Source organism: Miscanthus floridulus, chromosome 1 (assembly GCF_019320115.1).
Source record: "Miscanthus floridulus cultivar M001 chromosome 1, ASM1932011v1, whole genome shotgun sequence".
NCBI lineage: Eukaryota > Viridiplantae > Streptophyta > Magnoliopsida > Poales > Poaceae > Miscanthus > Miscanthus floridulus.
The window spans coordinates 148383812-148455900 of NC_089580.1; the positions used below are offsets into that span (position 1 = coordinate 148383812).

A 72089-nucleotide genomic window follows, 5' to 3' on the forward strand; every position below is an offset into this window, starting at 1 on the left:
ACTCTCTAATATATATATATATATATATATATATATAACAAATTTATATATAAAACAATACAAATTTATAACTCTCTAATATATATATATATAACAAATTTATATATGTAACAAATTTATATATATATCAATACACAGTACGTTGGGGCCAGCGGCGTTGGTGGCACGCGGGGCGGCCGGCGTTGGGGTTCCAGTCGAGGCCGTGCACCTCCCGCACGTGCTCGCGGAGGAGGCGCACGGAGCAGCCCTCGGAGGCGGCGGCGCAAAGGGAGTCGTGGGACTCGGAGCACGCGCAGTCAAAGAGCACGTCGAAGGTCGGGAAGGAGAAGATCAACGCTAGGTCTAGCGGGGGCAAGGTCAAGGACGATGAGGTGGCACGGGCGACGGTGACGAGGGCGGCGGCGGCGGCAGTGGCGATGGGCGACGAAGACGAAGAGTGAGGAGGAAGAAGAAACATCCACCTTTTATAGGGGAGGGGCCTTTAGTCCCGGCTCCTGTAAACACCCGAGACGAAAAGACCTTTAGTCCCGGCTGGTATTACGAGCCAGGACTAAAGGTGTATTTTAGCGGGCCGCAAAAAATGCAGCCCACCTTTAGTCCCGGGTGGTAGATCCACTCGGGACTAAAGTTGGGCTGCTGTTTCACTTCCCGCCCGTTTCAAGCTCCATTTGTTTTTTTATATATTTCTTTCTATAAAATATTAAAGTCTTGTTAATTGTACAGTAAATTAAATACAAGGCATAAAATTGTTTTAAAAGAATATGGATTTACTTTTGCTTTATTGCACATAGGAAAATTGCGTGACCTAAAGTTTTTTGTTTTTTCTTATAAATATTGAAACATAATATCATTAATAATTACTATTTCATTAATGCAAAAATGTAGAGTTTAATTTAAATCATTAAAACTTTTGTTTTTGATTGGAAATTTGTTTTCACATCATTTTAACGTAAATCTTTTCATTTTTTTCATCACTCATTGTCCAAAAGCGACATGAAAATCCCACCATCAAACACAAATTTAATCTGAACATAGAAAAAAGGAAACACCTAATAAACATCTCTGAATTCACAATTATTACATAATACCTCTAATACATACTATTAAACATCACTATATATATATCAAGCGGGCACAGTAGTGAACTTCTTCTTAACGTTTATCCCTTGGTTATGATCGCGCCATAACCATAGAGTGTCCTCATCATTTAGCTGGATGTTTGGGTCTTTGTTCACTGTGAAGGGTGGAATTCAGTCATTCTTTTCATAATCTTCTGATATGTCTGACTTGTCTTCAATTCCGATGATATTTCCTTTTCCTGAAAGAACTATGTGGCGCTTTAGCTCATTGATTGGGTCGTTGTTGTTTTTCCCTCTCTTTGGTTTTGTAGACATGTCCTTGACATAGAACACCTAATTCACATCCTTGGCAAGGACGAACGGTTTGTCTTTGTACCCAATATTGTTGAGGTCCATGGTTGTCATTACATATTGGTTGTCGACTGTTACCCCGCCTCCAGTCGCCTTTACCCATTGGCACTTGAACAAAGGTACCTTAAAAGTAGGTGCATAGTTTAGTTCCCATATCTCCTCTATGCGGCCATAATATGTTTGCTTATTTCCATTAGGGTCGGTGGCATCTATGCAGACACCACTGTTTTGGTTGGTGCTCCTTTTATCTTGGGCTACTGTGTAAAATGTATTCCCATTTATCTTGTACCCTTTGTATGTGAGGATATGCCACGATGGTTGCCTAGCCAACAAATACAGTTGCTCATCAATACTCTCATTACCCTGACATTCTTTTTGCAACTAGTCGCTGAAAGTTTCCATGTGCTGACGCATAATCCAAGCTTCAGACTTCCCTGGAAACTCGGATCGGAGCAACTCTTTATGTGTCTCGATATACGTATCCACCAAGGAGGAGTTTTGTAGAACTGTGTAGTGTGCTTTATTCAAATAATTGTCCTGCGTACCAATATATGGTTTCTTCCCTAGTGTCCCCTTTCCACTTAGTCTCCCCTCGTGTCGTGATTCAGGAACACCAATCGGGTCAAGGTCGGAAATAAAGTCAACACGAAACTCAATGACCTCCTCTGTTCCATAGCCCTTGCCGATGCTTCCTTCTGGCTGAGCACGGTTGTGAACATATTTCTTTAGGACTCCCATGAACCTCTCAAAGGGGAACATGTTATGCAGGAACACAGGACCGAGAATGCTAATCTCCTTGACCAGGTGAACTAGGAGGTGTGTCATGATATTAAAGAAGGAAAGAGGGAAACCAACTCAAAGCTAACAAGACATTGAACCACATCATTCTGTAGTTTAGCTAGATCCATTGGATCGATTGCCTTCTGAGAAATTGCATTGAGGAATGCACATAGCTTCACGGTGGCTAGACGTACATTTAGAGGTAGAATTCCTCTTAATGCAACTGGAAGCAATTGCGTCATGAGCATGTGACAGTCATGGGACTTTAAGTTTAGGAATTTCTTCTCTAGCACATTTATTATACCCTTTATATTCGAGGAGAATCCAGATGGTACCTCGATGCTTGCTAGGCATTCAAACATGCTTTCCTTCTCTTCTTTGCTAAGAGTGTAGTTGGTAGGACTTAAGTAATGGCGTCCATCATCTATCTTCTCTGGATGCAGGTTGTCTCATTCTTTCAAACACCGCAGGTCCTGTCGTGCTTCAAGTGTGTCCTTAGGCTTCCCATACACACCCATGAAGCCTAGCAGGTTCACACAAAGATTCTTCATCAGGTGCATCATGTCGATCATGCTATGGACCTCTAGGACTTGCCAATAGGGTAGCTCCCAAAATATGGACTTCTTCCATATGGGTGCGTGACCGTCGGCGTCGTTCGGAACAGGTTCGCTGCCATGTGCCTTTTCAAATACTACTTTCACATCCTTGACCATATTGAGTACATCCTCACCAGTTCGGTTGCCCGGCTTGGTCTAGTGGTCTGCCTTACCTTTAAAATGCTTGCCTTTCTTTCTTAGGGGGTGATTCACAGGAAGAAATCGACGATGGCTAAGGTACACGATCTTTTGATATTTTTTCAAGAATATACCTTTAATGTCTTCGAAACAGTGCGTGCATGCATTATATTCCTTGTTTGATTGTCCTGAAAGATTACTTAGAGCAGGCCAATCATTGATTGTTACGAACAACAATGCTCGCATGTCAAAGTGCTCATGTTTGTGCTCATCCCACACATGTACACCTAGTCTATTCCATAAAAGTAGAAGTTCTTCAACTAGTGGCCTCAGGTACACATCAATGTCGTTGCCAGGTTGCCTTGGGCCTTGGATGAGCATTGGCATCATAATGAACTTACGATTCATGCATAACCATGGAGGAAGGTTGTAGATACATAGAGTAACAGGCCAAGTGCTATAACTACTGCTCTGCTCCCCAAAAGGATTCATACCATCCGTACTTAAAGCAAACCTTAAGTTTCTTGCGTCATTTGCAAACTCCAGGAATTCTCTATTGATTGCTCTCCACTGGGACCCATCAGCAGGGTGTCTCAACATATTGTCTACCTTACGGTCTTCTTTGTGCCATCACAACAACTTTGCATGGTCTTTGTTTCTGAATAGATGTTTCAAGCGTGGTATTATAGGAGCATACCACTTAATCTTGGTAGAGATTTTCTTCGTGGGACGTTCGCCCTCAACATCACCAGGGTCATCTCGCCTGATCTTATACCATGATGCATGACATACCAGGCATGCATCTAACTTCTCATACTCCTCGCCACGATAGATGATGCAGTCATTAGGACATGCATGTATCTTCTAGATTTCTAATCCCAAAGGGCAGACTACCTATTTTGCTTCGTACGTAGTGGCGGGCAATTCGTTATCCTTCGGAAGCATCTTCTTTTGGATTTTCAGTAACTCCCCAAATCCCTTGTCAGATACACCATTATTTGCCTTCCATTGCAACAATTCCAGTGTGATACCCAACTTTTTCTGCCCCGCATCACAAGTTGGGTATTATAATTTCTTGTGATCCTCTAGCATGCGCTCGAACTTGATCTTCTCCTTTTCACTTTCGCATTCTCTTTATGCGTCATGAATGGCCTGACCAAGATCATCAGCGGGCTCATCTTCTGCCCCTACCTCTTCTTTAGCTTCCCCCATTGCAGTATCATTGAAGGCACCATATTCAGTAATAATATCATCATCGTCCCATTGTTCTTCTTCACCTTCTTCCATTACAACCCTAGTTTCTCCGTGCTTCGTCCAACAAATATAGTTTAGCATGAAACCCGACTTCAACAAGTGTGAATAAAGACTCCTTGAGTTAGCATATTCCTTCAAATTCTTATATATGGCACATGGGCAGCACATAAAACCGTTGCATTTGTTTGCCTCGGCCACACGTAAGAAAGAATGCACGCCCTCAATGAACTCTTGAGAGCGGCGATCAGCATTGTACATCCAATGCCGGCTCATCTGCATTACATGACATACATACCATATTAAAACCTAGAACATAATTAGTTAATTATACGACATGTATGCCACCACATAAGGTATTAATTTATGAAAGTCTCGCTACAATGTAGACAATCCTAACTACCACTAAAAAAACTAAAGCTAAAATGCACTTCAGCAGCATAAGGATTTCGCGACCAATCCCAACTAAAACAGACAGATCATGTGTTTGTTCAACATCTATGGGCTTCTTCCGCATGATCACTACCTCATCAGCTGTCGTAGCCGCCTGTGCAAGAGAGTTTTGCACGTGTTCAACATACTCTTCCTCCCAGTACCAACCTGAACATCCAGTGCCATCCCACTGAAATAAAAACAAAAAATTAGAACTTTAATCACAATCATCATGAAAATAAGTATAAATTAACCATAATCACCAAATGCGACAAAATAACTCACATTGCGATCCGGACACTTGTAAAAGATACGGCCCTTGTTGGGACACTCCTTCCTCACCCGGTACTCCATCATAATCTTCTCCTCACACTTGCCACATGCAATGAGAGGGAGGTCCGGCCTCAGTCGCTTTGGAACCCGATGAGAGGCCGAGGACACGGAAGTAGTTGCCATCTACTCTCTATACTCATTTTTAATATAATATAAATTTCTCATTTTATAAACAAATAAAATTAAAAAATTCTAAAATTCTCTATATCTCTAAACCATGAAGTGTGCTATGCATGCTAGAAATGAAAGCTGAATACTAGTTTTGAATAACTACGTTAACCTTCCTTCATCCAAATATGCAAACTTTAAAGTGATTTTGAGCTTAAATGGCTTACAAATAAAAAAAAATCCACCATAAAAACGACATATATCTAGTCCACAAAATGAGATATGCTACTGATGAAATATGAGAGTATAAAGTTGGTAACCTTTAGAACCGAAGAATCGATGGAGGAATCGAAGAAATCTTGTGATTACCGGCGATGAGGAAGAAGAGAGGCCGGCGATGAAGCAAGAACACTGAGCTCGAAGTGGCTCGGGCTCGGGGAGGAAGAAGAGATATATAGGAGGGGATCTTTAGTCCCGGTTGGAAACAGCAACCGGGACTAAAGGTCTCTTTCTAGTCCCGGACGGAGCCTTCAGTCGGGAGTAGACTTTTACTCCCGGTTGGAGGGACCAACCGGGAGTAAAAGTTAACCTTTAGTCCCGGTTGGTAGCTCCAACCGGGACTAAAGGTCCCCTACAGCAAAAGCCTGTCGCAGTAGCCGTTGGGCAGGGACCTTTAGTCCCGGTTGGAGCTACCAACCGGGACTAAAGGTTTCTCTAGTCCCGGGCGCGAAAAATACCGGGACTAAAGCCAAATTTCGAAGTGGATCAAAAATCGTTTCTCTACTGGTGGTGGCGGCAAGGCTGCCTTTCCACCAGGAGCTAGGCGTGGACTCTGGTGGCGGGGTCTTAGTACCGGTGCTCTGCGCGATGCTGCTGGGTGCGTTCGACCTGCAGTGGCTGCGTGGAACTCATTCCAGAAGCTTACAGAAGGAATGGAGGTGTGCAATGTCAAGAACATGGTCCAGAAGGATGCGTTCTGCCAAGAGATGCCTGCTCAACCACAAGAGCATGGAAAATTATTCAAGGAGAGGGGAATGTCAGGGACCACCTGCTAGGTGGGCCCAAGCTAGACTGACACCCTGGCTACAAAAGGAACGGGATGAGGCCAAAGAGCAGCATCAAACAAATTACCGAATATCATAATATTCCTTTTAGGTACTGTTCATCTTCCCCAACTCTCTCTTTCTCTCTATATCCTGCTTCTCTATCCCTTGTTGATTCCAGACCTCCCTCCCCCTGAGGTCTCGTATCCCAGCTACTTGAATCGAGTTATTTGGGCATGGTATATGTGCACATCACACGATATGCGCGCGCGTACAGCACCGAAGCGCTCCACACACAAGCAACACAACCCACAAGTAGACGGAGTTTCTGCAAGAGAAGCCATCGATCACGGCGAACGTGTGGGCGGCCCTGCAATTCTCATGAGGACGCCAACGTACAACTAACTACGAGAGGACGACTATGCATGCATACTCGATCGAGCCTTGTGGTTGTGGCATATATGGGGGCCGACCAGTGGCTGTGGCCGTGGGCGCCGCCGCCGCCGCCACTGCTGCTCGCGCTGTGGCGGCGCCTCGTGTGGCAACCGCGGGCCTTGGCGCAGTCGTTCGCGAGGCAGGGCATCCGAGGGCCACCCTACCGTTTCCTGGCCGGGTCCTTGCCGGAGGTGAAGCGGCTGGCACTCCGCACCTGGACGTCGGTTGCCATGACATCATGCCTATCCTGCTGCCTGCCACCCTTCCACAGATGGGTCGTCGAGTATGGTAAACCCTAACACTCCTCCGTATATATTTTTGATAGTCTGTGAGTTACTTTTGATAACGAGCAGTAAAACGTATTCTGGCCTCTATACATTAGTTAGGAGATGTGCGCAGTCGTCATGACCTACTACTACACGAACATTACTAGGCTGACAAAACCATGCTAACACTAAGTACAAATTATGTTTAATATTCTTTGCCCATATGGCCATATATGCCTAGCTAAAAAAGGTCTCCACATGCAACAATAGTTTCCCTTGGCAATAACTCATGCTAATGGTATAGTTTCATTAATTGTTCAATGACTGCTTTATCAAAGCAATATTTCGGTTGACCATTGTCATGAAGTCTAGGAAAGAGAATGAGAGACATGTTTTTTTGTGTGTGTGTGTGAACGTGTATATTTTATTAGGAGAAAGAGAGTTACAACATCTATATAAATTCGTCCAAAGGGATGGCCGCGCACTTTGATATATCACTACCGGATATAGGAGCTTTGCCGAGTGCCAGCCTCAAAAACACTTGGCAAAGCGTTTGCCAAGTGTTACACTCGGCTAAGAGCTGTTTGTCGAGTGTCAAACGTCGAGCACTCGGCAAAGACTATGCCGAGTCCTCAAAAAATACTCGGCAAATATTTTTCGGGAAAAAAAAACAAGTCGCCGGCCACCACCACCACCACCACGCCGCCGCCGCCGGCCACCACCACGCCGCCCGCCGGATCCGCCATCGGAGGGCACCTCCCCACCGGATCCGCCGCCTCCACGCTGTTGCTCCCCGCCGGATCCGCCCGTCTCCACGCTGCTGTTCCCCACCGGATCCGCCCGCCGCCGCCGTGGATCTGATCACCGGCGAGGGAGAGAGTGAGGGAGATGAAGAGAGGAAAAGAGAGGGAGATGAGGAGAGCTGACCTGCCTCGGACCGACGCCGGCCGCCGCAACCCCATCGTCGCCGGATCCGAGCCCCAGTAGCCGGATCCGACGCATGCCACCGTCGCGAGGTCCACCCGCCGTGGATTCACCACCGTGGAGCTCCGCTTGGCCCTCCTCGCCGGATCCAATGCCAGCCGCCGTCGTGAGGACCACCCGCCGCTAATCCATCGGCCTGGAGCTCGCCTTGGCCCTCCACGCCGGCGGGGGAAGAAGGGAGGGGAGGGGCGCCCGCCGGGGAAGAAGAAGGGGGAGGGGTGGGCACGGGCGGGCGGATCTAGGGAGGGAGGAGGAGAGGGAGGGCGTGGGCAGATCTGGGGAGGGAGGAGGAGAGAGGGCACGGGCGCGGCGGCGCCGGAGATCCACCGGGAGGGAGGAGGAGAGAGAGGGCGCGGGCGGATCTGGGGAGGGAGGAGGAGAGAGGGCGTGGGCGTGGCGGCACCGGAGATCCGCCGGGAGGGAGGAGGAGAGAGAGGGGGCGGGCGGTTCTGGGGAGGGAGGAGGAGACAGAGGGCGCGGAGGAGGAGAGAGAGGACGCGGGCGGATCTAGGGAGGGAGGACGAGAGAGGGCGTGGGCGCGGCGTTAATTAAGTAGATTTTTTCTTTGCCGAGTGTCCTAGATCTGGGTACTCGACAAAGTTTTTTTATTTTTTTTTCTTCTCCTTCTTTTCCACAAAAAAAGTTTTAATTCTTTGCCGAGTGCAAAAAATAAAACACTCGGCAAACCCTTTCTTTGTCGAGTGTTTTTTTGACACTCGGCAAACCTACTCTTTGCCGAGTGTTTTTAGCGCAACACTCCGCAAAGAACTTGTTCGCCGAGTGTCCGAGGAAATACACTCGGCAAACCTAAAAACACTCGACAAATTTGATGTTTCCAATAGTGTATGATAAGAATGGCAAAGGGAAATACGTGCATATACTTGCAAAGGCCTCCGCATCCTCGTCATTTGTGAGCCCTAGTTTCTTCATAAGCTCAGCTCTGTGTTTCGATGACGAGGACCCGTGACGTAACGATCGATCGGCTACAGGACGACAAGAGGTGAACAACTAGTAGCTGAGATGAAAGTCTTGAACCAAGCAGAGAGCTGGCTCTGAACTACACTACCCAAACCACTGTCACTACTCGGCCCAGCATCTTTTTTTTTTGAGGTCGGCCCAGCATTCTGTAGAGTGCAGACATTCTTGGGCCCAATATATTTCCATCACCGGCGCAGCAGCAATCCTGAGAAAGCCCACCAGGAACCGTATGGGCCAGGCAACCAACAGGCACTGCAGGACCAGCGCCATGCATCTCGTCAACCAGAACTTGGGCAGTTGGGCCTAGTAAAACTCTATATTTACAGATATCTTAGGAGATACTTGCTTGGGCACAGCAGAATTAGCATTACGTACGTTGTTGTTAACTTACATGTATCTGCTACGAACGCACATGCATGCATGCTTTGAAGTTTGAACAAACAAGGTCCACATGAGATTATTTCTTTAATTTGATCTTTCAGGGAGGACATTCCTGTACTGGATCGGGCCAACCCCTGCGATCTTCTCAGTTGATTTAGAGCTGATTAAGGAAGTGCTTACAGACAGGTCGGGCCTGTTTGCCAAGGACTTCATGATCCCAGTCTTCAAAGTCCTGCTGGGCAACGGGCTCATACTAGCAAACGGCGACGACTGGAAACGGCACAGGAAAGTTGTCCTTCCAGCCTTCAACCACGACAGGATCAAGGTCGTCATGCTCATGCATCATCACAAGATTATATACGCACAATGCACCATGTGTATATATTTGCATACATAGTATATATAGGCAGATCGATCTAATTGAGCAACTGATCGACTTTGGTCCTGTTGCATTGCATGGTTATATACACGATTTACCTGGATCGATCGAGTTCAGAGCATGTCGGCAGTGACGGCAGAAGCTACGGAACAGATGGCGCGGCGATGGTGTGAGCAAATACTGAACAGCGGTGCTCGTCAAGCAGCGGAGATACAAGTGGACCTGACCGCAGAAATCATCGGCCGCGCCGCTTTCGGCACCAGCCACCAGGAAGCCGGCGAGGTCCTCGTCCTGATGCACGAGACACTACTACAGGAATGAATTTGCGCAGCGTGGCCAAAACACGCTCCATGGTGGGCACCTTTTTTGCCCGCCACGGTTAACCGGTGGCCGGCCAGCGAGGCCGGCCACCGGGGCGCCCGCTGCGGGAAATTGGTTTACCGCGGCGGGCCACCTTACCTGCCCGCCGCAGAAAATCGTTATTTACCGCGGCGAGCGGTATGAATAGACCACCGCGGTTAATACGGTTTACCATAGCGGGCGCTTTAAACTGCCCGCCGCGGTAAAGACTTGATTTACCGAGGCGGGCGTTTTATGTTGCCCACCGCGGTAAAGCCTGTACATATACAGACCTCAGACCCTCCTTCTTCTCCACGGGTCTTCCTCTCTCAAAACTCATGGGGGAGGCTTTGCCCTAAAATTTGAGGAAACTTTTGATTTGAGTTGAAGGGCTTGGATTTGAGGGAGGAGGACATCATAAGAGGTTCATAAAGGCTCTCCCTCTCTCCTTCCATCCTCTCTCTTTATTTTCATCACCTAGAGTTCTCTTTAGATCTAGATCTAGATCTAGATCAATTTTAATGGAAAAAATGATGTCATGTATTTCTTTAACTTTAGATTCATCATAGATGCATGCTTCATCTTTCACATCGTCATTTCCTCTCTTTTTCATGATTTTGGACGTAAAAATCATCAATTTCTCCTAATTCTTCTTTATTTAATGTTGATTGTGATGGATAATGTTCGCAGATACGATGGATAGATCGGAATGGATGTACCGGATCGATAGAGTGAATGATCCGCGGTACCTCTTTGAATTAAGGAAGTTTATTGCGGCTGGTAAAGCTCACCGTGAGAGACTGAAGCGGATGACAACCATATGTCCATGTTCTCGTTGCAAGAACCTGAAAGCCCACCGAGACAGCGAGGTGCAAACTCATTTGATCATGTATGGTTTCATCGAGGGCTACACAGTCTGGACATTTCACGGCGAAAGAGTTGGTGCGAGTGGCGCTGCATCTGGAGTTACCTCTTCGACGCCGACGACGACAGCACCACCGGTGAATAAAGATCCTTCCGCAGCAGCTGCGCCAGCCGACAGTGACAACAGTTGTCGTGATTACATCACGGTGGATGATGTAATGCAAGACATGGCCGACGAAGCCGGCGACGGTGTTGATGGTCAGGATACTGTGAGCCAACCCGAGGATGTGCAGCTTGTTGAAGATCTAGTCAAACACTTCGATGAAGACGACGTTGTGTTGGGTTGCCCAAAGTGGTTGGAGAATTTCAGAGAGTTGAAACAGGCGGCAGTAGATCCTCTCTATAAGGACGGCGGCGATTGTCCAAAGGACTGCACGGCGCTCCGTTTTAACCTCCATATGTTGATGTTGAAGGCTCGTCATGGTTGGTCTGACACTAGCTTCAATGAGTTGTTAAGCTACCTTGCCACCACGTACCCAACGGCTAACAAGGTGCCCGCCAATACTTATCGGGCCAAGAAGCTGATCCGGCCAGTGGCGATGAAGCTTAGAAAGTTTGATGCATGCCCTAACCACTGCATCCTATATCGGGGCAATGAGTATGAGAATTTGACGAGTTGTCCGCACTGCGGCTTTAGTCGGTACAAGAAAAATGCTGGTTGTCGCGTGGATGTAGAAGACGAGGGAGGCTTGCGGGGTGGTCGGAAGAAGAACAAGAAGGGGGCAAAGAATAGCAGTGTGGCCAAACAGATCTCGGCTCAGCAGGACGATGAAGAAGAGGGTTACACGCACAGGAAAAGTCCAGCACTGTCGGTGTGGTACCTGCCCGTGACCGATCGCCTACGTGCAATATTCGGGAACCCGGACGATGCCAAGCTCATGTCCTGGCATGCATCTGCTGACCGCCTGAACGACGATGACAAGCTACGGCACCCATCCGATGGCAAGCAGTGGAAGGATTTCGACGAGGCCTACCCAGAGTTTGGCAAGGAGCCCAGGCATGTTAGGTTCGCGCTAAGTACCGATGGGATGAACCCGTTCGGTGAGCTTAGCAGCTCGCACAGCACTTGGCCCGTCGTGCTCACCATGTACAACCTACCTCCCCATCTATGTCAGAAGCGTAGGTACCTTATGCTGACCATGCTTATCTCCGGACCGAAGCAGCCCGGCAATGATATAGATGTGTTCCTGGAGCCGTTCATGGAGGAAATGAAGATACTATTTGATGTTGGGGTCCAGATGGTGGATGCATCCCGCAAGGAGAAGTTCACACTAAAAGCAATCATCTTTGTCACCATCACCGATTACCCCGGTCTCTTCTCACTATCGGGGCAGATCAAAGGGAAGACCGGCTGCGTAATTTGTATCGACGAGACCTGCTACACTTACCTTAAGGGATCCAATAAGATGGTGTACACGAGGCACAGACGGTTCCTCACCAAAAATCATAGGTATAGAAGAAGTATTATGAACAAATACATTGACAATCAAGACGAGCCGCAGCGTGATCAAATGACGCAGACTAGTTGGGGAACAAAGGTGTATGAGATGGTCAAGGACATGGATCAGGTGGAGTTTGGAAAGAAGAAGAAGCCGCCTAAAGAGGGGCCCAAGCAGACAAGGAAGCGAAAGCGGGACCAGACGGAGGAAGTCCCCACCGCCGTTCCTTTCAAGAAGATGTCAATTTTCTTCAAGTACCTGTCGTATTGGAAAACACTGAATACACCCCATGCCATCGACTGCATGCACCTGGAGAAAAATGTCTTCGAAAGCACGATCGGTGTCCTGCTGGACATCAAGGGCAAGACAAAGGATGGTATTAAGTCACGGACGGATCTTGTCAATCTGGGCATCAGGCCGGACCTTCACCCGGGACCGCCTCAGAATGGTAAAGTCGATATCCCGGGTGCGGCCTGCAACCTAACGCAAGACGAGAGGATGGCTTTTCTTAAGTTGCTTAGGGGTATCAAGGTGCCGACTGGTTTCTCTTCCAACATCAAGAGCCTGGTCTCCATGAAAGACCTCATAATGACCGGCTACAACTCACACGACTGCCACGTCATGCTGACGGTGTTCCTACCAATTGCGATTAGGGCTATCCGTCCAGAGTACGTGAAGATGGTCATCACACGGATGTCATACTTCTTTAATCGCATCACTCAGAAGGTCATTGATAAGGCTGAGCTGCCTGCCCTGAAGGAGTTCATCGCGGAGACCCTTTGCCAGCTCGAGATGTGCTTTCCACCATCTTACTTTGATATTATGCCACACCTAATGATGCATATGGTCGATCAGATCCATCAACTAGGCCCCGTGTACCTACACTAGATGTGGACGTACGAGCGGTTCATGTCCACCCTCAACAGATACGTCCATAACCGCGCTTACCCGGAGGGCTCTATGATCGAGGCAAACACAACGGAGGAGGCCGTGAACTGGTGTATGAGGTACATAAGAGATGGGAGGGTGATTGGGTTGCCTGTCCATCACCACGAAGGCAAAACCTCAGGAATGGGGTGCACAGGCCAAAAAGTGCGCACCGATGTGCCAAACCGAATGGTGCAAGAAGCTCATTACAGCATCCTTCATCAGTTAGTGAGCATGGAGAAATATATTGAAAAGAACCTGGAAGAGATCCGCGCCGCTAATGATGGACAACGCACGGAGGCATGGGTCCAGAACCATCACAAGAGCAATTTCGTAGACTGGCTCAAAGAGCAACACATACCCCTTGAAGGATGCCCTGATGAAGATACGGAGACCGTTAAGAGGCTTGTGTTAGGCCCATCCAGCCAAATCACCACGTGGCAAGGGTATGACGTCCAGGGCTACAGGTTCCACACGAAAGACAAGGACAAGAAGAGCTCGGCACAGAACTGCGGTGTTCGATACGAGGGCGAAGAAGAGTACACGGGCCAGAGGAGGCAATACTATGGGCAAGTTGAAGAAATATGGGAACTTGACTACGGCCAGAACCTATGCATAACCGTCTTCCATTGCCAGTGGGTCAAACCGAATGCGGTTGCAGTGGACAGTTATGGGCTAACCACCGTGGACCTCAAAAGTATCGGCTACAAAGATGACCCGTGGGTACTAGCAACCAATGTCGCACAAGTGGCCTACTATATATATGCAGAGGGCCCAAAAAGGCATGTGGTTGTGTCCGGAAAGCAGCGGATTGTGGGAGCTGATGGGGTGCAGAGTCCCGAACAATACAACAACTACGCAGAGCTCGAGCTTTTTACCGATCACCCAAAGAAGATCAAGGCCGTCGAGGACCGATTCAACAAGTCCAGGATGATGCCGTGGGCCCACCCCGATGGTGAGAAGAGGACGGTGAAAGCACTTGCACCAAAATGATTTATATATCCCAGAGACATATATATATATGTAATAATGTAGTGGACTCTATACGTATCCCAGAGACATATATATAATAATGTATCCTAGAGACTCTATATGTAACAATCCCAGATACTCTATATGCATACTCTATAAAAGAGGATAAGATTCTTAAGTGTGCTACAAAAGTCAAGTAATAAAAAGCCAAGGGACCTCAAAAGTATAGACTAATGAATATAGCTAATGAATTAGCTAATGAATTATGTTAGAATAGACTAGTTTCATCTTCATGAGACTTAAAATAGCTAATGAATTCTGAACTGATAATCTTTACCGCGGCGGGCATATAACAGCGCCCGCCGCGGTTAATAGATTAACCGCGGCGGGCAACTTAACAGCCCGCCGCGGTAAACATTTCCCGCGGCGGTCTGTTACGTTGCCCGCCGCGGTTAATCGCAACCTATATAAGCCGTCCCTAGCCTCAACATCTCGGCGGTCTTTCGCGCGGTTCAGTTTTACCCCGAAGGGCTGCCAAAATCTCACGCCGCCGCCGCTGGGCTCCACCGCCGATTGAGCTCCTCCGCGCACCGACCCCCGCCCCCGTTCTCCTCCCCGTGCCCGGTCCGCGCCCCCGTCCTCCTCTCCCTTGCCCGCGCCCCACCCCCGTGCTCTCGAGTCTCTCGACTCGGCTGCTCACCGGAACCCTAGCACCTCGCAGTGACTGGATCCTACCGCCGCCACCATCTCGAGTCCTCCTCTCCCTTGCCCACGGCCGTGCTCACGTAGCCCGGCCGGCGTCACTGCCGGAAAGGTGTAGGCAGAGCAGCGGCGGCGTGCTGCACCGCCCTCGGGCCCCGGCTGTCTTGCGCCACCACCCACGGCTTGTAGGGCGCAGGCTGGTGGCCGGAGCTCCGTTCCTGCGGTCGGGCCTTCAAGGTTGCACTCCTATTCGTCTGCTCTGGTACAGCTGCAACCTACAATTTGGTACATTTCTCTCCTGTCTTACTCCTTAATTTCCAATTCCAACTGTTTGTAGTTGTACTAGATATGAATCGTATCAAGTATGCCCAATTTGTTACATGTATATTATGGAATTTTCTAGTTTTTCACTAACAGCCATCACAATCCTAGGCATGAAATCCTAGTGCTAACAATCCTAGTATTCAAATCCTTGTAATGGATCAAAACTCTGTTAAAAAAACTGGAGGGGTGAATCACAGTAGTTAAAAAAGGTGAGGTAATAATGTCATCACTTGTTCTAACCGTCTAATATTTAGAGCTTTATTAAATTTCAGGTTTGAGAACTTAATTAAGTTACAAGAACACAGCAAAAAGGAATCAATTATCAAAAGTACTATGAACTAGAAAAGGTAGCAATAGAAAAGAATCTTCACTCAATCTGTTGTGCACAAAATGCTTGCAATTTGTTATCAAAATTCTGATAGTGTCATACAAAAATACAAGACTGAAATTTCAATACTGCTCTGAAATTCAGTACACTAATAATCTATCTAAAAAAGAAAGCCATGGCTCACGAAAATATATTCATCGCATTAGGAAGGTTGTTGGTGCGTAGAGGGGGATCAGTGGAGAACCAAACCGCCCGGGGTAGATGACAGTGAAAGAATAGATGGGCATCGTCCTCCACTGCACCACAAGCTGCACAATGTTTGTCAATGTGAATGCTATACCTTGATGCTCTTTCAGCAGTGGCAAGTGCTCTTCTGATGAGCCTCCTTGTGAACGCTTTGATTAGGGGTGGTAATTCCTTACTTTTCCATGCTCTCTGCAAAATATTGTTACTTTTTTGGCATTTGCCTCTCTTGCTTGTCATTGGCAGTTTGGCATTGCCAATTGCCATTATGCCCATTAATCCACTGCCTGCACTCTACTACCTACACTCTACTGTCTACTGCCTACACTCTATAGCTTGATGCAAATTTTTTGATTTGTGAAAGTTTTTTGAGATGGCTAGCTACTACTTATCCCCTTACTGGTACTCTACTACTTGATGCAAAATGGTACTTGTATTACCTATTTCTCTCTACCACTGTTGTCTTACTACTACTGCTGCTACTCTGAATTCAACTGAACAAAGCAGTACTACACTTGGTGAATTTTGAACTGCTATACTACTGATCTATGATGCTTTTGGTGAACCGTAGCATTTGAATTCAATTCTTTTTGCTGCCTATGATGCTAAAGAAATTTATGACAAAATTCTGAGCATATGCCACTGCCTATGATGCACCTTGCCTTTAAACTAATTCTGAGCTAAATTTGTGAGAATTTTGAGATGAATTGGTCACTCTGCTGCAATTTTGCCAAATTTGATATAATTTGTGAGAATTTTGAGATGAATTGGTCACTCCCTCCTTTACTACTAGTATATACTACTACTACTGCCTACCTCTACTTCCTCCTGTACTACTACTAGTATACTACTACTACTGCCTACTACTTTCTAGTAGTATACTACTACTAGTATACTACTACTGCCTACTACTACTCCCTCCTCCTCTACTCCTCTACTCCCTCCTATACTACTATTCTACTACTGCTGCTCCTATTTTTGATTTGTGAAAGGTTTTTATTTAATGGGGCTGCTTCCTTTTTTGGCATATGCAATGATGAACTTTTAAACTTATTGCTGAGGCAGTGGCATATGCAATGATGTGAACCCTTTTATGCTGAGGCAGCGGCGATGATGATCGAGTGCCCCCGCTAAACTAGGATGGCTTGTATACCAGATACAAGCAACCAGTTTAAAAGCGATGTGATGACAATGGGGCAAATCTGAGCCAACTACTACTACTTTACTACTCTAGTACTACTCTACTTTACTACTCTATAACTGTGTCTATACAACTGAAATATGTATTCATTGTAGCTTTCCAATGGCGGAGGAACCGATAAGCGAATGGCGCGACCCTACCCCTAGTGCATCATCATCAACTAGCCTCAAGAGCCAAGTGTCCGTGACCCCTAGGCCAACAAAGAAACATCGTACAGAGGACGATGATGATCCGACCTACCAACCGAGGGACGACGAAGTTGAAAGTGCGCGGTCTCCAAACCCTGAACAGATGCCGGTGGTGCCTCGAGAATTGAATTTCGAGGAGGAAGAAGTCAGTGACAAAGAACCCCCCGCTCCATCTCCAACCACTTCAGGCAAGTCTAGTGGTCAGAGGACAAAGCTGAGAAGGGGGGAACACGGGAGGCACCGGAGGGAAATCCACGGCGAAGTCCATGTGATCCATGAGGTGGGACCAGAGGGAAACCCGTTGTCGCCACCCACGGTCCTTGCCAAGTTCAGCAACCAGGTGGCATGTATAGTCAAGGACAAGGTGGAGATCACTTGGGCAGAGTGGAACAATGTATCGGTCGACTACAAGACACATATCTGGGGTGAGGTGACGAGGAGCTTCCATTATCCCGAGGATGTCGATCTAGACAAGTGCAGGGAGTGGGTCATGCACGTGGCAGGAAGAGCCTTTAGAAACTTCAAGTCCATGCTGACCAGGTACTACCTGAAGCTAGGCAAGTCACCCTGTGTCAAATACACTATGGTGAAGGAACATCACTGGGAAGAGTTCTGCAAACAAAGAACAACAGAAGAAGCAAAGGCAAAGAGCGCCAAGTTCAGCGCACTCGCGAAGAAGAACCTGCACCCCCACCACTTGGGCATGACTGGGTTTGCTGGTAAGAGGCCCTAGTGGCGGGAGGAAGAAAGGGCTAGAGCTACCGCCGGGCTTCCCGATCCATACGACGGTGTAGACTTGAGGGCTAAGGACTTCATTTATGCCCGCAAGCCGAAGAAGCTCAAGGAGGGCGCGAGCAAGTTCAATGAGCCGAAGTTCGAGGAGGTGGAGAGGGCTCTCATCCAGGCCGCTAAATCCAAGGACAGCTTCGAGGTTCGCAGGGGCCAGGACTTGCTGACCCTAGCGCTGGGAACCCCCGAGCACCGTGGCCGCGTCCGTGGCATGTCGTCGAAGATGAGCTGGAACTCAGTGGAGTCATGGCAATCCAACGCTGCCACATACCGGTCAAGGCAGAGGTACAAGGAGGGCATCTTTCAGAAGGGCTATGATCAAGGCGTGGCCGAAATGATCAGTCGGTCCATAAAAGAAGCCTCAACGAGCAATGACCCAGATATGGTGTCGATGAGGTCATAGATGCTTCGCCAGGCAGGCATGGCCGTGCCACAAGTTCCACAAGGGCAGACACAAGGGCAGCCACTGCCGATGATCGAGGATCACCCAAGGCACCCCGTCGACGACATCCGGCAACCCATGCGCGTCAACCTCAACATCCCGTTCGGCAGGGCGAAAAAGTTGACCGTGGGTGAGGGTTACATGCACCCCAAAGAAGATATCAAAGATTTCAACCAAGACCAGATCCCTGCCAACTATGCTGCCGTGATACTTACATGGTATGCGACCCAATACGAAGAATTTGAAATGGAATATCCAACTGCACAAGGGGTAATGATCCTTGGAGCTGCCATTGGTTCCGAAGTCCTGTGGAACAAGGACGACATAGAGATCATTCTCTCGACGCCGACTTCTACGCCGATGGCGACACCAGCATCACAACCATCCGTTGCCGGATCTTGTCCCCCCGATGATCCGGATCACGGCGACGGCGATGACGAAGGCAATGGCGGGGATGACAAGGGAAGGAAGTCACCCCGAGGCACAAGCCCTCACCCTCGTTCTCCTCCTCCAACAACAAGTCCACCCGCACCTCCCGATAGTCCGTCTAAGGGCACAAGCAAAGGACCGGAAGGCATGGAGGAACCGGGGGCAAAGACACCGCCTGCTGCCATTGAGAACACAAGCCACTGTCCTCCACCGCCGGTGAAGACTAAAGGCGACCAAGGGCATCTCACATACTCACTTGAGTTCGAAAGGTATGGTAGCGGCGAGCATAATTTGCTAATAACTTTTCTTTGCCATAATATGGTACTAACATTTCTATCCCAGGCCAAGATCACCTTTCCATCTATTTCCTGAATCGGATGACTGCCCCGGCCATTACGAGCATGGGAAGTTCATGATAACCAAGGCCCAGCTCGTCGACGAGGAAAGGTGGGAGACAAGGAGGTTTCATCTCTGGTACATGGAAGCGGCAAAAGCTGGCCTACATGGTTTTCTAGTCAAGGTTGTGGCGGAGTACTTCCACTTGCCCGGCAACGATGTAGAACTCCCCGTGGACTTCCACGACATGTACGGACTACTACGGGAACAAGACCTTGACATCACCCAAGTCACCTTGTTCTCTATGTAAGTGATGAATTGCGAGTTTCACATATCACCTGCCTTTGAATCGGTCAAGACTACTTATATATGCCACGATGGCTTGTCCTTGCAGGTTGATGGCCTATATATCCAAGGAACTAAAACTTGATGTTATCTATCTATCTCCAATGCATATTGCTCAAAGAGTCATCATTGGTTACCACCTAGATGACAATCATCCAACCATGAAAGACTTGACCAAGCGACAGAGAGAGGCGCACAGGAAGAAACTGATGGACAATGAGAAGTTGAACATTTCAAGGTACATACTAGGAGCAATGAAGAAGATCAGGAGAAATGGGTGTATCGTAGCTGCCTACCACTTTGGGTAAGTCGAAGACATGCCTGTAGAAATAAGTGGGTAGCTAGCTAGTATTATTATTTCTCATTGTAACCTGTATTTTGTTTCAATGGCGCAGCCAAGGCCTCGAGGGTCACTGGGTTGCATTTATCATCTACCCTCAGGATGGCAGGGCCTGCGTATTTGATTCGTTGAGAATGCCAAACTTAAAAGGGTAAAGGCCTTTGAAGATTGCCTCAGAGTGTAAGTGACGGAACTGTCTTCTCATATGCGTTCTAATGCCCTGCCTAATACTAGTACATTTCATATAGCGCTTATAAGGAGTACGTGAAGGATCCTGAATGCTATGATCGAAGAACAGAGAATTTTAAGGCTAAGCATAAGAACCGCATCAAAATCAGACGCAACTTTCCGGTAAGTATTTGAAAGGTTTAATTGTGCGTTCTGTTCATAAGCGTTCTAATGCCTGTATTCTAATGTTTGTGTATCGATCATGCAGTGTGCCAAACAACCGGTAGGATCACAAACCTGTGGCTTCTACGTCTGTGAGTACCTGAGGGAGTGCAAGCAGTACAGCAGCAGTTGGAGGGTGCTCAAGAATGGATTGAACTGGTGGAGAGACGTGCAGAGCACCCAACACTCCTTCAAGCAGACAAAGGCGGACATATGTAAGTTTGTCTTAGACAAATGCGTGCTTGAAGGGAGCACGTTCTTCAATGAGAACAGCCAGCTAGCGATTTTACCGGAGTACGAGAGGCTGAGGAAATGGCCCACGATGATACGTCCGCAAGATTACTCCTTAGGGCATGTATAACCACTTTAATATGTAAATGTAATGAATTAACAATGACAAGAACGACTAAGTGAATGTATATATATGTATATTATCTCATGTGTAATGCCTGCATACTTTTTAAGTTTAATTTGTGAAATCTGGATGTGATTTGAATTTGAATTTGAATTTGAATTTGAATTTAATTATATGGCTGCTGTATTTTTTTTAATTCAGGAAATAATTTACCGAGGCGGGCAAATAATAATGCCCGCCACGGCTAACGAACATAACCGCGGCGGGCTCTGTACCGTGTCCGCCGCGGTAAAATAATTTACCGCGGCGGGCGGTTCAACGTGACCGCCGTGGTAAAAGTATGTTTACCGCGGCGGGCACGTTACACCGCCCGCCGTGGTAAATCGGTTAACCGCGGCGGGCAAAGCCGTCCGCCGCGGTTAAGCCACGATTTACCGTGGCCTCTAGGCCGCGGCGGACGGCTTTGCCCGCCTCGAAAAACAAAAAATGCCCGCCTCCAGTAAAGTTTGTGTAGTAGTGAGATGCAGAAGATGGGCGCCGCGGCCATGTTGGATGGCCCCATACTCTGGTAATAAGTAATAATAACAATGCAAGCTCATGACATTTGACGACAAACAATGCAAGTTTGGTTGCTCCAATAATTTCCCCCCTCTTTCCTAGGCATCTGCCGACTCGGCGCAACCTAACGGTGCGACGTCTGGACAAGCTGTTGAGGAGCAAGATCACGGCGATGATGGCGGCGCGGGTGGCCGCCGCCAATTGCGGCGGTGGCTACGGCGACGACCTGCTCGGGCTCCTGCTGGAGGCGTGGTCGCCGGAGCCGGAGCGGCAAGCTGGGAGCGACGACGACGAAGGGACGACGACGACGCTGACCACCGGGGAGGTGATCGACGAGTGCAAGACCTTCTTCGGCGCCGGGCAGGAGACCACCGCCACCCTCCTCGTGTGGACCGTGTTCCTGCTCAGCACGCACCCGCAGTGGCAGGACAAGGTCAGGGAGGAGGTCCTCCGCGAGTTCCCCGGCGGCGACGGCGACGTTCCCAACTCCGACACCCTCTCCAGACTCAAGTTGGTACGTACGTACATGCACGCAGCTCTCAAGATGATCGACGTGCGTGCGTGCAGCTTCACATGGTTCTGCTGGAGACGCTGAGGCTCTACCCGCCGATCGTGTACATACAACGGACGACCGCCTCAGACGTCGTGCTCAGGGGCATCGAGGTGCCCGGGGGCACCGTGATATCCATCCCCATCGGCCTGCTGCAGCGGGACAGGGAGGTGTGGGGCTCCGACGCCGACGAGTTCAACCCCTTGAGGTTCAGCAATGGCGTCGCCAGAGCCGCCATGGACCCACACGCGCTGCTGTCTTTCTCGCTTGGCCCGAGAGCCTGCACTGGCAAGAGCTTCGGCATCATCGAAGCACAGATCGTCATGGCGGTCACCCTCAGGAAGTTCACCTTCTCCCTCTCCCCGACGTACGTTCACAAGCCCAAGTATGTCGTCTCCTTAACTCCCAAATGTGGGATGCCTCTCATCTTCAAGAGCCTCCATGGGTGACAAAAGATTATTGCCCGTAAGTTTCTAATAATATATGGATATGGTACGGTGTATGGCATTGAGCCATCGATACAGATCATATATATGATTACTAATGTTAGCTTTTTGGTTAATTACTTCCTCGGTCCCAAATTATAAGATGTTTTGCCATTTCTAGATCAGTCTATCTACTGTACAACCGTGTGTTTTAGCAGAAGTCGGCACTCAGTTGTTGGCTGCAAGTAAAACACATGATTTTCAACAGAGATAAATCCGTGTGTTTTTAGTAGAAGCTAGCACTCGATTGTTGACTGCATGTGAAACACACTCAATTTTCATGGGAGACACATCCGTGTGTTTCAGGTACCTATAGCACATCAATTCTACCAACGGCTGGCCACAAAAGATAAGAAAAATCTGTAATTTTTCTTATGCACACATAAAGAGATGTTCTCAGTAAACAAATGTGCAATGAATATGATCTTCAAAAATTACAAAACACAAATATGAAAATTACACATTCCAAATAGTGCAAATAGTACGTGTTCTTAACGCGATTATACTATACACACACACACAAAATCCAGCTCATGAATGTGGAGCCTGCTGACAATACAATTAAACAGGATAGGATGGTGTACTTAGAAAGAATGACAAATTGGGACACAACCACACAAGCATGACAAAAACCTTCATGACACATACCTGCACACTACTGCTAGCAGGCTGACTATGCAGAGGCCACAAACGGTGTTACACATGCAAAGAAAAACATAAAAGTGCAATTTACATATCTCACACGGCCAGGTGCCAAAAAGATTACACATATGAGAGCATACAATTTCCAGAAGCACAAAAGAGCTAAAAAAAACTTCACATGAGCCTCCACTTGCAGCCATATTTGGATCACACAGACCTCCAAATGGCCCTGGGCATGCTGCTCGATCACCATTTCCTATGCCAAGGATTCACAGTAGGTCTAGATGGCACCAGAAATTAACGATAAAAATAGATCGCAACAATGTACAGAAAACCAACACTGCATATTGATTTACCATAATAAGAGTATGTAAATATCACAAACCATAATAAGAGTATAAATTGAAGAAAAATACTAAAACTACATACTGATTCTTTATGATGCTCTAACTTCATCCTAATGACATATCATATGTTTCTAAATGCAGGTAAACAAACATGGCAAAATTGAGACCAGACTAGGAAGTATATATATGTTCAAATAGATGCAGGGCGGAAAGAATGCATTTGCAAATTCTATGTTCATAAATCTATTAGATATCAGTTACAATGACACAGATGAGCAAAATATTGCCTCATGGCTTACTTTATATTTCCTTCCACGTTTCTTCCCCTACTGCAATGCCAGAGAACAAGGCAGACACTACAATTCATGGTGCCAAACACACTAAGAAAAATGAAAACATAATACAAATTACAAAACAATAATTAAAAAATTACGCATTACAACTAGTGCAATTTCTAGTATTAAAAAATGCAATATCAGATCTTGTAAGCTTACTTGCAAAATCAGACCCTTCACAAGTAAATAGGGCGGCATTTATCCGTCTAATGCAAACCTGATAGTAGTGGGCACCTGAAATTAAAAACAAAACATATCAAAACACCATATTCTTTTCATGAAGTTGACTCAAGGATAAACACAGTATATTACAATGTGATAATAAGATCATGCACAAAATAGAAAAAATGAGAGAGGATAGAGCTATTTTGCACAAATTCCACTACAAAACAGATCACAAGATAAGGAAAATAGTCTAGTGAAGTCCCATCTTAAATAATGATGAGAGTGAGAGAGGATAGAGCTCTGGCTATCCTCTGGCTAGATGCTGGTAGGGTAGGGACACAGAGAGAGATTGAGAGAGAGTGTAAGTGTGAGTTTATAGGGTCTGTGTTGCCACAAATCACAATAAATAGATTTCAAGATGCGTTAGCAGAAATCAAGAGTGATTGTACTTTTGAGGTGTGTGTTGGCACAAATCACTAGTAACAAAGATGTGGTGTGTGCTAGCACAAATCACAATAGACATTTTTTTTCTATAAAAGGACAAGGACAAAACTGAGTTGCGAGTCGCCATAAAGCACAAGTAACACAGATGTGGTGTGTGCTAGCATAAATCACAATAAACAAATGACAAGGTGTGTTAGCACAAATCGTAAGAGATAATTTTTTCTATGAAAGGACAAGGACAAAAATTTAGTGTGGGATGGCACAAATCACAATAAACAAAGGATAAGGTGTGTTAGCACAAATCATAGGAGACAATTTTTTCCATGAAAGGACAAGGACAATAATTTTGTTCTATGAAAGGACAAGGACAAAAACTTGGTGTGCACTAACACAAATCACAATAAACAAAGAAAAATGCTAAGCACAAAGAATTAAGCATTACTATCATGCTAAGCACAAGAAGACAAATAGATGATGGCAATGCTCACATGTTCTCAGCACAAGAGAACTGAAAACTAAGTTTGCCTCTTAAAATGCAAAGCAGGAATGAGTTGTACTGTACAACCAAGTTCCTAGCAAGTCTGCATTATCCTTTTTCCTATGCCTATGTCCTATAGGTTGATACATGTTTTCTACTTGTAGTAGGGAGTGTTTTGTTAAGGTTTAGATTCAATTGAGTATGGCAAAATGTAACTACAGCTACCTATGCCTACATTTTCTACAATGACTATGCATATATAGTGACATTCTCCGTGGTCGGATTTCACATATACAAGTGCAAGGATAAGAAAGATGACAACGGGCAATATAACAAGGGTGACACTGAAGTGTAACCTGTTTAGTAGGAAAAAGGAGGATGGTGATTATTCTGCTGTTCCAAGAGTGCAAAGTGCAATAAACATTCTACCAAAACATGTACCATAACAAATTAGCTATGCACTACGAAGCCTCTAAACAAGCAGACTGCTAGTTAGTCCTCATTCCTAGCTTGCTCAGAAATTGTAAGCATCCCACAAATATAATTGAGACAAGCAAGCAAAGCCCCACCTGTTAACTTGTTGTTAATGCAATTATACTATATATGATCTTCAAAAATTACAAAACACATATATGAAAATTGTACATTTTGAATAGTGCAAATACTACTTGTTGTTAATGCAATTATATTGTATATGTATATAAAGACAAAATCTGGCTCATGCATGTGGAACCTGCTAACATTACAATTAACTTGTGCTACTGAACAAGTCTTTTCCAGACAGAGAGGATGCATTAGTGCCAGCAAAAACATATCAGAAGTCTTTTGCTGAAAATTTAATACGAAAAACACAAAATTTAATGGGAAATGAAGCGGACATGCACAACACAGGAAAAACCAGCAAGGATGACTTGTTTATCAGTATTAACAAAATAGAAAGACAAACTGGGACACAACCACAAAAGCAAGACAAATATCAATCAGTGTTATTGTAATTAGCACGAGCGACGGCCAGCCATCTGTTTGGGGAGAGAAAAAATGGGCTTTGCAGACTACCAAAGTGTGTGTGTGAAGAAACCCTCTACCTCTAAACTGCAAATGCCTTCTCCACCGAGAACAGCTGGTCTCTCCCCATACAATCAGCACTTCCTGCACAACACACGCTCGACCATGACAAAAATACTCTATCTGTACAAAGTTAAGGAGCCACAACATGGACCACACTAGCATTGCATCCACAAGACCCACACATCTCATCCAGCCATGCACAAGAAAAATGACACAATGCAGGCTGCCCCCATGTAAAAGGAGAAATTAAAAGGAAAAAGGGAGAAAAAAACAAGTGTAAAAGCAACTAACCTGTCTGAAATGCTTGCAAGTCTTCACTAGTTCAACTTCATCAATCTTGTCCTCTGACAAATGTGGATCCAAAGAAGCTAAGTCGTTTTCTTCAGAGTTCAAATTGAAATCATCACCATTCTCCCCATTGACAGATTCAACATCAGAACTAAAGTCTTCATTACCTAGAAAAATACGAGTTAGCTTATAAATAGAGTTTCAGTTAAAAACACATGAGTTTATGTTAGAAATAGAGTTTCAGTTAAAAACAGAGATTCAGTTATAAAATAGAGATTCAACCAATTAACTGAAGCAACGAAATGAATGATAGGTTTTAGATTGCAGAAATATAACAAAGTAACGAAGTTCAGTGTGACTGTTAGCACAAATGCACAATATCTCAAGACCTTTCAGGTGTTTGACACAAAAGTTTATTTTCTAGAATTGCTTGTTTCCTCTTGAATTAATAAAGCTGCACATAAAAAGAAATCTAGCAAACATATATGAAGAATTGATTCATACTAAGGTGGCATAAACGACAACTATTTTTTGCTCTGCATTTAGTAAAGAAAACAGATACAACACCACAGAGAATTCCAGTTAGCAAATATGATAGCAGAAAATTTATACAGGTGCAGTAGCAGTAGCACCATCTCATTTGAGAAGGATTCATACAGAGGAAAAGCTGCACCAAATCTAGAAAATTGGCCTGACCTCTCCTAATTCCCTTTTGAGGAAAAGCTGCATGGCACAACTAGAAATTCCACCCTCTCTTATCAGCAATGTTTATATATATATATATATATATATATATATATATATATATATATATATATATATATATATATATATATATATATATATATATATATATAAACTGCTCAGTAATTTTCTCATTCCGCCATGCCACCTCAACACTCTTGCGTAGATGAGGCCACGGACCAAGACTAAACAAATCTAACTATCTCGGCCATATAGGTCTACACAATGAACCTTGTCAGCCAGTCAAAACAGAGAATCTGATTTCAGAGATACCAACAAGGATGCCCGTTCCTAGGTTCAACTGGTTGCCCAAAAAGAAGCACCCATTGTCAGGGACAACCTGCCAGGTGGGCCCAAGCCATACTAGCGCCCTGGCTACAAAAGGAACGGGATGAGGCCAAAGAGTGGCATCAAACAAATTACCAAATATCAGAATATTCCTTTCAGTTATTGTTCATCTTCCCCAACTCTCTCTTTCTCTCTATGTCCTGCTTCTCTATCCCTGGGTTCAACTGGTTACCCAAAAAGAAGCAGTCTGCTACTGCTGCATCTCATTGGGTTGGAGTTGCAGAAGAGGAGAAGAGTTCAAACCAATCAGTAATTGGTGGATGCAGCTAACAAGTAGCAGGTCCCTATTGTATGTTAACCAGTGTCGTTGTTTCAGACATCCCGGATAAGTATACAATCCTACGACTACTACTATCAATGTACTCACAAATCACGAGAAGGGGGCTGGTGAGAAACCTATAATGCGGTCATGGACACTCAACTCTGATTTATTATTATATTGTGCACTGAATCAAGAAAGAGATTTCCTGGCACTTGCTGAATTGAACAAATACAACAAACCAGTATGGAGGAGTAGATTTGGTATACAGTAACAAGCACACAGGCATATGCAAACAGGCCCTCTACTATGTTCATGCCATTAGAACATCACTAAACTCAGCAGCAAGGCAAGAGTATGAAATACACCATAGATAAACTAGGATACAGAAACACATTAGTTTAGATCTCTTGCACTTCCAATTCAATGCTATGTGATACTAAGATAAAGAAAAACCAGAGCACTATAACACACATGTTCAAACTCGATTTAGCAACAACCAAAGGTAAGTATAAGGTAATGCATGTGAAGACCCCACAAGACACCAAATCTGAACCTATATTGATTTGAAACAGTTGAGAAATTTATAAGGGAAAATTTCAGCATGTGGATAAGCTGCACTCCTAATCTGCATTTCCGTTCGCTACACCATGTATCACTAAAATGTTCACATGTCCTAAAAAATCAATTTAGAAAGTGACCTATATATCCATGCTAGTCTGTTATCACACCATTCATACTAAGGTGCCATAAAACAGCAACCATTATTTGCTCTGCATTCAGTTAAGAAAACAAGATCTGACAAAATGAAAAGAAAAAACAGAGCATGAACAGAGATCGTAAAATTGGCTGTAGTGAACTAGTGAAGCAACCACAAGCAACCTAGCAGATCAAATAAACTGAGGGGAACAGAAGCCAACACAACAGATGGAAATCAAAATCAGGGGACCAAAATTGATACTAAAATTCCCCAACCCCGTCCCCAACTTTAAGCAGCTCAAATCCGTGGCATTCCACTCCACTAGAACGAACCTCAAATCAGTTAAACCTAGCTGCACCAAAGACAGCAACCACAACCGCAGTGGCCGCTGGCGTTCAGGATACTGAGGCATTCCTGGCCGCCGCAACGTCGGGCGTAGCATACAAAGCAGCATGAAGCCGGACATGGGGGCGAGGGCAAAGGAAACAGCACGAGGGGCAGTGGCGTAACGTGGGAGGTGGAGGCGGAGGTGGAGGCGGAGGTGAGCCGTGAGGACTTGAACGGGTGAGCCGGCTGCAATGCCTTGTCGTGGTGGTCGTCGTTGCTAGTGACGCAATAGACACGGGAGGGCTTTGCGGCACATGAATCGACAGTGGCCTAGCGTAATGCGGATCCAGCATACCCAAACAATGAAGAATTCATGGAATCGAAGGAAGAAAAAGCAAAAGCAACAAACCTAGAAACTGATGGAATCGCCTCTCTGACCAGGGAGAGGGTCGCAAGAAGAAGACGGGAAAATGAGGCAGCTAGAATCGGACAAGCGCGGCTCCCAATTTGAAACAGTAAGTAACGTCTAGAGTGGGCCCTGTAAATCAGTGTCACAAACCAACCGGCACCAAATTGGACATCGATTCATCATCCAGCGGACAAAAAATTCGGGTGCCAACAAACCACCTAACACATAGGTGTGATATAGCATTTCTGTTTCTAGATTCATAGCATTTTCTAGGTATATAGACATAACATATATTTAGGTGCATAGCAAAAGCTATGAATCTAGAAAAGTTAAAACATCTTATAATTTGAAAAGAATGGAGTATTTAGGTTAATATATATGTACTTCCCGTCGTGGGTGTATATGTGTTTTGCTTGAGTTTAGTCATAAAAGTTTATTCTAAATGGATACTCCCTTTCATTCATTTTTATAGAGTGCAGTGCGAGTGTCAAACTCAGTCTTTGACTGTATATTTGTTTCCTATAATATGCTATTATGATTTAAAAGATTGTAGTCGTTTTTTTGTTCATTATTCAATATTTATCTAAGACATTGTAATAATAAAAACCAAGTTGTGTTTATGTATCCTAAAGGGATCGTGACGCCTAAGACAAGAAATGTATCTTTATTAATTTCTCGTTCAAAGCCTGTCAATAAGACATAACCAAATGCCATAGTTCTGGCTGTTCAATTTTAGAACGGCCCATCTCGTGATTGTCTCAAATCCAATAAAATTCTTTAGCAATTGGTGGATGGTAAGGTGGGGGACCCATACCTTTACTCTATTTTCATGCTTAGAACGAGTGAAGGGGTTCATTATGTCACTTAAAAACTAAGGCCCAAGAACCACATATGAAAAATCTATATAAATTCTGTCTAAATGTGCACTAAGTTTTTCTAATTAGTGTTGCTATTTATAACGCAAAACAAGTTTGCATCCAGGTTCTAGACTAGGAAAGATAAGCAGACATGAAGAAATGCAAAGTAAATGCAGAAACAAAAATTGAGTTAGAGAATGCAAACTCCATGTATAATTGATTTCCATAATATGTTTAAGTATTCAAAGAGTTATAATCATTTTCATTTATTATTCAATTGAGTTAGAGAACACAAACTCTTTCTGGACTACTCTTGAAAAGGACTGCCGTAGGATCTGTTGTCCGACTAGGGATCAACATATCACATATAGGCCAGGGTATCCGAGGCATTTTCCCTTGTAGTGGGAGTATCCAAGGCCCATACTATCACAAAGGACCTCCTATGGATAGTTCACGACAATATTCTATAACTAATTGTCTATATTGGATTATGATTTTTTATTTATATGTTTCTTAACATTTTTCTAAGCTTGATTCAACAATTTGTGAATCCTAAGTCAACATTTATCTAAGCTTGATTCAACAATTTGTGAATCCTAATTTAACAAATCATCAACAATATGTGCATTTATATGTGCATCAACATTTTTATATGCAAAATGTTGAGATATTTATATGTATAAGCAACATGGTGATTCTAATATAACCAGAAGACCCATGATTTAAGAGAAAAGTGCATTTGGAGTTTAATATTCAAACTAATTAATCACCAACCTTTCCCTTGTAACCAAATTGTGCCACATGTTTGGTGTATATATGGTTGTCCCTAACCAAAATAAGCCATCCATCTGTTATAGCGCCCATCTCAGACACTTAGGGTCATATTGGCACATCTCCGGCTCCTCCTAAAAGGACTTTGGCTTTGCCTTTGCTTATGGAGCAGTTTCTCTGGTGGAGATGAAACTGTTTAAAGAAACGTTTGGCAAAAACAGATCCAATGACAATGTTATTATATTTTTTTGTCAAGTTTGTGAGGACCTGAGTGAAGCCCTGTATTTATCTCTCTGAGCCCTTGTTGGTATTTTTAAATGCACATAGATAAATCCATAAGCGCACGGATACCGTTGTAGCCTTCACCTGACAATATTCTAGAGTATCGTATTTATCCACAGGGAAACAATGGTTAAAAAAGTTGATAGTTCACTATCATGTATCTACTAACTAGTATACTAACTAAACTAAAGTGGGGGTAAGTGTTGTTTATGATAAAATTTATGAATAATAACACACATAAGAGAATTCCATAAATGAGCAGTCTAACTAAATTGAGAGGACAACGGTTGAGTTCAAGGTTCCTAAATACTTCTCTATTACTTCGGTTCTATTCTAGTTTAGACTAGAGGGTATAACTAAAGCATGGGTAAATATAGCGATCACACACAATATCACTTTGGGACATCGGAACACTAGCCACAGAAAGGGATGAGAAAGAGACTAGAAAGCTCCGACTATGGTCCTACAAACACCAACCCAAACATGGTGGACTACATCAGCCATCAGGGCTATCACCACCTAGGGCTACCACAACTATCCGGGGGGTTGGGTGCAATCATAGGTAACTCATAGTTTAGACACCACGTCTAGACTACTAATTACTACTCTAATCACATATAATAACTAGAGCACTCGATGCAAGCTTAGATCCCATGCTAATGTATGATAACTATACTAACCATATACATGAAAGGCATAAAAGTGAATAGAGAAGATAACTATATTAAAGCATAAGTCTTGCAAAAGTAAGATACAAAGATATACCTGACCTCCCAAGATTTCTCTAGAACTCGAGCATGGCTCAACTCTCCCTAACTCTCGACTAGAGCTATTCTACTTCTACATCTTGAGAGCCGGCTCTGATCCTGACGAGGAGGATATGAATTAGGGTTTCAGGATCACCCCTAGGGAGGGGGGTAGGGGCTGCTATATATAAGCCGAGCTAGAGTAGGGGGCAAGGAATCGCCACATCATTGATCCGCGTCAACTCCCTCGACTACCGTTGGATAAACCGACCTAAAACCGCCTTAAAATCAATGGTGTAGATCGTAGGAAGGAGTACGAGGCGGCAGAGGGCGAGCGGGCTCCGTGACAGGCCGGCCGCCTATGGGCTGGGCTGGCCATCCCACTTTCATGGTCATTTGGCCCAAGCTTCGACATGGTATCTTCTTAAACCTTCTAGAGTTGTCTTTCACAGTTTTCGCGGGTTGAATCACTTGTTGTCATCGGTTTGCTTGTTTGGAGTGTATGACAGTGGTCCCAGGAGCTATTTTCTAGATAAATCCTTCTACATACAAATATTTACCAAAGCTCATGGAATTCATTAGTTTAAACCCCTATACCTATGTTTGGTGATGGAATTAAATATAAATGCAGATTATGTTGATGGTTTATAATTGATGTTAGTGACCGTCAACAGCCCTCATTAGAAAAATGATCCCGGCTTCTCTTGGGCTCTTGCAAAGAGTAATTTCTCGTACATGCAAGGTTTCAGCAGGAGCTAGAACGCGCTGAAGCCGCTTGTAAGCCTTGCCCAATAGGACTAAAAAGGTGTATGCATTTGTGGTGTGCACTATTAAGAATTGGCCTATTCATGGATTACTGGATCCACTTTCCCATTCTTGATCCCAAATAGGAGGCGCGTAGAAGTTGTAGATAGATTCCGTCTCCCTATTCCATCCTCAAGAACAACATACAAGAACACACAGGAGACACAGGTATATGAGGGGAGCATCTCTTCATTAGTCCATATAGATGTACATGTAGTCCTTTATATAGATATGCCTTCAGGGCATATATGGTAGGAGCCCATTAGGGCATATATGGTATGAGCCCATCAATCCTCTAATTGAGGAATTCTTAACACTCCCCCTTGGGTGAATACCATGACAAATACATACCTCACTAAAACTCCAAAAACCCAATGGTATGGAGAAAGAGTACATTATTGTCACTTAATGCATTTGCACATTTTTGCCTCATTAAAAACCTTACAATAGAAACTTCAGAAAAACTCATCAACATATGTCTTTAGGACAAATTCTGACCTTCTGGATCATATCATTATGAATTTTCTATAATTCTGATCAAGGCTTAATATTTTAGGTAAGTTCTTCCCCTGAACCTTGTAGAACTATCCCGCTATGCCAAGAACGCTTTCTACAGGAAGCGTATGCACAAAGACTTAACAAGTATATCGCATACATTTCAATGATCATTTCATAATCTTAATCTCATCTTACTTCTGGAACTCGTGAGGTAAAAATATAAAGTGTACATAAACAATAAACCCATTTTCATAAATGGTGTCATGATAGAGCCTTCAATAGAGGTTAGGAAGTCACCTTTAGAATAACACCTTCTAGGCATTGTTTGAGACTTTCAAAGTATCATGAATGACGATTAATATCTTGTAAATACCCCCCTGATGATAACATTCGGTGAATTCAATCATTCTCATGGCATTAACCATTATTTGGAAATAAACATAGATAGGGATAGTGCAAGTGAGATTACAAGATTTTCACAACATTTAGTCTTCGTGATGTTTGTCTCGTTGTTCTTCAAGAACATTGAGAATAGAGAATAATGCTGAGCAAAATTTATTATATTATAGCATGCATACATCGAGATGCATATTTGTGCACTCTAAAGTCGCAATGACACGCATCTTCGAGATGTGATCAATCATTATAATTTTCTCTATTCATAATAGTGGTGACTCCTTCTAGGATTGATTCTAGATTCTTCGAGAATCTTTATCTTTAGTAAGACATCACAAGTCTGTATTTCTAGCGTAATGGGGAAAGTATTGTTAGTAACACCAAAATATATCATATCGGTTTCTAGAGGATACTTCAATTATTCCAAAACTTCAAGTGGAGAACACATTATATCACAAGTATATATACACTCATAGTAAAAGCTCATGAAATGCGCATGTGGTCATTCCTTCCGGTCCCTCTTTTTATTCTTATCTCTTGGGTATTATATGGGTCTTTATTCTTTCCAAGGAATTCACTTATTTGGGTGCATTCAGACTTCTAACCATATATTCCTTCAAGGAAAATCCTTCAGGGAGTTGTTATATTTATGGGGAGATCATTTCTCTTAAAGACAATATTGGTATGAGATTTCAGTGCTGCTCTTCATGGATTTTCAGAATCCCATAACTGCATATTTTGATTCATGCCATTAGCTAGATTCATTATATATCGGAACATATTTTGTAAAACTTATGCCAGAACTGGTCTCTATTAGGGCCTTTTGAACCATCACTTTGCACCACCCATGATTTCAATGATGACCCATAATTATCCGAACATCAGGTTCAAGATATTCACTTAGCGATTTTTGGTTCAACCTCAATTGCATATTTCATTTGAATATGAGAGCTTCAAGCACTCTTGTCATGGACATTGTTCTGGATCCGGGTTCTCACAAAGAGACTCATCTAGCAATTATAGAGGTAAACAAGTCTGGACATATATTTTCCAACTTTAAACATCTTAATAATGATCTTATCGTTACTTCCCAAAATAATAGATCCATTAATGTTCCGTATTTTCCTAGTTGTATAGTACACGCGCATTGCTAGGATTTTCATCTTTAGGATGAACCTCATCGTGAGGTGACTCACCGGCAGGGTGATTTCTCTACAGGAGTAAGAGAGAAGTTTTATCACACATAATGTGAGTTTGCTTCATGAGCATATGCTTTTGACTTAGGCCGATAGATCTTATTTGCAGGCATCCCCGCATAATTTGATCAAAATGCCAATAAGTCACGTGGATACAAAATTAATCTTGGGTATATCCACATCTACTTTAGGTAGAAGCATTCATTTAGACTTCAACAAATCTGGTTGCTCCTCATTAATACAAATAGCTATATGGCATAACTCCATACTATAGAATAGAGGAGTCTAACTAAACAACTAGTTTAGTTTGGATTTGTGTGTTTTGATTTATAAATATCAAGGCATTCCACAGAATGGGCATTCATCTCATCCTAATGCCGAGATATTTAATAGCATACTAAAATTCCCCATTTACCAACTTCTAGTGGTGTATATGTATGCTTTAGTGGTGATTTATTTGGGAAATATTACGCACTTTATTAGGGGGTCTATTATAATTTTTGTATGCAGTGAGCTCGGACTTTATTAATGCAGTTGCATGAATACTGCGTGTATTTCCTACTACAGGAGGAGTATCCTCAACTTCTTGTTGACTCCATAACTTCTGGTGGATTATAACTATTGCTCTGCATGTTCTTGGTTTCAACAAATGCATATACAGCCTTCTAGACTTAACACCTGTAGTTATTGACCTAACCCATAATTTAGCAATAACAATTCTTTAGGGGCTAATGTCCACCAATTGTTGATTAACAATCAATCTATCCATTACTTATATTGACCTTCTAGGTCATATGCATGAGAAAAAACAACTAATGGTGGTATTGCGCTTTGAGACGCGTTAAGATTGGTGTGCATAAGTATGATAGCAAAAATATGGCATTTAGCCATGGTTACCAAGCAGAAATTTTGGATGCAGAGTAATATCATAGTCCAGCTCTTTACTTTATTGTCCAAAATTTTGATCCAATTACTCATACCATATAGTAAAAATTGAGTCATTCTATTTATTGCAACATATTTCGTGATCTATAAAGCATGGCTTGGATCAATTCATTGTTCAGCATGAAGAGAAGCATTTAAATAGAACATATAAGTCCAAGAATTTTTATTTATCTGGGAAATATTATTTTAATGCAAAGTCATTGACTTAAGCAAAAAAAATACTGCTTCGCAAGAGCAACAGTGACCAATATCCTTCTGGGACATCTGATAGCACAATTTTCATAGGTAAAAGATACATGTAAGAAATATCATCACTAGCAATGATGTTGTTAAGATCCATGTGGCCTTTCAGAGCCTTGGATTACTAATATAATAGATAGCTGGTTAATACCATGTTAGCTTCTAGCTCATTGTGATGTGGGATTCAAACTTATTTACCCACTTTCCATCTTCTGGTAGTTGGTAGGTAGATCTTACTAAATTAGGTGAGGTGTAGCATATACTGGGCTACTAGCCAGTATATTGTCGCATAGAGTAGTCACTCCACCCATATCATTCGACTTACTTTACTTGTAGACAATACAGTGGTTTCCCGCCATGATGCCCACTGTCATTTCAGCGACTATGGGTACCTCTAATTTTGAGTCCTTATATGCACTTCGGGGCTTCACTAGTCCAAGAAAGGACAAACAATGTTCATCATCGAGAAAAAGTATTGTGCTTTCACACTAATCAGGAAAAATCCTAGAAAATTAATTCTTTTGTATTTTTGTAGCAACCTCATGTTGCTAGGGGAATATATTATTTATTAGCTTAAAGTCACGAAACGTTGGTTTAAAACAAACCTCAGTTAGGATGACATCTTATGCTGCTTCTGCAGCAGAGAGACAAGGACAAACATATTGACTTCAGATCTTATGTTGACCCGATGAATGTTATAAGCCTATACTATCATGTTTGGAAATTATACCTAGGCAAGGTATTAGCTCCCCGCGAGGGAAGTTACAAATGAACCCTAAATTTAGGTGTCTGATATACCAACAAGTCTCATGTGAATGGTTTTTCTTTATGTTACTTCGGGTAAATAAACCAAAGCAAAAGATAGTGCTAGAGAGAAAAAATGGGTCTTATATATTCATACATATTTCATTTATTTCCCAGAATTTTCCAAGCATATGTGCTAGGGTATTTATACTGGTCTTAGGATAATACTTTAGGATTTTATAACCCATATAATATTCACATACAAACAATGCAAGGAAAACATAGGGGCAACATAAAAACTTCCAAGGGGGTCAAAACCAATTTAACACAAATTTTATGGAAGCTCATAAATCTAGAAAATTCTGCTTCTAGAAAATACGGTGGAAAAGTGCACTGTATTGAAACAAGTTAGTACCCTAAAAAGAGGTATTTCATGTCCCACGTCACAAAATATCCGCATACTATACCACTGCCAAAAAAAATCCTGCTATTATATTTGACTTCAGGTTTTTTAATAGCAAAAAAAAAAAATGTACCATACACCCAAGCTCATATGCAAGATATTGCCATAAGAAACACATAAACCTTCAAGGCTTTTCAAAAAAATGCATCGATGTAATGGTGCGAAGGCACCAAGGTGTTTGTATATTGGCAGGTGCGTGACAGCTCCTGCTTCCACTCCAGGTGGTGAGCAGTGCATGACGGTACAACCGTCTAGGCCTACTACATGTACCACTCGAAGGCACGATAACCGCACCCCGATGGATTGATTGCATTGAACCAAGACAAGACATGAGCATATAGAGGGGATTAATGGTGTTGCCACAACAGGCGACGACAAGGCTGCACCGCCGTAGTGGAGACCAAGTGCATATTGGCTGCTCAACGGTGGTATGCGGGTAGCACAAGCCGAACCGCGACAACTTCAGGCATCACGCATGTTGTGTCCGATTTCGAGCGGTGTGATTCCAGTACAACGATAGTACGTGGGGGCAATATGCCTTCCAGGTGATGCGGAAAAGAAAACTTTATCTAGAGTTCAGTCAGACATATCCAGCAACAGTACGTCTAGCATGTGCTTGTTCAAGACAAAAAAAAACCAATTTACTAGAGCATATATATATATATATATATATATATATATATATATATATATATATATATATATATATATATATATATACCATAACGTTATAGTAAATCACATAGGAGTTACTATAATCTTGTAAATTAGCATAGTAATTATCGTAACTCAAAGTGGCTACAAAATAATTACTATGTTAATTTATGAGATTATAGTAACTTCTTACAGTGGTTTACTATAACATTATGGTAAATATCCCCATGTCAAATTTTACTTGGCAAATCTTGTGATTTGCCAACTCCCAAAATTATATGCTAAGTAAAAAAACAATCCATCTCCAAGAGTTTGACATTTTTGACTTGGTAAAATAAAAAAAACCCGCTAAGCGAACGAAGAGGCCCGCTAAGCGAACGAAGAGCCCCGGATGCCAAGCCGTATACGCGCGTGTATATTTGCGCGCGCGGAGGGAAGATTTGCCAAGTTGCTATTGATGCCAAGTTGTTTTGCCAAACTGTTGGAGGCTATTTTTTTCTTGTTTTGCCAAAATTATATGGATGCCAAGTTGAGATAGCAAACTCTTGGAGATGCTCTTATAGTAACCCAACTATCGTAAATATGTATTGACATTATCGTAAATTAGTATATAAAATTATCGTAAATGAAGGTGGCTACAGAATAACTTATTTTGTAGCTGGCTACTGAATATACTCACTATATATATATATATAATATTCAGGATTGATGTAGTAGAACTTGAACCACACATCCATGGCGGCACGGTTCAAAAACTGTGAAAACTAATAACATGCAAAGACCTAACAGGCGCATGTGAGCATCATTGGCTGTGGTCCGTGGAGCGTACCAAAAAAAGACTAGTAGAACACATCGGATGTTATATGAAAAAAAAACTAGTCTTGTACGCCACACAAGATCTACTAGAAATATTAAAATCTACAGGATTTATAATCTAATGAATCTAGTAGAACAGTAATAGCGAAGAGGTTCAACGGCAAAGCGTGGCACATTCGTAGCTGTGGAAAAAAGAATCATGCCGCGTATGGCATGCATATAGGCTAGGCCATGACCTGCCTGCTCGACGACTTGCCCACAGGAACGATGACCCGTCCTTTGACCTTGCTTGCCCGTGACGATGACAATCGACCATTATCTTGTGTCGTAGGAGTTAGCACCCTCATGATCGACAAATAGGTCATATGCACGCCAGATCCCAGAGATGAGATCAGAAAAAAGTGTTAACAAGTGAACCAAGATCAATCCTTGATTAATAGTAATAAAAACAAGACTGATCTGCTATAAATAGATCAAGAACGACTTACACGGTGGGGGAACTCCATGAACGTGAACGATATGACGAGAATCACATGCACGTGATCAATCTCATGTGCATGCATGTTCACGACATCATTTTGATGCAACTATGGAAGCATAGTGCTCGGCTACCTGAATCACGGGCTTGGATACGGTCGCTGATGGATCTCGCGCCATCCTCCAGAGGCTAGCGCGTTCATCCCCTTGCCGCGGTGCCCGATCACCGAGAAGCGGCCGCCATGCCGCGCCGTTCAACACCTTCGCCACCGACGCCGACGCGAAGCCTGCCCACCACCAGACCCAGGGGCGTGCAGGGAAGCAGAGACATCATACTGCAATGCCTCGATTCGCTCAGGTTGGATTGACGCTCCAACAGAAGGCACGACGACGAATCAGTGACCGATCGGAAACGAGATCAATCTGTGATTATCAAGATAAAAAAAAACAAATTGATCTAAAATTCAGAACAACTAACTCAATTGGAAGAGCTACTGATAACGTGTTAAGAATTGGCTTATTCACAGATTACCAGATCCGCTTTCCCGTTCCTCATCCCAAGAAGGAGACGCGTAGAAGTTGTAGATAGATTCCGTCTCCCTGTCCCATCCTCAAGAACAACATACAAGAACACACGGGAGACACAGGTATATGAGGGGAGCATCTCTTCATTAGTCCATATAGATGTACATGTAGTCCCTTTATATAGATATGCCTTCAGGGCATATATGGTAAGAACTCATCAGGACGTATATGATATGAGCCCATCAATCCTCTAATTGAGCAATTCTTAACATGTACATCTTTTTTTTAAGTAAAGGGTTAGATTTTATTAAAACAGTACGGTTACAAACAACCCCTTGACTGGGCACCCCTAAATAAAAGAAAAAATGCACGCAGATCCTTTGCAGGAGCATCCAGCGCCCATCGCCATCGCCGACCATCGTTGCCGCAGCCCAGATTTTCTCTACCTCCTACAGTAAAGATCATCCGGGACGAAGCTCACGGCTGATACCTGAATCGACGAAGAGTCTTCGAATTTTAACAAGGCCATCAATAGCACGCCAAAGACGTGTTGTTTATCCGTTGAACACCCTGGCCAATCCTCATTTCCACCGGGATCAGACGCCAATCGCTTCGCCGGCCAACCCCAGTCAACAAACAACAAACCCGCAAGGGGTAGTACAAGCCTCCAGCTTCTAGCAGCAGCCATGTCAGTGGTTTCAAGTCTGGCGATGCGATTGACATTGTGGGCACAACCGGCGAAGAGAAGTCACAGAAGATTTCGGAACCGACGCATTAGAAAAAGACTAAGTTGGAGCCATTTACGAGGCCCATTGAGATATTTGCTAACAAGTTGGTACAGTACTATAACATTCCCGTTGCAACTGAAGGCACGTCGGGCCACCTTTCTTTTGGGCCTTGGGGGCCATATCCCACCAATGATGAAGACGGGCCAATATATCTCTATATTCCCAATTATTTTGTCCCACTAATAGTGGGCCACCTTTTGCTCAAAAAATAATAATAGTGGGCCACCTTTCTTTTGGGCCATATCCCATTTTCTTCATCGTCGTTGTCCCGCCTGTTAAAATATTAATTCGTCCAATCGTCTGGAAAATCAGATCAATTGAAACACTAACATTCTCAAAAACAAAACAAAAAAACCGAAACACTAACAAATCGAGTACTATTTTAGAACAGAAAAAGAGAAGATACAAATAAAGTTTCCGGACATTCTTTGTGTAGGCTGGAGTATTTATGGTGACGTCGACGCATGTAAATAGGAATATATATCCGAATATGTTCCAAGACCGAGTAAATTATACACAATTCAATATGTGTACGTGTGTCGTGTGTGCATGTTAAGCATGCAATACTTGTTGCTGTTGTTTTCATTTTTGTTTTGCAAGTAGCAACCGCTGACCGCGCCCGTTCTTTGGTGTGTGTGTGCTCATGCAGCACTTGATGGAATTAATTGAACGTTAATAACATTGCAGTAACGTTTTGGCGCTCTTGACTGCCGCTGCTTGATGCACCGTGTTAAATCCTTTTCAGATAGTAGTATTAATTGACCAAGGAAGAACTGAAACGCACTGTTCTCCTTGGACAAGAACAGTTACATTGCTCGCACGACGTCGTACGTACCACCTGTAGAGAAGGTAGTATATCGCATGCACCGTACGAAACTAACCTCCGATCCGGAGTACGGACAAATGCCTGTTCGCTTGGCTGATAAGTCATGGCTGAAAGTACTGTTGACTAATTTGTTGTGAGAGAAAAATATTATTCGTTGATTGAAAAAGTACGACTTATAAGCGCAGCGAAGCGGACGAAAGATGATAGCTCGCTCGCTCGCTCGCAGCCGCCAGGGATACATCCGTAGGTGCCCTCACGTACGCCACGATTCTATCTGATCCGCCCCGATCGAACGAATCACGAAGGCCACAGCCAGGTAGCCGCCCTGGATCGATTGCTCGATCGGCGGCACCCTGAGCAGCCAAATAAGAAATAACCGTGTCTCATCCCCCAGCTGGCCGATCCGCCCGGCGGTCAGCGCTGCAGCCACGTTTTCCCCTGCACTTCCACCACGCTCCCACGTACGTACTAGGACGACGGTAGGAGTACGTACGCGTTGCCGCGCCTCGCGCGCGCGGTTGAGGGCTAGGCTAGCTATAAAGGCCTTGTTCGCTTCGCTAAAAAAAAAATTAAAACACTGTTTCAACTAATTCGTCGAGAGAAAAAAAAATTGTTCTAATTAAAAAGACAAATCAAAAAATACAAATTATAAGACAAGCAAACAGAAAAAAAAAATCCGTCCGCACCCGGTCCACTCCCACCCATCCACCAACTTGACACTAGCCGGCCAGTAGTAGTACGTGCTCCATCTCCTCCGACACTGTAGTAAGTATTCACATTATCAGCATGTTCAGGAGGCCGTATCGTATCGTGAATTATTTACTGCTGGCTGGTTTGGTGTGAGAGAAAAATACTGTTCCCGACTAGAAATTTACGATCGTTTACGAGCAAGCGAACAGGCTGTATATATATTGACAGTTTCTTGTCGTCGTTGTTGTTACTACTTGTTACTAGGCGTCGTCGCTCTTGTTGTTGCCTTTCGGTTACGTACGTACGTATCGGATCCGCGGGTTTGACCGGCCATCAGCTGCGTGCATGCCGGCCCCCTACCCTAGATTATCGTTACTACCTGCTCTGTTTATTAGTTTGGACCTTTTCAGTCTCTGTAACGCTTGTTGGCTTGGGTTTATTTGACTTATAAACCATACTTTTTTAGCTAATGAATAATATTTTTTTCTCACACCAAATCAGTCAACAGTATTTTCAGTCATAGTTTATCAGCCAAACAAGTCCAAACGAACAGGGCGATGATCTGCCGTTGTGCCGGTGATGTGATGTTATATGTATGTGGGTTTGACTTGGTGCATGCCTCTGCTGTGAGGAGAGGTACTACTACTACCTATCTGTCAACCTGTATGCATCCATCAGTTAAATAAAGCTTCATTTATTTGGCCTTTTACCTTTATATGTGCGAAATTTGACTTTGTTTATTCACTATATATATATATATATATATCTTTAATGAGAGAGAGGAGAGAGAGAGGTATCATCGAACTTGTAAGAAACAAATTCCAATTCGACCTCGCTCCATATATTCTTCCCCTTCTCCAAGGAATTCTGGAGAAATCTGGAGGAATTTGTAAGAGAAAAACACTGTTGCGGATGAAAAAAAAACGGATCAAGTCGGGTTTAAGGGCACGCGAACGGGGCCCAAGTTCCCTTCCCCGGCCATTGCTGCTGGTGTTACCATAATGAGACCATTGCGGTGATATTTCCTTGGTCCTAGTGTATGCATATTCGCATGTATATGGTGATCTCAGTTCCATAATTATATTAAGCTGTTGACTTCACTTGTTATGTTAATGGTCGATATGTATGTTCCTTCCGTCGTTATGTTCGCCCATGCTCTAGAAAACTTCTGGGTCCGCCACTGGCATATAGTACTTGTACTTGTTGCCGAGGAGCCCACGAGCGTATAAATTTTTTGCTGTTGTTGTTTTCAGTTTTGTTTTGCAAGTAGCAACCGCTGACGGCGCCATTCTTTGGTGGTGTGTGTGCATGCAGCAGTTTATGAAATTAATTGACTATAAATTCGAGTTAAACCGCTTGATTGCATCCAGAAATTAACGTTTTGTTGACGCTCTTATAACTGCCGCTACTTGATGCACCGTGTTAAATCCTTTTCAGTTAGTAGTATTAGTTGACCAAGAAAGAACTGAAACGCACTGTTGTTCTCCTTGGACAAGAATAGTTACATTTTCTCGAGGTCGATCGTACGCTACGTACCACCTGTGCAAGGTTATATCTAAACCCGGCCCAACAGGCAGCGATCGAGATTATGCAATGCAGGTCGCCAGAAGGTTTTTTTTTTCCGACTGTCTCCAGAAGTAGTGAATTGTGATTCGTGAAACCGTTGGGTGGAGGAGTCAATGCCTGCATGCAGGTCGCATGCACTGCACGAACCTATCTCCGGGTTCCGGACAAAGCTAGCTAGGTAGCGCTTGCAGCTGCCAGGCAGGATATACACATCACGTACGCCACGATTCTATCTGATCATCCGCCCCGAACCATGAAGCCACAGCTATCGGCGGCACCCAGCGCTGCGCAGCGCAGCCAATAGCCGTATCACTATCATCCCCGATCGAGGCGATCCGCTTACAAAAAGTTTATCAACCAACATGTTTAGAGAACATGTAGTCGGCATGAGTTTAAGAGAAAGCCTATAATTATTGATAAAAGAAAACTCAAAGTTAAGTATCTATTTCAAAACAGAGAAGTGTGTTATAGTTGTTAAATCTATCGACAATTGACCGTGACGATGAAACATGCACTATGCGCTAATCTATAATGGAATGAACAAAAGTAAATGATATGAAATTGAAAGATGGTAGAAGATCCAGGGGATTGTTAGATTGATCTTTAATCCCAAACTGGGCCCAGTTGGGCATTTCATCTGCGCCCTGATCGGGATGCCCAACCCACTATGACCGGAGGGCCCCTGTCACCCTGCGCTATATATAGAGATGGGGGCCGGCAGCTCTAAGTACGAGGTTCGCCTGAGCCAAGCTCTCCACCGAAACCTAAACCCTAATCCCGATCAGAGAGGGGTGCAGCCAGTGATGGGAAGCCACCAGCCGCGCCACCCCGCTCCACCGACGTCGACGACTTCATTGACCTCTTCCCCGAACGTCGCTGCCTGTGTGCAGACTTCACCGACGAACGAGATGGCGACTTCTGGACCATCTCCCTCTGCGGTGTCAGGTTTGACACGTTTTTCTTCTATTCCTCTCTGTCCCTCTACTCTCGATATCGCATTCACAGTAAAGAGAACCCGCTAGACCTAACCCTAGATGATCTTTTTGATCTCAACAATGGTATTAGAGCCTCACTGGGTATAGATCTAGCCTATCGGAATCCTCTGTCTAGATGTAGATCATGTCAAGGGTAAGAAACAGATTAGATCCGTTCGGATCTGAGAAAAAAAGAGGGTCACCGAACCCTAACCCTAACAGGGTGAATGAAAGCAGTAAGAAGAAGAGGGACTCGGCTTCAAGAAGAACCCGAATCCAGCTCAAACCCACGAAGCACTCGCTGGAGAAGATGAATAGTGACTCCAGTGAGTTAACCCTAACCCTAACTTGACTCAACTCTAACCCTAATCCCCAATTGGATGAAATCCGAGAAGAACAGAGAGGAAGATCCAAAAGGAGATGAAGAAAAGGAGAAATGGGAAAAGGGGAAGGGGCCTACCTCGCCGTGCACCGCGCTGCCGCCTCGCTGGCGCGCGGGAAGACGGCCAAGCCTGCGAGCTCCGGCCAAGGGCGCTATCGCTAGTCCGCTCGATGGTGCGCGCGCTCACCCGCGTGGGGAGCGCGCGCACCGGCGAAGGGGCCGACAACGACGCCATGTCGCTCGATCGCCGCTGCTGCTCGTTACGCTGAGGGCTGCTGCGCTGAGAAGAGAGAAAGGGAAGAAAGAGAATGGGCTAGGGTTTCACCGGGGTCGCCGCGGCGTCGGTTTTTATGTCCCCGAACCACGCCCACGGTCGTTGGATCTGGATGAACAGACGAGCGTGACTGGATCGAAATCGGCCCAGGCGGGCGAGCGCGGCGGGCGACTTTGCCAGTCCCGGCCCAGGTTGCAGCCTGGGCGCGGAGAGGTGTCGCGAGCGCACATGCGTGGGCTGCTGTGGTAGGGCGGGACGCGCACTGTTGCAGCTAGGCTGGTTACTGTTGCTGCAGGGCGGGCTAGAATGATAGTAAATAAAGTTTTGAGTTTATTTAATTTTCAGATGCAGATTTCGATGAATTTTGTCTAGTTTAATATTTCTGTTAAAATTTGAACGAACGGGATAATTTTTCAGAGAATATTTGAGAAAAGTTTAATGCTTCTAAAAAATAGATAATGATTTTTTTCATGTTTCCGCTGCTAAAGAAATAGTTTTTTCTCTAGTTATTTTGAACCAACGTGATATTTAATTGGAGAAAAAGAGATTTTGACATGATTATGATGTTGTTATTTTCTGACCAACGTTGTTAATAACAATATCGTAATTTTAATGATTTTATGCATTATTTTTATTTCTGCCCATCGGTGATGTAGATTTAATGTATAAACAGTTGTATGTTTTAATTTTGACCAACATTAAAATCAAGGCATGCAATTGTTGTTATTATTTATGTTCTCACTCTATATGAATTATGTTTTCAGGCGGATACAACTTGATGGGTTGTATTAAAGAGATCCCCACTCTCAAAGATGACAACTATACGGAGTGGAAGAAAAAGATTGACCTGACCTTCATCTTGACTGAGGTGGACTGGGTAGTCACCTCACCGTGTCCCACTGAGCCTGTGGCACCAGTGAGAGAGATAAACGAGGCTGATATTGCTTGGGCAACTAGAGAGAGGGATTTTGAATCCCAAAAGCTGTCCTATGACCTTGAGCATAGAAAGTGGGTCACTGCCAACAAGAAATATTTGGCTGTGATAAAGAACACGATTAATCCTGTAATTGTGGGCTCAATCCCAGAGTGTGACATAGTCACCGAGTACCTAGATAGAATAAAGAGTCAGTTCGCTGGCTCTTCAAAGACATATGATACCTAGCTGATAAAGTAGCTGGTGACAGAGAGTTACTCTAGAAATGATTGCATAAGAGAGCACATACTAAGGATGAACAATTTGGCATCCAAGCTAAAACCAATGGATCTGGCTCTCAAGGAAGAGTTCCTTATCCATCTGATTTTTGCTTTCTTACCAGAGGAATTTGACACCTTTATTGTCAACTACAACATACAGCCCAAGAAATGGAACTTAGAGAGGCTCATGGCTATGTGTGTGCAAGAGGAGAAAATGAAAGCTGTGAATGATGGCACTATCAATTATGTGAAAGACAATAAGAAAAAGAATAATAATACAAACTCCTCCGTAAAGTCAAAGCGAAAGGGTCACATGCTGTATTAGCCTCAGCAGAACAAGTTCACAGTAGAGAAAGACTAGTGTCTCTATTGCAAGAAGACGGGACATTATAAGAAAGATTGTCCCGATTACTTAAAGATGACCATGGCAAATAAAGGTGAGAACAATATTACGTTCATAAATAAATGCCTGTATGTACAGTATTCAAAATCTACTTGGTGGATTGACTCTAGTGCAACTGTTCATGTTGCTAATTCCTTACAGGGATTCCGTTCGACGAGGACTACGCAAAGAAGAGAAAGGCACGTTAAAGTTGCAAATGGAGTCCAAGCAGATGTTGAAGCCGTTGGCGATCTTTCTCTAGAGCTTGCTGATAGCTTCACACTTTTACTTAGAGATGTACTTTATGTTCCTTCTTTATAGAGAAACTTGATTAGTATTTCATGCTTGGACAATGATGGATATGATTGTCATTTTGGAAATGGCAAATGTAAGAAAAACATTTAATAATGCATGTGTTGGTCTTGCTATCTTACAAAATTAGCTTTACTTGTTATTACTACGTGATGATGTGAATGTTGTATGCGATGATGGGAACATTGCGTGCGGCAATGAAAATGTATCCTCGTCTGCGGATGTAAACAGAAAACGAAAGAGAGCTCACGATGCGTCGTCGAAATTATGGCACTGTCATTTAGGCCATATTTCGAGGAAGCGAATAGAAAGACTAGTTAAGAATGATATTCTTCCTCCATTAGAGTTCTTAGATTTAGAACAATGCATAGAATGCATAAATGGAAAGTATGTAAAGAAAATTAAGAAAGAAAATGAAGCGCAGGAATTTTACAGATTATTCACACAGACATCTATGGTTCGTTTCCTATAAAGAGTGTGGATGGTTATGATTCGTTCATAACGTTCACAGATGATTACTCCCGTTATGGCTATATTTATCCAATCAAAGAAAGAATAGAAGCATTGGATAAATTTAAGATATTTAAGGCAGAAGTTGAAAACTAACATAATTTAAAGATTAAGATAGTCAGGTTCGACCATGGGAGGGAGTACTATGGTCGGCATACCCCATATGGCCAAGTTCCTAGATCTTTTGCAAGGTTCTTACATGAGAATGGCATAGTAGCCCAGTATTCTACACTGGGCCAACCTCAGCAGAATGGAGTAGCTGAAAGACGTAATCATACCCTGATGGATATGGTGCGCAGTATGATAAGTTACTCCACCTTACTGTGAGCCTGTGGATGGAGGCGTTAAAAACCGCCATTCATATTCTCAATAGAGTACGAAGTAAGTCGGTACCCAAAACACCGTATGAGTTGTGGACAAAAAGAGTACCCTCACTAAACCACTTATATGTGTGGGGGAGTCCTGCTGAGGCTAAAGTATTTAACCCAAATATTGGGAAGCTAGATCCCAAAACAGTAAGTTGCCATTTCATTGGCTACCTAGAAAAGTCAAAAGGTTTTTGTTTCTACTGTCCAGACAGAAATACAAAGTTTGTGGAAACGAGACACGCTGTCTTCCTAGAGGATGAAATGATAAGGGAAGCATGGTAGCTCGAGAAATTGACCTTGAAGAGAAGCGGGTATATGTGCCCACTCCGATGATTCATGAGCCATTTTTCTCATTACCTGTTGTCGCTGCACCGACAGTGCAAGATACTGTGGTGCCAGCACCTGTTGTTATTCCGCCTATGGCAACAATGAATGACGATGAGGAACCTATTCTTCAGGATCTTGTAGAACCTATTACCACACATGAGGGGGAGTAACAACAGTCTCAAACAGAAGATGTGCCAAATATGGAGACCCCTAGAAGGTCTCAAAGAGTTAAAAAATTAGCTATTTCTGCTGACTATGAAGTATACAGCACTGAGATATTTCAAATGGAGGATGATCCCACCTCATTTGAAGAAGCCATGAGAAATGATCATTCATCAAAGTGGCTTGGGGCCATGGAAGATGAAATGAAATCTTTGAATGCCAATAAAGTTTGGGACTTGGAAATAATTCCTAAAGGAGCCAAAACAGTAGGCTGTAAATGGGTCTACAAAACAAAACTTGACTCTCAAGGGAATATAGAGAGATATAAAGCGTGACTTGTGGCAAAAGGCTTTACACAAAGAGAAGACATTGATTACAATGAGACATTTTCTCTAGTCCCATGTAAGGATTCCTTTAGAATCATAATGGCATTAGTGACACATTACGATTTAGAATTACATCAGATGGATCTAAAGGCAATATTTCTCAACAGGGACTTGGAGGAAAATGTTTACATGGCACAACTGAAAGGTTTTGTCATGGAAGGAAACGAACGAATGTGATGCCGCCTAAAGAAATTCATTTATGGATTAAAACAAGCTTCAAGACAGTGGTACTTGAAGTTTGATCAGACAATAAAGAATTTTGGGTTTATAGAGAATATAGAGGACAATTGTGTCTATGCAAAGTTTAAGAATAGAAAGTTTATCTTCCTTGTCCTGTATATGGATGATATCTTACTTGCTAGTAGTGATGTCAGTTTACTACTGTGGACAAAGAAGTTTTTGTTCTCAAAATTTGATATGAAAGATCTTGGCGAAGCTTCATTCGTTCTAGGGATCGAGATTCACCGAGATAGAAATAAAGGGGTATTAGGACTGTCACAAAAGGCATACATAGAAAAGATCTTAAAGAAATTCAATATGCACAAATGTAGTCCCTCACCTGCTCCTATAGTCAAGGGCGACAGATATGGGATTTTCAATGCCCTAGGAATCAGTATAAGATCGATCAAATGAAAGCGGTTCTATATGCTTCAGCTGTCGAAAGCTTACAATATGCTCAAGTATATACGTGCCCTGACCTGGCATTTGTTACCGGGTTACTTTGCAGATTTTAGAGCAATCCTGGAACAGAACACTAGAAATTAGTAAAGAAAGTCTTACGTTATTTGCAAGAAACAAAAAGCCTCATGATGACGTATAGAAGATCAGATTCACTCTATAGAGTGGGATATTCGGATTCTGATTAGGCGGGAGATGATAGAAAATCCACGTCTGGATATGTATTCACTCTCGCAGGGGGAGCTATTTCATAAAAAAGCTCAAAGCAAACCATTACTATATAGTCCACAATGTATGCCGAATTTATACCGTGTTATGAGGCAACGGGGCAGGTAAACTAGCTAAAGAAGTTCATACCTGGTTTGAAGGTGGTTGACAACATCTATAGACCACTTAAGTTATACTACGATAATAATCTAACAGTACAGTATGCTCACAATAATAAGTCCAATGGTGCTGCCAAACATATTTACATAAAGTATTATGTTGTGAAAGATAAAGTCTGGGATCATGTCATAAGTCTTGAGCATATAAGTACCGAAAAGATGCTCGTGAATCCGCTTACAAAAGGCTTAACACCCAACGTGTTCAGAGAATAGGTAGCCAGTATGGGTTTAAGGGAAAGCCTATAATTCCTAGACAAAAGAAGGCTCAAAGTTAAGTATCTATTTCAGAACAGAGAGGTGTGTTATAGTTGTTAAATCTATCGACAATTGACCGTGACGATGAAACATGCACTATACGCTAATCTGTAATGGAATGAACAAAAGTAAATGATATGAAATTGAAAGATGGTAGGAGATCAAGCGGGGGATTGTTAGATTGATCTTTAATCCCAAACTAGGCCTAGTTGGGCCTTTGGTCCGCGCTCTGATCGGGATGCCCTACCCACTATGGCCAGAGGGCCCCTGTCACCCTGCGCTATATATAGAGGTGGGGGCCGGTAGCTCTGAGTACGAGGTTCGCCTGAGGCGAGCTCCCCACCGAAACCTAAACCCTAATCCCAATCAGAGAGGGGTGTAGCCAGTGACGGGAAGCCACCAGCCACGCCGCACCGCTCCACCGACATCGACGACTTCATTGACCTCTTCCCCGAACATCGCTACCCGTGCGCAGACTTTACCGACGAACGAGATGGCGGCTTCTAGAGCATCTCCCTCTGCGCAGACTTTATGTTCCCACTTTATAGAGAAACTTGATTAGTGTTTCATGCTTGGACAATGATGGATATGATTGTCATTTTAGAAATGGCAAATGTAAGATAATATTTAATAATGCATGTGTTGGTCTTGCTATCTTACAAAATTAGCTTTACTTGTTATCACTACGTGATGATGTGAATGTTGTATGCGATGATGGGAACATTGTGTGCGACAATGAAAATGTATCCTCGTCTATGGATGTAAACAGAAAACAAAAGAGAGCTCACGATGCGTCATCGAAATTATGGCACTGTCGTTTAGGCCATATTTCGAGGAAGAGAATAGAAAGACTAGTTAAGAATCATATTCTTCCTCCATTAGAGTTCTTAGATTTAGAACAATGCAGAAAATGCATAAATGGAAAGTATGTAAAGAAAATTAAGAAAGAAAACGAAGTGCAGGAATTTTACAGATTATTCACACAGACATCTATGGTTTATTTCCTGTAAAGAGTGTGGATGGTTATGATTCGTTCATAACGTTCATAGATGATTACTCCCATTATGACTATATTTATCCAATCAAAGAAAGAAGAGAAGCATTGGATAAATTTAAGATATTTAAGGCAGAAGTTGAAAACCAACACAATTTAAAGATTGAGATAGTCAGGTCCGACCATGGGGGGAGTACTATGGTCGGCATACCCCATATGGCCAAGTTCCTAGACCTTTTGCAAGGTTCTTACATGAGAATGGTACAGTAGCCCAGTATTCTACACCGGGCCAACCTCAGTAGAATGGAGTAGCTGAAAGACGTAATCATACCCTGATGGATATGGTGCGTAGTATGATAAGTTACTCCACCTTACCGTTGAGCCAGTGGATGGAGGCGTTAAAAACCGCCATTCATATTCTCAATAGAGTACCAAGTAAGTCGGTGCCCAAAACACCGTATGAGTTGTGGACAGAAAGAGTACCCTCACTAAACCACTTACATGTGTGGGGGAGTCCTGTTGAGGCTAAAGTATTTAACCCAAACATTGGGAAGCTAGATCCAAAAACAGTAAGTTGCCATTTCATTGGCTACCCAGAAAAGTCAAAAGGTTTTTGTTTCTACTGTCCAGACAGAAATACAAAGTTTGTGGAAACGAGACACGCTGTCTTCCTAGAGGATGAAATGATGAGGGGGAGCATGGTAGCTCGAGAAATTGACCTTGAAGAGAAGCGGGTGTATGTGCCCACTCCGATGATTCATGAGCCATTTTTCTCATTACCTGCTGTCGCTGCACCTACAGTGCAAGATACTGTGGTGCCAGCACCTGTTATTATTCCACCTATGGCAACAATGAATGACGATGAGGAACCTGTTCTTCAGGATCTTGTAGAACCTATTGCCACATATGAGGGGGAGCAACAACAGTCTCAAACAGAAGATGTGCCAAATATGGAGGCCCCTAGAAGGTCTCAAAGAGTTAAAAATCATCTATTTCTGTTGACTATGAAGTATACATCACTGAGAAATTTCGAATGGAGGATGATCCCACCTCATTTGAAGAAGCCATAAGAAGTGATCATTCATCAAAGTGGCTTGGGGCCATGGAAGATGAAATGAAATCTTTGAATGCCAATAACATTTGGGACTTAGAAATAATTCCTAAAGGAGCCAAAACAATAGGCTGTAAATGGGTCTACAAAACAAAACTTGACTCTCAAGGGAATGTAGAGAGATATAAAGCATGACTTGTGGCAAAAGGCTTTACGCAAAGAGAAGACATTGATTACAATGAGACATTTTCTCTAGTCTCATGTAAGGATTCCTTCAGAATCATAATGGCATTAGTGACACATTGAAAGCTCTAGTTTGGTTTTGGTGAATTGATGAAACCCTAAGTGTTAACCTAGTTTATCAAGTGATCATAATATAGGTAGCACACTCCAAGTGGTGAAGCAAATGAAGATCATAACATGATGATGGTGATGCCATGGTGATGATCAAGTGCTTAGACTTAGAAAGGAGAAAGAGAAAAACAAAAAGCTCAAGGCAAATGTATATTTTATAGGAGCTATTTTGTTTTGGTGATCAAGACACTTAGATAGTGTGATCACATTTAGGTTTGATAGCCGTACTATTAAGAGGGGTGAAACTCGTATCGGAATGCGGTTATCAAAATGCCACTAGATGCTCTAACTCATTGAATATGCATTTAGGATCTAGTGGAGTGCTAACACCCTTGAAAATGTTTGTGAAAATATGCTAACACATGTGCACAAGGTGATACACTTGGTGGTTGGCACATTTGATCAAGGGTGGTGAAGTTTAGGTGCAAGGGTAAGAAACTCCACCGGCGGAGTGTCCGCCTATAGAGTGCGGACAGTCCGACGGTGCCACCGGCGCCCTAGACAGAAAAGACAGATGTCACTGTAAGTGACCGGACGCTGGCCTCGGTTGGACCGGAGAGTCTGGTCAGTGGTAGCAGAGGACGTGCGTTTCGGTCTCATGACCGGACGCTGGGTCTGAAAGCACCGGACGCTGGCTGCTTGCGTCCAGTTGGACTGGTAAGACGGCACAGTGCCTAGGGTTAACCACCGGATGCTGGACTGTGTCTGGTCAAGGTGGACCGAACGCGTCCGGTCGAAGAAATATGCCTCTAGGAGCTTACTAGAAACGACCAGACGCTGGGGCTTCAGCGTCCGGTCAGTTTTGCCGGAGCGTCCGGTCAGCTTTGTAGCCGTTGAAATCTGACGAATAGCGTTTGAAGCTAGTGACATGTGGCGTCCATCAGTGGACCAGACGCTGAGTCCAGGGTCCGGTCAGTATGACCGGAGCATCCGATCAGAGCGAAGTGTACCCAGTGAAGGGGTACAACGGCCCTATTTCGTGGGGGCATCTATTTAAGCCCCATGGCTGGCTGTGGCTCACATCTTTGGCTATTTTCATTGACATAGCAACCTTGTGAGCTTAGCCAAAGCCCTCCCACTCATCTCCATCATTGATTCATCATCATAGTGAGATTGGGAGTGATCCAAGTGCATTGCTTGAGTGATTGCATCTAGAGACACTTGGTGTTCGTGTTTCACTGTGGATTTCGCTTGTTACTCTTGGTGGTTGCCGCCACCTAGATGGCTTGGAGTAGCGAGGATCGTTGAGCGGAGGTGGTGATTGTCTCCGGCTCCGATCGTGGTGATTGTGAGGGGTTCTTGACCTTTCCCCGGCGGAGCGCCAAAAGGTACTCTAGTGGATTGCTCGTGGCTTGTGTGATCCTCATCTTGTGTTGGTTGTGCGGCACCCTATTGAGGGTTTGACGTGTGAAGCCAATTAGCGCATGAACCTCCAAGTGAGTGAATCGCCACAACGAGGAGTAGCTTGCCGGCAAGCAAGTGAACCTCGGTAAAAATCATTGTGTTCATCATTTGATTCTGAGGTGATTGGTCTCCATTGTAATTCTCTCTTGTGATTGATTGGCTCTTTCCTCTACACAATGGTATAACCTTCTTGATCACTCTCCTTACATTACCACAAACTAGTTGTCAAACTCTTTAGTGTAACTAGTTGTGAGAGTTTGTTTGCTTGGTTGGTGTAGCTCTTTAGTTAGTCTTTGAGAGCACACTAACATAGGGTAGTGTCTTTGCTATTGTGTGAATAGACACTATCTAAACTAGAATTGTGGTAGGTGGCTTGCATTTTAAGTAGGCTAGCGCAACACTCGCTTCACCTCATAATTGTCTAACCATTTTGTTAAGTGTTGTTGTAGAAATTTTATTAGGCTATTCACCCCCCTCTAGCCATTAGGACCTTTCACACATTACGATTTAGAATTACATCAGATAGATGTAAAGGCGATATTTCTCAACGGGGACTTGGAGGAAAATGTTTACATGGCACAACCGAAAGGTTTTGTCATGGAAGGAAAAGAACGAATGGGATGTCGTCTAAAAAATTCATTTATGGATTAAAACAAGCTTCAAGACAGTGGTACTTGAAGTTTGATCAGACAATAAAGAATTTTGGGTTTAAAGAGAATATAGAGGACAATTGTGTCTATGTAAAGTTCAAGAATGGGAAGTTTATCTTCCTTGTCCTATATATGGATGATATCTTACTTGCTAGTAGTGATGTCAGTTTACTACTAGGGACAAAGAAGTTTTTGTTCTCAAAATTTGATATAAAAGATCTTGGTGAAGCTTCATTTGTTCTAGGGATCGAGATTCACCGAGATAGAAATAAAGGGGTATTAGGACTGTCACAAAAGGCATACATAGAAAAGATCTTAAAGAAATTCAATATGCACAAATGTAGTCCCTCACCTGCTCCTGTAGTCAAGGGCGATGGATATGGGATTTTCAATGCCCTAGGAATCAGTACGAGATCGATCAAATGAAAGCGGTTCTATATGCTTCAGCTGTCGAAAGCTTGCAATATACTCAAGTATATACGCGCCCTGACCTGGCATTTGTTACCGGGTTACTTGGCAGATTCCAGAGCAATCCTGGAACAGAACACTAAAAATTAGTAAAGAAAGTCTTGCGTTATTTGCAAGGAACAAAAAGCCTCATGATGACGTATAGAAGATCAGATTCACTCTATATAGTGGGATATTCAGATTCTGATTATGCGGGAGATGATAGAAAATCTACGTCTGGATATGTATTCACTCTCGTAGGGGGAGCTATTTCATGGAAAAGCTCAAAGCAAACCGTTACTATATAGTCCACAATGTATGCCAAATTTATAGCGTGTTATGAGGCAACGGGGCAGGTGAACAAGCTAAATAAGTTCATACCAGGTTTGAAGGTGGTTGACGACATCTATAGACCACTTAAGTTATATTGTGATAATAATCCAGCAGTACAGTATGCTCACAACAATAAGTCAAATGGTGCTGCCAAACACATTTGCATAAAGTATTATGTTGTGAAAGATAAAGTTCAGGATCATGTCATAAGTCTTGAGCATATAAGTACCGAAAAGATGCTCGCGGATCCACTTACAAAAGGCTTATCACCCAACGTGTTCAGAGAACATGTAGCCGGCATGGGTTTAAGGGAAAGCCTATAATTCCTGGACAAAAGAAGGCTCAAAGTTAAGTATCTATTTCAGAACAGAGATGTGTGTTATAGTTGTTAAATCTATCGACAATTGACCGTAACGATGAAACATGCACTATGCGCTAATCTGTAATGGAATGAACAAAAGTAAATGATATGAAATTGAAAGATGGTAGGAGATCAAGGGGGGATTGTTAGATTGATCTTTAATCCTAAACTGGACCCAGTTGGGCCTTTGGTCCGCGCTCTGATCCGGACGCCCAACCCACTATGGCCGGAGGGCCCCTGCCACCCTACGCTATATATAGAGGTGGGGGCCGGCAGCTCTGAGTACGAGGTTCGCCTGAGGCGAGCTCTCCACCGAAACCTAAACCATAATCCCGATCAGAGAGGGGCGTAGTCAGTGACGGGAAGCCACCAGCCGCGCCGCGCCGCTCCACCGACGTCGACGACTTCGTTGATCTCTTCCCCGAACGTCGCTACCCGTGCGTAGACTTCACCGACGAACGAGATGGCGGCTTCTGGACCATCTCCCTCTACGGTGTCAGGTTCGACACGTTCTTCTTCTATTCCTCTCTGTCCCTCTACTGTCGATATCGCATTCACAGTAAAGAAAACCCGCTAGACCTAACCCTTGATGATCTTTTCGATCTCAACACTCCTAGCTAAATGATGAACATCTATGTCGCTATTATTCTGATTTTTTTTCCCGAGCGCAAGTTGGTAGCAGAAATTCATGTCTGGTGCTGAGAGACGTGAGATCCAACACAACACTGGAATCTACTATATACTACTAGACTAGCACTGTCCATTGGATTAGTGTGCTCAAATTCCATCTAGAGCATCATCGGTGTGACCCTGAACTTTAAACCGTTGGTGATGCTGCCAGCTTTTCTGAACTTGTTGCGTGCCTTGTTCTATTACCTGCTGGAGCTGGAGCCTGGAGCAAGGCTGCAAGAGCAATGATCAGGTGACCGGTACAGTGTCTCACACACAAACTCCGGGCTGCAGCAGGCTGTAGCTGCACTGCACAGTGGAGGGGGAGCTCAAAAGATCTCCCGAAAAGCTATGGCAGTGTTCAGTTTCCAAAAAGTTTTTTAAAAAGTACTATAGTAGCCATCACATCGAATCTTGCGATACATGCATGGAGCATTAAATGTAGAAAAAAAAACTAGTTGAATAGTTTGGTTGGAAATTGCGAGACGAACGTTTTAAGCCTAATTAATACATGATTAAACACTAATTGCCAAATAAAAATGAAATTGCTACCGTAACCAAATTCACGAACTAAACATGCATTGTAGTACGATTTTGTTTCCATGCTCGAGAGTCCAGATCGAACTGCTGCAGACTTGCAGGTGTATGGGCAATATTCCTCCCGATATCGGCCACTGCCTTCGTGACGCGCCCACGGCCCACTGCGCGTTTCGGCCTGCTGTGCTGGTCCAACTCCAACGTCCAAGTCTCCTGCTAGCATGAAACCGCCACTCGACGCGTACACAGCCTGATGAGCCTGCAGATGACCTTGGCTTCGCTGGCCCTTTAGGCCGGTGCAACAATCTTCTTTCCTCTGCGGTCAGATGAGAGAGCGGAGGAGGAGGAGGCATGGTCTGCACTGCACACAACCTCTGCTGCTACTGTAGAATCATCATCACCTGGAGCCTGGAGGCATGAGAGGTGGCTCAGAGGCTGCTATGGCCCATGGCCAGGCCATGGCATGCCAGCTTCAGTTCAGTTCACAGTTCGCACCCTACATGAGGCAATTTCACCTAGTAATACAAGCAAGTAACTTAATGGTATCGTCTGCTTTCTTTTTATCATTTTCTGGTTTGGAGTGCGTGCGATATGCCTCTGACTGCCAACTGAAGTAACAAACACTTCAGAGAAACAGACAGACCTAGACGCTAACAACACAAGTGAAGTGACCTTATCACTCATCAGCCACAGACAGGAGCCGTATATATCGAGCTACTATCCACCATCTGACCACATTTAAATGTTCAGCTCTTAAACCGGCCAAAACCTTGATAATTAAGTTAACGTTAGGTTTATGATCTCCAGGTTCATGGAACATGGATGACGATGCACAGATACAGTACTTGTCCTTGCGATTAGGACTGAGGAATCTTCACCTTGCCTGGAGAAAAAAGGAGGCCGGCCGGACAGAGACATTGAAAAGAGCAGAGCAGAGCACAGCTCGGTAAGTGTAAGTACAGTTCAGTTACCGATTACTTCATGGAAGCATATCCTTGTGACAATCTGCAGCTGCACGCAGTAGATGGCCCCCAGGTAGGGCGAGGAGAGAGAGATGGATAGGACATCGGAGTGGGCATGGATGTGCATGTGAAGGAGAGAGACCCATAGCTCGGCATGGCTGGAGCGCTGGCTGGACCATGCATGTGTTGTAATCCTAGCTTGGACCAGCTCATAGTTATCGGCCTAGATTAGAATAAGGAGAGTCCAATCCTAACCAGGTTGAGCACGTCAGTTAGTTGGAGCCAGATGCATGCTGCGTTCATGCAGTGGCCTCCCGTTTTCTTAGTTTCTGCAGAGTAGTGGAGGTACTCAACATGCTCTCGACCGTGGGATGGCGCGGTCCAGTCGGAGGTCATGGGAGTGTAGCGTCGTGGCGCGACGTGCGCTCAAACATTGTACGTTTATATCAATAGAGTCAGAAAACATCGCAAGCAGCGCGCGGCACCAAAAACACTCTCGAGTTCGTGTGTGTTCTTCTGAGTTCCTGGTGTGCAGTTAGTGTGCTCGACTTGTCTCCGGTGAGGGGCGCCAGGCAGCGTGGACAACAATTGGTACCGGAGCTGTAAGATAAGGGACCTAGCGCGTCGTGATGTGGTCATCAAAGGGCCGAGGCCCCTCGCCGCTGCCGGCAGGCACGAAGGAGAAAGGCGGCGGCTCGGGCAACAAGTCTCCAAGGCGTTCGTCGTCCCCAAGCCGTTCACCGACGCGCCGTTCGCGGACTCGCGGCCCTCGCCGTTCGCGAATGAGACGCCGTGAGGGCGCCGTCGAGCGCGTCGTTCGGGAGACGACTGGCTCCAGCAACTGGCCGCAGCTCACGAAGACGAACTACGACTCGTGGTCGCTGCTGATGAAGCTGAAGCTGCAGTCTAGCTATCTTTGGGAGGCGATTGAGGACGAGGACGTCGACTACCACGACGATCGTTCCGTGCTGGAGGCGATTTGCTCCAGTGTGCCCTAGGAGATGGTGCCCACCCTGGCGACCAAGCCATCGGCCAAGCAGGTGTGGGAGGCGATCCGGACGATGCGCATTGGCGACGATCGGGTGCGGAAGTCGATGGCGCAGAGTCTCCGTGAGAAGTACGAGCAGATCGCGTTCCGAGATGGTGAGTCCGTCGAGGATTTCACCCTGCGTATGTCTAATCTCGTGCAGCGGTCGGCGATCCTCGACGACCCAGAGCCGGAGCCGAAGGTGGTTGCCAAATATCTCCGCGTCGCTCGACCGAGGTACAGGCAGCTCGTCTTCTCCATCGAGACGCTCCTCGACATCAACGAGCTCACGATCGAGGAGGTCACGGGGAGGCTCAAGGCGGCTGACGACGGGCACGACACCGGTGGAGGTTCAAGCTCTTCCACGACGTGCCTCAACCACATGGAGGAGGAGCTAGTGGCGTGGGTGGTGTCCCGGCTGCAGCTCTCAGGTGAGGGCGGTTCCGGAGCTGGGCGACCTCCACCGTCCAAGCAACCACGTGGCCGCGGTGGTGGCTCGTCCCAAGGCGGTGGAAGAGGTGGTGGTTCCAAGCCACCCGCCGGCGGCGATGGCAAGAAGAAGAAGATCGTCGGTGATGAATGTGCCTACTACGGCAAAACGGGCCATTGGGCTCGCGAATGCCGCAAAAAGAAACACGACGAGGCGGCCCATGCGGCCCAAGCGGTGGAGGAGCCCAAAGAAGGGGCACTGCTGCTCGGGGTGACGTCGCTGAGCGTCATTCATTCCCCAACCTCGCCACCGTCATACACTCCATCGCTGCAGTCGTCTAGGGCGCACTCTCTGTCAAGATCAAGGGCTGGGGGAGTGCTACATGGGCTCTTGCTGAGGCGGAGCCGGAGCCCATGGCGCATGTGGCTCTGGTGTCCGCTACGGCGGCAGATGCATCCGCATCCTAGTCGCAGGAGCGCCAGGTGGTCTACCTCGAGGAGAGCAAGCTGTTCGTCTAGCTTGGCGAGAACGGCGGCAACGGGCGGACTCGGTGGATCCTCGACACGGGGGCGACGAATCACATGACCGGGGAGCGGTCTGCTTTCTTCGACATCGACATCAACGTGCATGGTACAATCCGGTTTGGGGATGGCTCCGTCGTCGAGATCGAGGGGCGTGGAACCATCTTGTTTAGCTGCAAGACCGGGGAGCACCAGAGGCTCGCCGACGTCTACCTCATCCCCAAGCTGACGGCGAACATCATAAGCCTCGGGCAGCTAGATGAGGATCAGTACAAGGTCCTAATCAAGGATGGGATCATGCGCATTTGGGATCAACGCCGGCGTCTTCTGGCGAAGGTGCAGCGCTCGGTGAACCGACAGTACACCCTCGACCTCAGCATCTGTGCGCCGGTGTGTCTCGCTGCACACGCCGACGACGTCGCCTAGAAGTGGCATGCAAGGTACAGTCACCTTGGTTTCCAAGGGCTCAAACTACTGTCTAGGAAGGAGATGGTCTGAGGGCTCCCGACGATCGACCACGTGGAGCAGGTGTGCGAGAGCTGATGTAAACTAGGCCCGATCTTCCGAAAGGTATGATAACGTCAATTGGTAAAGACTCGACGTTCATGATCTAGGCTTCAAACCAAGACTGATTCGGACCCCCACAACCGTTACACCACTGCTTCGTTGGTTATCAACCACGCGAACGCGACTAACCTTGCCGAGAAGGCTTTCCTGCAAGCGAATCGAGAACACAAGCAAGAACGGGATGAACACAATCTGAAATTGCAAATAAATATGAGGCTTATAAAAATAAGAAGGAGTTCAAGTCTTTATTCAAAAGGACTAATCTCCACAGGCGAACAACATCAAGAACTGGGCCCTGGTTCACAGCAAGCAGTCTTAGCGGCACAGTTGCAGCAAAACGATGTCTGTTTCATGAGGAAATCAAGAACTAAACAAAACCCAAACCCTAAGGAGAGCGATGACTGGTATTTATAGAGTCTTGGGCGTCACCCCCCTTGACGCGCCCCCTAATGGGCCCAAACACGATACACGGTCCAACGGACCAAAAGACGATGTCGCAGCACCCTGATAGATTCTGGATGCTGATTTTGTTTCGATGATTCCCATTGATTCCAAAGGGCTTTTGATGTGAGACCAATTGGGTTGGCTTCCTTATCCAATTAGCTTTCCATCCATATGTGGATCATCGAAAATGGAGTCCGAATGCATCCTGGGTGACCAGTTTAAGGCAGACTGGTCCTGGAACTCGAGATGGGCTCCAACTTCAGTTGGACTGGGCCTCCACCATGAGAAAGATGAATTGGATGCCCATGATAGTCCTCCTCCTCTCCTTGGCTTGTATGTGATGAAGAAGTGATGTCCTTATCATCCTCCCTTTCTTGAATTGAAGTCGTCCTCGACTGAAGTAGATCGTCTCCTCCATTGGATGACAGCAACAATGGCTCTAGAAGAAGACGATCATCTTGGCACCCAATCCTTCGCAAAGGCGGCTGCCATGGTGGCTTCCCTGCTGGGAATTCATTCTCCTCTTGCAAAAGGTTAGTACCAATAAGAGGCATAGCACTAGAAGCAGGACCAAGTAGACATATAGGCGATGTACAAGTTAAAGCATAACAAGGTTCATCATGATCAGCAAGAACAGATTTAAGAGCAAATAAAACTTTTTTCATGTTACTTGAATGTTCATTTGTTGGTTTGCTAAAGTCTTTATCATGACCTTTCTTTTTCTTTTCAGCAAGTTTTTTTTCATATTGCACAATTTCAGCAGGAGTTAAAGGAAGTAAAGTAATGGTCTTTCCCTTAAATATAAAAGTATATCTATTTTGCGTACCATGATGTTGAGCATTATTATCATATTGCCAAGGGTGGCCTAACAAAAGTGAACAAGCTTGCATAGGCACGACATCAAAATCAGCATGATCATGGTATGACCCGATAGAAAAATGCACACGAGCAGATTATGTTACATTTGCCTTACCACTATTGTTGAACCACTGAACATGGTATGAATGTGGAAGAGCACGTGTAGATAAACCAAGAGTCTTGACAAGCTCAGAACTTACCAAGTTATTGCTGCTCCCTCCATCAATTATAGCACGAACATAGAAATTATTGACAATGAGGAATATTTGACATAAATTATGACGTTGTAGCTTGTCTACTGGCTCAACTTGTGTACTCAAAACACGCTGAACAAGGATTGATTTGTAGTCTGCAGTGCATGCTACACTATCAATTACCTCATTAGGATCTTTAGCACTATCCGCAAATTTATCTGCATAAAGATCAGTTGCAAGTGCAAATTCATTCTCTTCATCACTAGCACTAGCATACCCACCATCATCAGTAGCAATATATGCGCGTTTGCTGGGGCATTCTTTAGCAATATGTCCCATGCCCTTGCAGTGGTGGCACACAACTTTAGAAGAGCTGCTAGAGGAAGGTGTAGCAGATCCACTGGAAGAAGGTGTGATAGGATAGGAGAACTCTTCTTTACAGGCGCTGGTGGTGTCTGCATATTAGAAAACTTACTCACCTTGGTTGGACGTGAAGGAATGGATGGAGTCGCGGATGGAGTCGTGGATCGCCTAGGTTGTCGTCCCTGTACTTCCCTTTCAGCTTTAATAGCATAATGATATAATTAGGAAAATCTAGTCCATTCTTTATAGTCAAGAACATCCTATATTTCACGACGCAAACCTCCAAAAAATCTAGAACACTTATCCATTTCATCCTCTTGTATGTTACTACGTTCTAGACCAATTAAAAGCTCCTGATAATATTCCTCAATAGACTTACTACCTTGATTTAAATGTTGCAGTTTTAATTACAGATCACGCTGATAGTATGGAGGAACAAATCTCAATTTCATTCGTCGTTTAAGTACAGTCCAGGTTTAAGATATTTGAGTATTAGTATTAGCATTATTGCAAATATCATTCCACCAGAAAAGAGCAAAACTAGTAAACTTACTAGTAGCAAGTCTAACTCTATATTTTTCAGGTACTTGATGGTAGCTAAATTTTTTATCTACAGCAATCTCCCAATCTAAATATGCTTTAGGATCAGCAGAACTATAAAAAGGAGGTATCTTAAACTTGGTTTTAGAGAAAGGATCATTATTACCTTGGTTGTTACCTCCCATACCGCGTCGATTAAAGTTTAACTGATTACGGTTACGTGCATCCTCAGCACGTCGTTGAGCTTCGGCTTCAGCCTCCGCGTCACCATCGTCCTCCTTAGAGAGATCCTCATCATCATCTTCAGGACGTTGTTCAGGATGTCGTTGTTCAACATCTTCAATCCTCGTGGCCAAATTGGTGATTTATTGAAGGATCTCATTGAACTTGTCATCAAGAATAGCACGAAGCTCATTCTTGGAAACACAGTCATTGAAATCTGTAGGTGCGGCCCCGTTTCCTTGGCCGCTACCTCCGGCTTTTCCTGACATGGTTAGTAGAAAGGAAAAGTCAACACAAATAGTATTATACCTACCAACTACTTAGGTTGTAGACAAAGAAAAATAAGGCACTCAACTCTCAAACATCTTACCACGGTCTTACAAGTGTTCTTACCAAAGCAACAGGCGGTGCAATCGGTCGGTGACTGTGATACCGTTGTTGCTGGAGTGTAACAGTTGCAAGGCGAACCTGTACTTAGTTAAAAGAAAGCGGAGCTTGGACAGGCACAATATAGTAGCAAGGAATAACAAAATTCGCAACTGAATAGCAAAGCTGAATAAGTATCCTAAGTACTTGTCTTAGTTGCTGGCCTACTCACGTTCCAAGTACTAGATGTATTAAGTGATGTGAACAATAGGAATATGATTAGGAACAAGGCAGAAATCAGCATACGCAAACACAGCTCAAATGATGCTCTCTATGTGCTCCTCTAGATATTGTTCCACTTTTGCTCCTCTCTTTTTTCTCTATTTTTGGGCCGTCGTTGTTTTTTTGGGATTCTTTAACTTTTTATTTTTATTTTTTTTTGATATTTTTTCTTCACTTAGGAGCACAAAAGAAGTAACCACAGAAAATATGAGCTTAAACAAGTGAAAGACGTGGCCTGTGGAAATTTTAGAAGACGTGCTCAAAATCGATAAAACCCTTGTGACCACGAAAAGAGGATCTTGTGACCACTTTTTGACCAAAATAAAAATCTCAGACCCCAGCAACACTGTGGATGGACGGATCCGAAATTTTTTTCTAATCGATTTTGATATATGGAAAGTTAAAATCCGGGCTCGTATGCGAAAACTAGAAAAGTTTTAAGAACGGACTTCGAATTAGAGGACAAAATAGGAACAATGCGCACAAAATTGATCACGACAGCAATGATTTGATGAAAATAGTGAAGACAAGTGTAGGAAATTAGATGGCATAGACTAGGGTTTGATGGATATAAAGAAAACTCAACAAGACTCAGAGATGTTCACAGATTATGATGAAAAACAAAGGGGAAAACACAAACTGGACTAAAAAATTATCTAAAACCAGCAACCAGAACTTGACCTAGGGCACAAACTCAACAACGCGAAACAGAGACGAAATTACACGGTACAATGAGGCTATACGATAGGGAATATGTGATGATGTATATTTTTTTGGCTTTTTGTGGACTATAGATAATGCAAAAACAGTAACAATCTAAAGGGGAAAACAAAGTTATACCTAACGGGCAACCTGGCTCTGATGCCACTTGATGTAGACTAGGCCTGATCTTCCGAAAGGTATGATAGCGTTGATTGGTGGAGACTCAATGTTCACGATCTAGGCTTCGAACCAAGACTAATTCGGACCCCCGCAACCGTTACACCACTGCTTCGTTGGTTATCAACCACGCGAACGCGATTGACCTCACCGAGAAGGCTTTCCTGCAAACAAATCGAGAACACAAGCAAGAACGGGATGAACGCAATCTAAAATTGCAAATAAATATGAGGCTTATAAAAATAAGAAGGAGTTCAAGTCTTTATTCGAAAGGACTAATCGCCACAGACGAATAAGATAAAAAACGGGGGCCCTGGTTCACAGCAAGCAGTCTTGGCGGCACAGTTGCAGCAAAATGATGTCTGTTTCACGAGGAAATCAAGAACTAAACAAAACCCAAACCCTAAGGAGAGCGACGGCTGGTATTTATAGAGTCTTGGGCGTCCCCCCTGGACGCGCCCCCTAATGGGCCCAAACACGATACACGGTCCAACGGACCAAAAGACGGTGTCGCAGCACCCTGACAGATTCTGGATGCTGACTTGTTTCGACGATTCCCGTTGATTCCGAAGGGCTTTTCATGTGAGACCAATTGGGTTGGCTTCCTTATCTAATTAGCTTTCCATCTATATGTGGGTCATCGAAAACGGAGTCTGGATGCGTCCTAGGTGACCAGTTTAAGGCAGACTGGTCCTGGAACCCGAGATGGGCTCCAACTTCAGTTGAACTAGGCCTCCACCATGAGAAAGATGAATTGGATGCCCATGCTGGTCGTCCTCCTCTCCTTGGCTTGTATGTGATGAAGAAGTGATGTCCTCATCAAGAGCTGCCTCGCTGGGAAGCAACGTCGTCAGCCGTTCCCAGCGGTGAGCAGATTCCGCGCGTCGTGTTCCCTAGAGCTCATGCACGTGGATCTCTGCGGGCCGATCACGCCAGAGACACCGTGTGGCAAGCACATGTTCCTGCTTGTCATGGATGACAGGAGCAGGTACATGTGGCTGATCCTGCTGGCATCCAAGGATCAAGCTACTGCTGCGATTATACAATTGCAGAAGCGTCTGGAGGTGGAAGCTAGGCACGCTGCGCACCGACTACGACGGTGAGTTCACGGCGCAGGCGTTCGTTGACCACTACACCGATCATGGGGTCCAACGACACTTGACCGCGCCGTACATGCCTCAACAAAATGGCGTGGTGGAGCGGTGCAAGCAAACTGTGCTGGGGATGGCCCGTAGCATGATGAAGGCAATGAACGCGCCCAGATGGCTCTGGGGTGAGGCGGTGAGCACTGCCATCTTCGTGCTGAACAGATCGCCTACGCAGAGCATGGAGGGGAAGACGCCTTACGAAGTCTGGTATAGCCCTAAACCGGCTGTGCACTTCTTTTGCACCTTCGGTTGTGTTGCCCATGTGAAGGTCACCGGTGGACACCAGCGTAAGCTGGACGATCGTAGAACATCCATGGTGTTCATCGGCTACGAGCCCGATTCGAAGGCATATAGGTTCTATAATCTGAGCACGGAGCGTGTTCACATATCACGAGATGCGGTGTTTGAAGAAGGAAGGGCCTGGAGCTGGGGAGACAAGGCGGCGAGCATGGCTCTGGGGGAGCCATTCATCGTGGAGTACGTGACGTTGTCTTCCCAAGGCAGTAGGCACGTGCTGCAGTCACCAGCGACATCAGCGACACCAGCATAGGAAGCTGTTTCAGTGGGTTCAGCTACACTAGGAACACCTGCAGGAGTGGAGTTCGCATCCCCACCACTAAGGGAGCTGGACCTCGATGCCAACCATGACGACGAGGCGCCACTCTAGTTCAGAACACTAGAGAATGTTCTAGGACCAGCGGCTACTCCGTAGCTTGCTGATCGGGAGCTGGATGGCGAACTGATGCTCGTCGTGGATGACAAGCCCACCACGTTCAAGGACGCACATGGCGACGAACACTGGAGGAAGGCCACGATGGAGGAGATGGCCTCCATAGAAGAGAACAGCACCTGGGCACTCTCTGATCTACCCCTAGGACATCGCCTGATCGGTCTGAAATGGGTGTTCAAGCTCAAGCGTAATGAACAATGGGAGATCATCAAGTACAAAGCCTGGCTCGTTGCAAAAGGCTATGTCCAGCAGCACATAATTGATTTTGACGAGGTATATGCTCCTGTTGCTCGAATGGAATCAGTTCAAACCCTTCTTGCAGTGGCTGCACAGGAAAATTGGCTTGTCCATCACATGGATGTCAAGTCGGCTTTTCTCAATGGGGAGCTCAAGGAGGAAGTCTATGTCCAACAGCCACCAGGCTTCACTGTTGCTGGGCACGAAGGCAAGGTGCTCAAGCTAAAGAAGGCGTTGTATGGGCTCCGCCAAGCTCCCAGAGCGTGGAACATCAAGCTTGATCACAGCCTGCGCGAGCTTGGTTTCAAGAGGTGTGCAAGTGAGTACGACATGTACACAAGGGGAGCTGCAACATCGCGGGTGGTGGTGGGTGTCTTTGTTGATGACCTCATCATCATAGGCGCGCCACACATGGACGTTGAAGCATTCAAGAAGGAGATGCAGCGGCTATTCCGGATGAGCAACCTTGGTCTTCTCTCTTACTATCTGAGAATCGAAGTGAAACAGAGAAAGAACTTCATCACACTGGGGCAGGCCGCCTATATAAAGAAGCTACTCGACAAGGCGGGTCTGACCAGTTGCAACCCGTGTTAGACTCCTATGGAAGTCCGCTTGAAGCTATCAACCAAGAGCACCACGTCGGAGGTGGATGCTACTGAGTACCGAAGCTTGATCGGCAGCTTGCGGTATCTGATCCATACATGTCCAGATATAACCTTTGTAGTGGGATACCTGAGCAGGTTCATGGAGACACCATGCAAGGAGCACCTGGTCACTGTAAAGCGTTTGCTGCGATATATCGCAGGCATGATGGAATTTGGCATACTCTACTCCAAGGTCGCCAGTGGTGGCGACAACAAGCTGCCGGGGTACAGTGACAGTGATTTGGGGGGAGATGTCAACGAATGGAGGTGCACTGCAGGAGTAATCTTCTTCCTTGGGGACAAGCCGATCTCATGGCAATCCTAGAAGCAGAAATTAGTGGCACTCTCCACCTGTGAAGCTGAGTACATGGCCGGTGCACTTGTGGCATGCTAGGCTGTGTGGCTCACCCGGCTGTTGACAGACATCATCGGCGTTCAAGTTCAGTCCGCCATCGCGCTGAGCAAAAATCCCTTGCTTCACGACAGGAGTAAGCACATTGATACACGCTTTCATTTCATTCATGACTACGTGGAGGACGGGAGGATTTGCTTGGACTATGTGAGCACTCAATAGCAGCTCGCTAACGTCCCGACGAAGCCTCTTGGGCGAGGAAGCTTCTGCGAACTACGTACCAAGATTGGCATCGTCAAGTTGAGCTGATCCGAGTAAGTCTTAGGGGGAGAAATGTTGTAATCCTAGCTTGGACCAGCTCATAGTTATCGGCCTAGATTAGAATAAGGAGAGCCCAATCCTAACCAGGTTGAGTGCGTCAGTTAGTTGGAGCCAGATGCATGCTGCGTTCATGCAGTGGCCTCCCGTTTTCTTAGTTTCTGCAGAGTAGTGGAAGTACTCGACATGCTCTCGACCGTGGGATGGCGCGGTCTAGTCGGAGGCCATGGGGAGTGCAGCGTCGTGGCGCGAGGTGCGCTCAAACATTGTATGTTTATATCAATAGAGTCAAAAAACGTCGCAAGCAGCGCGCGGCACCAAAAACACTCTTGAGTTCATGTGTGTTCTTCTGAGTTCCTGGTGTGCAGTTAGTGTGCTCAACTTGTCTCCGGTGAGGGGCGCCAGGCAGCGTGGACAATAGCATGCAGCTACTCAGCAGCAACACAGGTGATCCGTTGATTAGCACGAAAATGGTTCAGGTAGAGATGGTTTCGCCAGGTTGTTAGAATTGTATACTTGACAGCTTTTTTTCTTCTTATTTGTGAAAGTCTTCTCCTTTCTAATATCCTTTTTGAAAAAACTTTCTAAAATTTGCATAATGGAACGAACATCTAGTGTCATTCAAAATGAAGTCAAAATTGTCCATGAAGGTGATGACCGTTTGAACGGCCTTGGGCCTAGATAAATTCGGGCCCAAAGACATATACGCTTGCGATTACTAGGACGGCCCATTCACTCCTTCCAGGTTTTGGCCCAACATAACAGCAGGGAACCTATGCTTGCAGAAACACTTTCAAATCCCAATTGTACCAGTGAATTATAGTTCCCATATAAATGTTAAACCAGAGCCGTCCTGTTTGACATGCATATAATGTATTTTTCACGGTTTGATTTTTTAGAGCATTGCTCCACACGCTTCATGTTAGTTCTTGACTTAGAGATCATCAATAAAGAGTCTTCAAATAGGCTTAGTATGAAATGGTCAAGAGGTCAAGCCCAAATTCCCAGTATGTTGTTGTAGGGTTGGTTTGGGTAGATTCATGCTTATTAGCCCTTGCAAGCCTGAGTTGGGTTTGAGTGATTCAATTGAAATTTCCCAATGCTATTGAACTTTGGCAAACCTAGAAACCTTTTACGAGATCTTAGTTATGGGTTGGTGAAATTGAGTAGGATGCATGGATTCTTTGGTTTTGTATGGTGTTTGGAGTTTATTCTCAAATTCTATGAATCGATTCATAGAGCATGCAACCCTAATAAATTACATAAGCATGAGGCCTATAATAGCTCTGGACCTACCAATTAATTACCTACCTAATTTGGTTCATGGTTGGAGAATTGCATGCATGTGGCAACTAGCATAGGGCGCTGCATGCAGTGGTGATATATATGGTACCACACTATTAGAGGTGAAAACCTTGTTAGGTGTGCTAGAGTAGGAATCACAACTCTGTAATGGACTTGTAGTGTGACCATGTTGATCGTATCGGAGATGTGAAGCGTAAAAGTGAAAAACTTGACTTGTGGGCATTGATGTGCAATCTCTATAGAGTGAAAAACCGATATATCAAAAAGGGCCTAAACTTTTTCCTAAGTAGTGGGATTTGTGTGGTTCAACTAGAGAAGTTGTTTCCATTCATTAGATGGAACATAATCTCGTGGCTAGATCAATTTGGATCATGTTTGGGTTGGAATATATATGCACCTAGTTAAGAGGTCTAATATTCTTTTTTTGAAAGGAATAGGTGGTCAGATTTTAGGTAACTTATGATGTGTTGCATAAGAATGAGTCAAATCAAAGAAGCATTCCTTGACTTCAGCCTCATGACATATTTACCACACTAACGGGATATTTCATTGCATTCAACCTTCCTTTTGTTCCCCTTGCTACTCGTTGTTGCTATAGGTGAGGTTCCATAAAGATGGTTGTCAACAAAAGATGCTCGGCAGTCCTTCGAGGGGTATCCCACGAAGGTAGATTGATCGGTGGAGGTGCGCGTGATACGAACTAGATGGTAATACAAGCACCGAGACACAAGATTTAGACAGGTTCGGCCATCAGTATGACGTAATACCTACATCCTGTGTTCTGATGTATTGTATTGAGATGTATGTAGATGTTGATTAGGGGACCCCTGCCTCACCTTATATACTCTAGAGGGGTAGGGTCACAAGGAAAGTATCCTATTTGGTACTATACAATATCTTACGGTGCCGTGCACGCCTTGATCTTGTGGGCTAGGCCACCTCTGATGGTGCGGCCCATGTCTTGTCTTATGGATACCGAGGGTCATATCCCCCACAGCTAGTCCTCGAGTGCCTTGTATCCTTTGAGCAATGCTGTCTTGAACAAGTCTGAGCACTTTGACGTGAAGCCGATCAGTTCAACTGGTGATCTGAGCAGTGGAAGTCAAAATCGACCAGTTTAACTGGTGACCTGGGCAGTGAAGGTCGAAGCCGACCAGTTTAACTAGTGACCTAGGCGGTGAAAGTCAATGCCGACTGGTTTAACTAGTTAGGAGACCTCAGACTTAGCCAAGTAAGGCTTGCTAGAAGGATGTAAGGGGCTCAAGATAAAATTTGAAAATTCTTCCACCTAGGAGAAGTGTAGCCACTTAGACTTCGTCAATAAGGAGGGTAAATCAAGAAATAAGCAATACATTCACCGCTAGGTGAAGTGTAGCCACTTAGTCCCCGAGCCTGCTAGAAGATGAAGAATGAATCTTATAGCAGGGTTAAAGAAAAGAAGTCTGAAAGCTTGCCGATGTCATTTGACATGCGCGTATCAAGACTCTAGACGTGTTGCCCAAGATCAGCACCCTGATCCAAACAGCATGGAGTAGCTTGATAGCACACCGATGAGACATAGCCAGATTGACCACCAAGAGAGTCCTTAGCTTAGCTGGCGATGCTTGCACAAAGAATACGAACACTAAGGAGTCCTCGGCGTAGCTGGCGATGTCCGAGCACCGAAGAGTCTCCGGCGTAGCTAGCGATGTCCGAGCACCGAGTCCCCGGCGTAGCTGGCGATGAAGCATGAGCGACGAATAGTTTGGTCAACTGGTCGGTGACGAAGTGAGCATTGAGTAGAAGCGACTGATTAACAGTCTGATCAACTGGTCGGCGACGAAGTCCATGAACCTAGTGGTCCGACCAGTTGATCGGTGGAGAAGTCCGAGCACCAGGTGGTCCGATCACCTAGATGATAATCCTGCAATACAAATATGTAGAACATGTAGTACATAATGTAGAAATATATGAACTCCGGAGAAGAAATAGCGTATGTAGCTCAGCGATCAGTTGGTGTGAAGATGTATTTATATTTAATACAAACTGTTCGACCAGTTAGTGTGTAACTGAGTCTCCAGGCCTAGTTAGCCCGTTAACCATAACGCGGAGCGCGGAGCCTGTGTGCGTGTAGGAAGAACAAAGCGTCACTAAGGAGCCGCTGCTGACCATCCATAACACAGAGGGCAGACGCTCGTGCACGTGTAGGGAGGAGCCGGAGATAGGGCCGTCTCTGGAGACATCTGAGCATCAACATGACTGTTTAGGGATTTGCCTTAGATTTAGCTGTATGTCATCTTTAAGATGGTATACATGAAAGAAAATTGTTTGGAGAGCAAACATGGAGAAAACAGCTTGAATAAACATTATGGCGATATACGAAGATTGGAGAATATTTAAAAAAATATTAAAGCGTGACTTAGCTTTAGACAGAATGTCTGGTCGATGGCGTATGGCGTTATCTGGTCGGCGACGCGGGCAGCTTGCTTAGCGGCTGGAACGAAGTTGATCTCGTGTTGGAGTAGGACGGACATAGTCAGAGCTTGGCGGTGTCAATCCGCGTACGAAGACGTGCGCCGTGGTTGTCGAAGGATGTCGACGCGATCAGCCGAGTTGACGCGAAGGATGTTGATCTTAAGTTATGCCATCTGGTTTGCCAGGGATCAGCGCGCACGAGCCCCATGGTGGGCGCCAACCGTCGACAAAAGATGCTCGACAGTCCTCCGAGGGCTATCCCACGAAGATAGATTGATCGGTGGAGGTGCGCGTGATACGAACTAGATGGTAATACAAGCACCGAGACAAAAAATTTAGACAGGTTCGGCTGTCAGTGTGATGTAATACCTACATCCTGTGTTCTGATATATTGCTTTGAGATGTATGTAGATGTCGATTAGGGGACCCCTGCCTCTCCTTATATACTCTGGAGGGGTAGGGTTACAAGGAAAGTATCATATTTGGTACTATATAATATCTTATGGTGCACGTCGACCAGTGCCGTGTACGTCTTGATCTTGTGGGCTGGGCCACCTCTGATGGTGCGACCCATGTCTTGTCTTATGGATACCGATGGTTATATCCCACAATGGTGTAACCCTGGTAATATCTATTCGTGGAAGATGGAAGCCCTACACTGGTGAAGACTTTGTGTTATAGTTTTCTTTCGACCCTTGATTATTATTTTGAATCAAAGTTGTTTCTTTATAATAATAACAAACTTATATATACATCGAAATTATGCACGTACAAACATATGCACTGAATGTGGTGGAATACGGCTAAAGCTATCACCACCCATCGCCTACCATCGCTATTCACGGGATATTCTCTCTCTCACTCTCAAGCTACGTGTC

At 44.6% G+C, this 72089-nt stretch overlaps 2 protein-coding genes and 1 long non-coding RNA gene across 4 annotated transcripts; all 3 read left to right on the forward strand.

The window, feature by feature from the left end:
• Positions 1 to 5876: 5876 nt before the first annotated feature.
• LOC136543680 (cytochrome P450 709B3-like) lies at positions 5877 to 22220 on the forward strand. Of its 2 annotated transcripts, XM_066536071.1 has the most exons (6): positions 5877 to 6834; positions 9257 to 9480; positions 9652 to 9834; positions 21066 to 21115; positions 21208 to 21619; positions 21673 to 22220. In XM_066536071.1, the coding sequence occupies exons 1-6, from the start codon at positions 6348 to 6350 to the stop codon at positions 22102 to 22104; spliced, it is 1788 nt and encodes a 595-aa protein (XP_066392168.1). In that variant the 5' UTR covers positions 5877 to 6347; the 3' UTR covers positions 22105 to 22220. The 2 variants fall into 2 exon arrangements, with proteins under 2 accessions (XP_066392168.1, XP_066392163.1); XM_066536066.1 differs by lacking the exons at positions 5877 to 6834; positions 9652 to 9834; positions 21066 to 21115; positions 21208 to 21619; positions 21673 to 22220 and adding an exon at positions 10564 to 14337 and having other exon boundaries at positions 9356 to 9480.
• LOC136543696 (uncharacterized) lies at positions 17032 to 20743 on the forward strand. The gene is made up of 5 exons (XR_010780801.1): positions 17032 to 19423; positions 19512 to 19766; positions 19858 to 19982; positions 20051 to 20153; positions 20239 to 20743. It is a non-coding gene; the product is annotated as an uncharacterized lncRNA (long non-coding RNA).
• Positions 22221 to 58331: 36111 nt separating the features above from the next.
• On the forward strand, positions 58332 to 59734 carry LOC136465092 (uncharacterized). Its single transcript, XM_066463968.1, has 2 exons — positions 58332 to 59072; positions 59306 to 59734. The coding sequence occupies exons 1-2, from the start codon at positions 58332 to 58334 to the stop codon at positions 59732 to 59734; spliced, it is 1170 nt and encodes a 389-aa protein (XP_066320065.1).
• The last annotated feature ends 12355 nt before the right edge of the window (positions 59735 to 72089 follow it).

What these genes read in the sequence shown, in the direction of transcription:
- LOC136543680 (XM_066536066.1), top strand. Translation starts at nt 10,569, where the DNA reads ATGGATAGATCGGAATGGATGTACCGGATCGATAGAGTGAATGATCCG.
- LOC136465092 (XM_066463968.1), top strand. Translation starts at nt 58,332, where the DNA reads ATGGTGCCCACCCTGGCGACCAAGCCATCGGCCAAGCAGGTGTGGGAG. An exon ending in TCGGGGTGACGTCGCTGAGC is followed by an intron (nt 59,073 to 59,305) that starts GTCATTCATTCC and finishes CTGTTCGTCTAG; the next exon opens with CTTGGCGAGAACGGCGGCAA.